The 72,089-nt window shown below is 35.5% G+C and overlaps 5 protein-coding genes and 1 long non-coding RNA gene across 6 annotated transcripts; 2 read left to right on the forward strand and 4 right to left on the reverse strand.

Annotated features, from left to right (window-relative positions):
* The first annotated feature begins 10,435 nt into the window (after positions 1-10,435).
* On the forward strand, positions 10,436-11,386 carry LOC100020961 (olfactory receptor 52A5-like). Its single transcript, XM_001373231.3, has one exon. The coding sequence runs from the start codon at positions 10,436-10,438 to the stop codon at positions 11,384-11,386; it is 951 nt and encodes a 316-aa protein (XP_001373268.3).
* A 3,508-nt stretch (positions 11,387-14,894) lies between these two features.
* LOC100617657 (olfactory receptor 51L1-like) lies at positions 14,895-21,342 on the reverse strand (the record flags this gene model as incomplete). The annotated part of the gene is made up of 2 exons (XM_007491138.2): positions 20,423-21,342; positions 14,895-14,904 (listed from the first exon to the last, which is right to left on the reverse strand). Coding segments are annotated over exons 1-2 (930 nt in total), but the record flags the coding sequence as incomplete, so codon positions are not given.
* A 16,669-nt stretch (positions 21,343-38,011) lies between these two features.
* LOC100021015 (olfactory receptor 51L1-like) lies at positions 38,012-39,192 on the reverse strand. Its single transcript, XM_001373270.3, has one exon. It carries the CDS (start codon positions 38,942-38,944, stop codon positions 38,012-38,014), a length of 933 nt encoding a protein of 310 aa, XP_001373307.3. The 5' UTR covers positions 38,945-39,192.
* Positions 39,193-46,076: 6,884 nt separating this feature from the next.
* On the reverse strand, positions 46,077-49,998 carry LOC107649160 (uncharacterized). The gene is made up of 2 exons (XR_008918259.1): positions 49,921-49,998; positions 46,077-46,551 (listed from the first exon to the last, which is right to left on the reverse strand). It is a non-coding gene; the product is annotated as an uncharacterized LOC107649160 (long non-coding RNA).
* Positions 49,999-51,247: 1,249 nt separating this feature from the next.
* On the reverse strand, positions 51,248-52,623 carry LOC100021046 (olfactory receptor 51G2-like). The gene has a single exon (XM_007491168.2). It carries the CDS (start codon positions 52,621-52,623, stop codon positions 51,664-51,666), a length of 960 nt encoding a protein of 319 aa, XP_007491230.2. The 3' UTR covers positions 51,248-51,663.
* A 13,993-nt stretch (positions 52,624-66,616) lies between these two features.
* On the forward strand, positions 66,617-69,550 carry LOC100021078 (olfactory receptor 51I2-like). Its single transcript, XM_056825906.1, has one exon. The coding sequence runs from the start codon at positions 67,881-67,883 to the stop codon at positions 68,850-68,852; it is 972 nt and encodes a 323-aa protein (XP_056681884.1). The 5' UTR covers positions 66,617-67,880; the 3' UTR covers positions 68,853-69,550.
* Positions 69,551-72,089: the final 2,539 nt, after the last annotated feature.

The following is a 72,089-nucleotide window of genomic DNA, read 5'->3' on the forward strand; positions in this document are numbered from 1 at the left end:
TTACTTTCCTTTCTACTACACCTCTTATTCCCTTCTTATTTTCTTTACAGTCTTTTTTAAACTACCCTTCTCAAGCTTTCCCTCTCTGGTACTGCTTCCCTCCCCACCAGTCCATTTATTACCCTTCTACTTCCCTATGGGGCACAAATTTATTCTCTTCCCCAATGGATTGAATTGTTCTTCCCTCTTTAAGTCAATTTCAATGCACTTAAGAGTTGAGTATTTCCTATCTCCAACCTCTTTACCTTTCCAGTGTATTGATATTGTCACCTCCTCCTGACATGCACTTCTTTGTGACATATATATTCACTCCATTTTGTTCTCTTAGTATTAACCTATTTTTTAAACTCTAGTTGTATATATACATACATATTAATACAGAAATATATTTATATACATATGTATGTCTTGGCATTTCATCCTATACAGTTTGTCACTGTTGCTTCTAAGTATAATTCTTATAACTTTCCAGGTGATAATAGCAGTTTTTAAGAGTTACTAAAGTCCTCTTTTCTTATAGGCTTACATATAATTTTGACTTATTGTGTCTCTTAAAAAACTGTTTTTTTGTTATTTTGTTTTTCTTTTTTCCCCCTTTCTTAATTGCCTTTTGCTGATTCTCTTGAGTTCTGTGTTTGGACATCAAATTTTCTGTTCAAGTCTGGTCTTTTCTTTACAAATGCTTGGAATTCTTCTATTTTGTTAAATGACCATACTTTCCCCTGTAGGAATATAACCAGTTTTGCTGGGTAGTTGATTCTTGGTTGTAGAACTAGTTCCCTTGCTTTCTGGAATATCATATTCCATGCCTTTCAGTTCTTCAGTGTAGATGCAGCTATATCCTGTGTTATCCTCACTGTAGTCCAATGGTATCTGAATGACTTCGTAGCAGCTTGTAATATTTTTCCCTTGGTCTGATAGTTCTTGAATTTGGCTGTAATATTCCTGGGCATTGTCATTTGGGGATTAAGTATAGGAGGTGATCTGTGGATTCTTTCAATTTCCACCTTTCCCTCTTGTTCTAGAATATCAGAGCAGTTTTTTTGGATAATTTCCTGTAGGATGATGTCAAGACTTTTTCTTTTGTCATGGTCTTCTGGTAGACCAATGATTCTTACATTGTCTCTCCTGGAATGATTTTCTAGATGTTCTGTTTTGTGAATGAGGTGCTTCATATTTTCCTTAATTTTTTTCATTCTGTTGATTTTGTTTTATAGTTTCCTGCATCCTTGTGAAGTCACTTGCTTCTAGATGTTGTATTCTGGTTTTTAAAGACTGGATTTCGTCTCTGGATTTTTGGTCATGATTCTCCTTCTAGTCCAATTTTCTTTGGAGCTCATCTTTCATCTCCTTTGCCTCATTTTCAAGCTGGTTAATTTTGACTTTCAAAACACTATTTTCCATTTCCAGATGACTGATCTTGCTTTTTAATACTTTTCCCAGTTGTCTTCAGCCTCTCTTAATTGTGTTTTGAATTGTATTTCTTCCAAAACCTGCATCCAATTCATTTGGGTTTCTATGTTTTTGCTTTCTATACCTTCATCCTCCTTTGTGCCATTTGTTCTTTGTTCATTCTCTGGATAGAAGCTGTTGATTGTAATTTCTTTTTTTCTTTCTCTGTTGTTTGCTCATATTTGCTCCTTCTTTCCCCCCTGTAGTTGTCTGCACTCTTGCTTCTCTCATTATGTGCTGAATCTGTGGTTTGGGGCTTTTCTGACAGCCTTCACCCTTGTAGCTTAGTCAACAAATCTCTCAGCACAGTCTGTGGGGGAGGAGTGTTGGAGCTTGAGCTTTCCTGCCTTCTTAAGGTTTGATGAGATTAAACCCAGATGAGTTGGATTTGCAGATTTGGATGTGCCCTGAGGTCAAAACCTCTAGAAGGGGGTGGGGGGGATATGGAGTGTCTCTGCTGCTGCAACTAGGCTGCCCACTCTGAGTTTTTTCTCCAACTGCTTCCACACCATATATGTCCCATGCTCTGAGCCTGGCACATCTTTGCCCGCAAGGTACTGCCTCCAGACCAGCACCCTTGCCCACTCAGAGGTTCCAGCCACTGGTGAAGGCTCAATGCTCTAGGTCGGGGTGGGGGGGAGAGTCCTGGGACCTTCCTTCTTCCTTCCCCTTAAACCTGAGTATTCTCAAATTCAGGCTTTTTTTGGGGGGGGGGTGAGCATACCTTTTAAGTTGAGTCCAGCAGGAGGGTTCCTTTGTTCTGTCCTTTTGTTAAATCTGATTTTCAGTCCCCTGGGGGCATTTAGTTTTTAATCCATAAGGAAGGGCCTTCAGAGGATTGAATTTTCACTGACTCTAAGCCCTCATCTTAACTCTGCCAGTTGGAATTTTTTTAATGACTAAAGATAGCTTTAATATCTTCTTCTGAAAACTTTTCATATCCTGACTATTTATTAGTTAGGAAGTGTTTTGTGTTCTTTTAAATTTAACTCAGTGCTCTCTTTAAAAAATGAGATGTTTATCTGAGAACACTGAAGCTTTTCTTTACTATATTCCTGAGTCAGATACCTATGTCCCCTATACCCTTCCCAGACCTCTTTTTTGCTCCAGCTTCCTTTAATGTGTTAACTTTCTTCATTAGACTGTAAGCTTCTTGATTTCAGTATTTTTTCTTTTTCTTTTTCTATTTCCAACAATTTACATAATGAATGTTACATAGCAAACACCAAATGAATGCTTTCCGACTAACTGATTGACTCATAAATGGTAGATAGAGATGGTGATTTGATGAGGGTTTCAAGGAAACATTGGTTTAAAATAGGGGTAGAGATGACCTCTGAGACACTCCTTTTCCTATTTAATAATATAATTAGGATAATAGCTGGAGTTAGTGATTATTAGCCTAGTTTTAATTGTGTGGTGAGTGTTTTGTAGTTGTGTTCATATAGTTCCTGTGTTTGTCTCAGTAGATTGATTCCTAAGTTTTTTATATTGTCTAGGATGATTTTAAATGGAATTTCTCTTTCTAATTTTTGCTGCTGATATATCTTGGAAATATATAGAAATGCTGATGAGTTATGTGAGTTTATTTTTTTCCTGCAACTTTGCTAAAGTTTATTTTTTGCTAAAGATTATTTCAACTAGCTTGTTTGTTGATTCTCTAGAATTTTTTAAGTAGGACATGATATCATCTGCAAAGAGTAATAGCTTGGTCTCCTCATTACCTATTTTAATACTTTCAATTTCTTTTTCGTCTCCAATTGCTACTGCTAGTGTTTTTAGTACAATGTTAAGTAATAAAGGTGATTATGAACATCCTTGTTTCACTCCAGATCTTATTGGGAATGGTTCTAATTTATCCCTATTGCAGATGATGTTTGCTGATGGTTTTGAATATATACTGTTTATTATTTTTAGAAAAGCCCCATCTATTCCTATCCTTTCTAGTGTTTTCAACAGGGATGAGTGTTATATTTTGTCAAAGACTTTTTCTGCATCTATTGATGCATATCACATTAATTACATAATCATGTGATTTTTCTTGGTTTGTTTGTTAATATGGTCAATTAATGTGTATAATTTTCCCAATATTGAACCATCCTTGCATTCCTGGTATAAATCATACCTGGTCATAGTGAATAACCCTCACAATCACTTGCTGGATTCTTTTTGCTAGTATCCTATTTAAGATTTTTTGTATCTATGTTCATTAAGGAGATTGGTCTGTAGTTTTCTTTCTCTATTTTTTTAATCTACCTGGCTTTGGAATCAGTACCGTATTTGTGTAATGAAAGGAATTTGGTAGAACTCCTTCTTTGCTTATTATGTTGAATAGTCTTTGTAGTATTGGAATTAGTTGTTCTTTGAATATTTGATAGAATTAACTTGTGAATCCATCAGGGCCTGGAGATTTTTTTTTTTTTAGGGAGTTCTTTGATGGCTCATTCAATTTATTTTTCCAATATGGGGTTATTTATGTAACCTATTTCTTCTTCTGTTAATATAGGCAATTTATTTTTTCCTAAATATTCATCCATATCACCTAGACAGCCATATTTATTGCCGTATATAAAATTAGGCAAAATGGTTTTTTTTTAATGGTTGCCTTAATTTCCCCTTCATTAGAGGTGAGGTCTCCCTTTCCATCTTGGATACTGTCAATTTGTTTTCTTCTTTCCTTTTTTTTATTAGATTGACCAGAACTTTGTCTATTTTATTTCTTTTTTCTAAATACCAGCTTCTAGTCTTGTTTATTGATTCAATAGTTCTTTAACTTTCAATTGATTAATTTCTCTTTTGATTTTTAGGATCTCTAATTTAGTTTTTATCTGGGGATTTTTAATTTGTTCACTTTCTTGTTTTTTATTTTGTATGCCCAATTCATTGATCTCTGCCCTCTCTATTTTGTTAATATATGAACTCAAGGACATAAATCTACCACAAAGTACATCCTTTGAATGGATGTCTCATTATTGTCATTTTCTTCAATGAAATTATTAATTGTTACTATGATTTGTTCTTTAGCCAATTTTGAAGAATTATATTTTTAAATTTCCAATTAATTTGTTATTTACCTTTGCATGTACACTTACTAATTACTATTTTCATTGCATTGTGATATGAGAAGGTTGCATTTATTATTTCTGCTCTTTTTCACTTGTTTTCAATGTTTTTATGCCCTTTTTTCAATGTTTTTATGACCATATACTCATGGTCACTATTTGTGAATGTAGCCTGTGCTGCTGAAAAGAAGGTATATTCCTTTTTGTCCCTATTTATTTACTAACTCTAATTTTTCTAAGATTTAATTCACTTATCTTACCATGTTCTCATTTATTTTTTGGTTTGATTTATCTAGTTCTGATAGAGGAATGTTCAGTTCTCCCACTAGTACAGTTTTTCTATCTATTTCATCCTTGAGTTCCACTAGTTTCTCATTTAGAAATTTTTCTCTTTTTGCCTTTGAATAAAAGGGGGTGCAGCTGGGTGGGTCAGTGTATTGAGTCAGGTCCAGAGATTGGATGTCTGATCTGGATTGGATTGGATTCAAATCTGAGCTCAGACATTTCCTAGCTGTGTGACTCTGGGCAAGTCACTTAACGCCCATTGCCTAGCCCTTGCCACTCTTCTGTCTTGGAACCAATACCCAGTATTGATTCTAAGACAGAAGGTAAGGGTTAAAAAATATTTCTATTGTTGAAGATATAAGGTTTTTAAAATATTGTTTAATCCTTTAAATTAAAAAATATTCTCATGTCACTTATGTTTCCAAATATATCCTTTATCTCTCTCTGAAAGTGATAGTTTATAACAATTTTTTTTTTGTAATTCAGCAGAATGGTTGCATTTAAAAGGATTGACCTAATATGCAGTTTTCCCTACCCATAGCCTCCTAACTCTGCAAGTATATTTGCTATGTTATCATTTAGTCACATGCAACTTTTCTTGGCAAAGATACTAAATTAGTTTGCCATTTCCTTCTCCAGTTGTTCCCCATTTTATAGATGAGGAACAGAAGCGAACTGGGGTCAAATGACTTACCTAGGGTCACATAGTTAATGAGTCTCAGGCTGGACTTGAACTCAGATATTGCTGATTCCATGGCTTGTGCTATATACATGAACTATTTAACTATCTTGTTTATAAAATATATATATATGTTTATATATATATATATATTTGTGTAAACATTTATATGTGAATATGTAAGAAGGGATATATATATATATACATATATATATATATAATTTTAAAAGTCTGAGATGTAGCATACATATAGGATTGATACTAATTTTAAAACTAAGAGTTATTTTCTAGTAAATAAAGTTAAAAGATATAAAACTTTTCCAAGAGAATTATAATAAATAATTAACTATTTGAAAGTATGTTCCAAGTCACAATAGAAATGCAAATTAAAGGAAATCTGAATTTTTTTTCACTCTATTTCATGCAAACTAGCAAAGATGTTAAAAAAAGAGAGAGAGAACAGTGTTGGGAAAATAGCTACAAGAACATACTGTGGGAGGAGCTGCAAATTCTCTTCTCATCCTGGAAGGAAAGAAATGAGCCCTCCATGTTGACTTAATAACAAGTCATCAACTCCATTTTAGAGACAGACTTCCCTTTAAGCTGAAGTGAAGAGTCCCTTTTTTCAGAATTCTTCAGCCCTCTCTACTTTTTTTTTTAATCCTTACCTTCCATCTTGGAGTCAATACCGTGTATCTCTAGGCCTGGCTCTCAATCCACTGAGCTACCCAGCTGTCCTCAGCCCTCTCTACTTCTTCCCTTGATCTTTGCTTGATATAATGAAACATCTTTTTTTTTAGAAGTCATGAAAAAGTTCTACAATATGGCTATGCAGTCAGATGAGTATCCTTCCAAGGATAATGAAAATAAAAGGCACCAATTAGTCCTTAATAGTACGAAGACTCAAAAAAGGCATGAAGAATCTTCTAGACTATTGTGATGCCCAGACAGACAGAGTTCTTTTTGGCAGAATATAATTTTTAAATTAATGTGTATTGGTATTTCTCAATATAACCATTTCCCAGTGTATTTCTCTCACTTCACTTCTGAGATAGCTATCCCTTATATAAAAAAGAGATAAGAGATAGACAGAGAGATAGAGAAAAAGACAAAGACAGAAACAGAAAGAGAGAGAAACAGAGACAGAGAGACAGAGAAAGATAGAAGCAGAGAGATAGAGACAGAGATAGAGACACACACATATATATATATATATATATATACAGAGAGATAGAGAGAGAGAGAGAGAGAGAGAGAGAGAGAGAGAGAGAGAGAGAAAGAGAGAGAGAGAGAGAGAAAGAGAGAGAGAGAGAGAGAGAGAGAGAGAGAGAGAGAGGAGAGACAGACAGACAGGCAGGCAGACAGAGACAGAGACAGAGACAGAGAGAGACAGAGAGAGTTTTCAGGGAAACTAATAAGCCAAACAAAAAACAACTATTACTTTCAGTGTTGCCCACCCATGGACTCAGCTTTGAGTGATAGTGCTCAGACTCAAGCAGTTGAAACTTCTTCATATTTCTTCCAATGTATTATAGCATTATTCAGGAGCTGTCAAAGGGTTACAACATCTAAATCCCAACAAAGAGAGCTTCTATGACAGTATTCATCCTCAAATAATGCAGTAAAACTCAATCCAGGCACAGTGGGCTTACTATTAGGCTTTAGCATAGTGAAACAGCTCTGGTAGCAGCACTCCTTCCAATATTGGCATCAATGCTCAGCCCTAGCATGACAGAGCAGCACACAGCTAGGAAAAAATGGTAGAACCTGAAGCAAAGCTCCATCCAACACAAGAGCTAGGACTAAAACCCCAGCATGGTGGCTAGCACTCATGACCATAGAAGGAGTGGAGTATGAAGTACCATGGGTGGGAATAGGGGTCAATGCTTTGCCCAGCCATAGTGAGACATAAATCAGCTTAGCCCAGGTGGATATTACTCAGCCCTATCATAGAAGGAAAGTGCTAAAGCCTCACTAGTAGAAACCTCAGGAAAGGGGAAATCAGGCCCAAGCATAGAGGGGAAGAGCCCAGGCCCCAACAGCAGTACTATGTACAATGACCATCTAGCCTGGCATTAGGAAAGGAGAGTTTTAGCAGGTGAGACACACATGGTCAGCGCCTGGGATAGTGCTTTGCCATCAGAAACAAATAGGTGATCCATGTGTCAATAGAGTGAGCTAGTGGTGGTGGTGAATCCAGGTTCAGCAAGCCAGTTTTGGGCCAGTTGTACAATTCCCATGTAAAATAGGTCACAAGGAGGACAATAGCAATTTGATGGAAAACAAAATCCTAAGGCAGAATATATGTCAAAGACTGACCTTTTTCTTGAGAAAGGGAGAAAGAAGGAAATAAGAAACAAAATGAATTATTGTTTCTGACTCAAGAGAGCAAATAGTTCTTGCTTTTGAACTCTTTATTTGTTCCAGTGGGCTTCTGCATAACCAAACCATATGGTGCTTCTCTTGGTATACTGGTATTCTTTCCTCATGGCTATCCAGTTGGCATCTTTTCTTATGTTTCACTGATTATAGCTCTCCACTTGCCCTCACTATTGCTGTTAGTGTGTTCACTCAATGCCATTTTTGTGCTCCCCTTGCCTTTAGGGTGTAAGAATTGGACTTTGTCAGTGAAGTTCAACAACATCAGCACCAAGAATTATACATTGAGAGGTTAAAAACAATCTAGGAGGATTTTTGCCTCCAATATTCATTTCTCCATGATGCCCCTAAAGAATGTTACATTTGCAATAGCTACATTAATGCAAATGATATGATCACTAAAATAGGTTGCCTATGCATAAACATCATTTTCCTAGATAACTCCCTATTTTGTTCCTTCCTGGACTCTTTAGACTCCATTATTGAGATTTTCCCATTCTTTCTCAGTTGAATTCCTTTATAGAATTTTAGTCTATTGAATCCTGCCTTAATATTATTTTGAATTGGCCCTTTTCATTTTATAGATGAATAATTGGATAACTCAGGAGGTTAAGTCACTTGTCCATGGTCACCTAGATACTAACCAGTCTAGTCACAATATGAACTCAATGCTTCTGATCACAAATCCTGTGTGCTTATTTAATGACTTTTTTATCTTCCCATTTTTCCTTAGGCAACTTCTTCCTATTTTTTTCTTGCCATGATCATTGGCTATCATTTCCATACCTCTTCACAATTTATGAAGTCCATCCTTATAACAATTGTTTAAGGGAGATAGTTAAGTAGACATATTATCTCCATTTTGCAGATTAGGAAATTGACATGAAGTAAAGTCGCCAGTCTACTAGTCTTTCAAATTGAAGTTCTTTTCTCTACCCATTCTGAATCTAGAAATGACCATATTTATCTGCTATTTTAACACTTTGTATTATTTTCCCTCATTGCCAAATGATAGACCTAGTATGTGGTCCATAGTAGGTGCTTAAAATGTTTATATTTTTTACCCATATACTCAACAGCAACAACAAAAAACAAATATACCAATAAAGCAAATAAATAGTTATCTGAATAGAAATTTACCTATGGGATCACTAGGATATTTTCTGCTTCTTTGTTCCCTGATTATTCCCAAGGGATCAACTCAAATGTTATAATCCTACTCCCTCATCTCAGACTAGCTGAGTCATTCTCTCCATTCCCCCACCTCTTTCCCAACATTCTACATCCCTTCTCTGCAATTCAGGTTTTGGTGAGTGTTGGTATATCACAGGGAGGTATTGTGTAAATTTCATGAATATATCAAGAATAGATTTCTAATCACTAGACTATTGGGGCAACTTATCTCTACTTCTTTCTTACTGTAGCACTCAAAGGAGATTTTAGGGGAAAATATGAAAGAAACTATACCACATTATTTATTATGATCCAAATTATTTAATAGATTTGATCATAGACTAGGATATTGAATAAACCTTAGGAGACACCAAATCTAACTGTCATTTTCTAGGAATTTGGGTTTATAGACATTAAGTAGTTTTCCCAAGGTTACAAATCCATTTAGTTTCTGAATCAGGATTTGAATTCAAGTCTTCCAAGATGATAGCTCTAACCATTATACTCCAAATAGTAGTATATCCAAATATTAGTATAATCCAAATTAATAGTGCTATTAATTAAAATGTCAGTGTAAATGAAAGTATACCAAATATTGACCACTAAACCAGAAGACCTAAATAATTTTTAAATACTCCTTTTCTACCCATATTTCTTTGTATTAATTTATACATTTTAAAGCATTAATGTTTGTAAAGATAAGACAGATGCTTATGGAAATAGATATTTGAAAAAGACATTCAATTATAATTAAATTTTCATTTTAAAACGTGAGAGCCTACAAAATAGAAGGTATACAGTAATTATTGCTGATTGTATAGGGAAGTCAAGTGAATATTTTAAAAATATTTTTAAAATTTTTTATTAAAACCCTTACCTTCTCTCTCAGAGTCAATACCGTGTATTGACTCCAAGGCAGAAGAGTGGTAAGGGTTAGGCAATGGGAGTCAAGTGACTTGCCCAGGGTCACACAGCTAGGAAGTAGATGAGGTCAAATTTGAACCTAGGACCTCTCATCTCTAGGCCTGGTTCTCAATCCACTGAACTACCCAGATGCCCCCCCAAGTGAATATTTCTTGCTAGATAATTTTATATCTATCTATAGTGTTTGGAGAGAGAGAGAGAGAGAGAGAGAGGGGGGGGAGGGAGGGAGGGAAGGAGGGAAATAGAGAGGATAGAATATATATCTTTTGTGGATAAGAAAAAAAACTGCAAAATAACAAATTTCTGGAGATCTTTAGAGGTAATCGTGCTTATAGTTGGTTAGATGCAATATCCTGTGGTATTTTGTGCCAATTGTCAAACAAGTAAGGTATTTATTGCTTCATAGGTAATTCCTGATATCTTTTTTCTTTCTCTAGGATAGTAGGGTAGCTTTGGAGAAGGTGGCTAACCCTAGCCTATCATGCCATCTTCTAATAGGACCTTCTTCAATCCTTCTGTCTTCACTCTAATTGGAATCCCAGGCCTGGAGTCAGTACAACACTTGATTGGGATCCCTTTCTTCATTTCCTTTACTCTGGCAGTGATTGGCAATAGCCTTCTTATCGTCATTATCCGTGCTGAGCGTAGCCTCCATGAGCCTATGTACATTTTTTTGGCTGTATTGGCAGCTACTGACCTGGGACTTACTCTATGCATCACACCAAAAATGCTGGCCATTTTCTGGCTATGGATGAGGGAAATTGACTTTAATTCCTGCCTGGTCCAGATGTATTTTACCCACACTTTCCAGTGTATGGAATCAGGCATCCTCCTGGCTATGGCATTTGATCGTTATATAGCCATCTGTAACCCTCTAAGGCACTCAGCTATCCTCACCAAGAAAGTACTCATTAACATCATTCTAGCTGTCACCATCCGAGCTGCCATTATCATCATCATGTGCCCACTTCTCATCAAGTTGAGACTAAAAGTATTCAAGACTACATTTATATCCCACTCCTACTGTGAGCATATGGCTATTGTTAGACTGGCAGCTGTAAATACAAAAGCAAATAAGATATATGGACTTTTTGTGGCTTTTTCAGTCCTGGGCTTTGATGTAATTTTTATTTTCATGTCATACAGTCTTATCTTCCGGGCTGTCTTTAAGTTACCCCAGAAAGAAGCCCGGCTGAAGGCATTCAATACCTGCACAGCCCATATCTTTGTTTTTCTTCAATTTTATATCCTGACCTTTTTCACATCATTTATACATAGGTTTGGTTTTAATGTTGCTCCTTATGTCCACATCCTCCTTTCAAACCTATATTTGCTTGTCCCACCCTTACTTAACCCCATTGTCTATGGGGTAAAAACCAAACAAATCCGTGAAGGAATGATCAAAATATTCCATTCCAAGGGTGCATCATGAGTCCTTCATTCTCCACTCAGAAATTAATTTACTTCTAGATACATAGGCAAATCTGCTTGGTTTCTTTTTCTCATGGAGAAACTATTAACATTTAACTCTTATTTCTCCAGGTTTCTAGGGATATAGCCTGGATAACTCAAATCCCTCAAATATATATTGAGGTAATTTTATTTTTGGACCCAAAGGTTTCATTACAATGAAGGACTAGGTGGTAAATATTGGGAGGGAGGGGGGCTAGAAATGTAAATAATATCCTTCCATTAAGAAAGGGATCAAGAAAAGGAGGAGGCAACATTTCCCATCTTTATCTCCTCAGATCTGCAACACTAACTAAAGTGTTGAGCTAATTTTATCATTCATTTCAAGCTACTAGTCTTGAACTATATATGCGTACCTCCTCTAAGGCTTTCCTAACTACTATTTCACAGTGTTCTTTTTATCTCCTGACTATTGCTCTGTAGATTATTCTCTCACAAAAGTGAATTGTTGATGGTTTTAGCTTCACTATGATATGATGAAAGTTTTTTTTTTCTCATTCTAAGGTTTGAAAGCTCCTTAATATTATTATTCATGTATATATATATATATATATGTATGTGTATATACATATATACATTTAAATATCATATCCCCACAGTGCAAAAAAATAGTAAGGTTTCAAGAAATACTTGTAGAATTAAATTCCAATTGGTTAATATCCTGATTTTCTTCTTCTGTTGTAGGATAATTTCTTCTCAATTTGAACATTCACGATACTTCATTAATTCCCATCTGATCCTATATATCCCAATACCTCTTTATTGTCATAGTCTGTCACCCACACTGTGACTTCACTTCTGTCCCTTTATGATCTTGTAGTCTTGACTCTATAGCCATTCACTTCAATAAGATATTCTGTACTTCAGAATCCCTTGCTATCTTAGCATTATTACAACCTGCTAAACTATAAATTTAGTTCACCCCCACAATCAAGCTATACTTTTCTTACTCCTGAGCTGCTGAAGTACTGTTGAATAAAGCCAAAAGATTATGTTGATAGAATTCACCTTTAGTTACATATTGTTACTGGGTTCTTAGCATCATAGTAAATCTTTTATTCATCTCTTATTTATTTTCCATCACAGTAAACTCAAAAAATATTCCATTTTTTCTCCCTTCAAGACCCAATGCTAGCTTTGAGTCCAGTTATTAGGAGCAAATTACCTTACCTCCTGTTTTCAGTGAAGCTTTAATTTATCAGGTACTCTCTTTTTTCCTTTCCTCAGAACCTCACCTGCACATTTCCTTCAGTATCATTATAAAGATATGGTTCTTCTTCTTGACAAAGCTAATCAATCCCTTCATTGATCTCTTTTGATCATTTCTAAAATCTTTGACCATTGGTCATATTCATTCTGATTCTCTTTAGTTCTCATCTTTATAATTTTTTTCCTTTACTTTCCCTCTTTATAAATGTACTTATTTCCCTCTCCTTAAGCAAAAAACAAAAAACAAAATGAATCTATATCACTTCCTCAGAGTAGAACCCTATTTGTTTTCCCTTTGCCACTAAACTAGAAAGGGAAGTCTATGTTTACACATCCCAATAAATCATTATCCGTTTATTTCTAAAATCTCTGCAAATTTGCTTCTGTTTATACTACTCTCTAGAGACTATTTTCTAAAGGTCTCTCAGTCTTACATTTTTTTTATCCCAAGTCTTTTATGATACTTCTCTATCAGTGTTCTCTTCCAATAAACCTTAACTGATTTTATTTTTTCATACCTAGTACCTTAATTGTGATGATTCTTTATATCTCATATGTCCACTTCTGTCTCGATATTTTCCCATAGTTTAGTTAACATGATTTTCTGGAGAAGGTCTTGGTATTGGAGCCACAAGATATGGGCTCAAATTTCACCACAGATCCTTAATCATTTTGTGTGTGTGCATTACTTAAGTTCTTTGTAACACAGTTTCCTCCTCTGTAAAATGAATGTTTATTTAATGGTTCTCAATTTCTCTTCCATCTCTCATTTAAGAGTCTATTATCTCAGGTGCAGCTGTGTAGCTTAGTGGATTGGGAATCAGGCCTAGAGATAAGAGGTCCTGGGTTCAAATATGGCCTCAGACACTTCTGTGGTCCTGGGCAAGTCACTTGACCCCCATTGCCTAGCCCTTACCATTTTTTGCCTAGGAACCAATACACAGTATTGATTCTAATACAGAAGGTAAGGGTTTAAAAAAAAAGAGTCTATTATCTCATCTATTCTTAAGGCTTCAACTATCATCCTATTCAAACTAATCCTATATATATATTTATATCTCTCACATACATTCCATTGCTACATTTCTCTACTGAATATAATCATACTCAACATTTTCAAATTTGAACTTATTTCTTTCCTAATTTTCTTGATAATTTTTAGAGGCACCCAGTTGGCGCTTTGTATAACACTTATTTATTTCATCAAGAAAACCCTGAGTTCAAATCCAGACTCAGTTATAGCCTTGCTTTGTGAACTTTGACAAGTCATTTAATCTCTTTTTTTCTGTTTCCTCCTCAATAAAATTAGAAAAAATAACACCTGCTTCCCAGAGTTATTGTGAGAATAAAAGGAGATATTTGTAAAATAGTTTGTGAATCCAAAACAATGATGCTAATGCTAAATATTATTTTTCTCTTGGCTTCCTTATAATTGCTGATAACACTAACAACCTGTCAGCCTCACATGCTCAAAACCTCAACCTCATGAATTCCTCATCTACCACAATCAAATTCCACAATCTGTTTGTTCTTAATCCACAATATTTCTTTGCTTCTTCTCTCTCAATTACTTTTGATAGGAAGGAGAATTGATGGGTAAAAGGGAAAAATCCAGGCAAATCTGCAGAAAGAATCATCTAGTTTCTAGACTAGCAAGGTTGTCTGAGTTTATAGTTCAAGTCATAGATAATCTGGAATCCTTGATACAACATCACTGATACTTGGGCAGCTAGCCTCTACTGAAAAATTAGCAGTGATCCTGTGGACTCACTATATTCTAATGCAATCCATTTTACTACTAGACATCTCTCATTGTTAGAATATTTTTTTCATTTTTCCTAATGTGCATTGTTTTTATTTGTATCTTATTTTCTCTCCCCAAATTTCCTTCACTTCTACCCCCTGAGACCATGCAAACAAATTAATTTTTTTCTTCCACATGATGATCTTTTAAAAAATGTATTTTTCTAGATTATATGACAGCATATATTTTAATATACATTTTCTGACATTTTGCAATCAATATTTTGTCCTTTTCCAAAAACGCTCCTCAAGATGGAAAATTTTATAAGTTGTAATGCATATTTTCCTTTTCATCATGTGAATAAAACACATACTGTATATGCTAGAGACAAATTCATGAAGGAAGGAAGTAAAGTGAAGAATGAGGTGTTTCAGTTTGTATTAAAACTCAATCTGTTTCTCTTCTTTGGTGGTGAATATCCTTTTTTTTTTAAACATGAATCCCTTGGAATTGTCCTGGATTCATGCCTTTTGGATGATACATATTATTCACATTTATAATTGTACATTATTTTAGTTACTATGTACACAATCTCCTCATTCTGCTCACTTCAATTTGCAGCACTCAATTTAAAAATTTCCAGGTTGTTGTTTTTTTTGTTGTTGTTGTTATCATCTTTTTGTCATTTCTTATGACTCAATTATAATCACATACTTCAAGTTTTTAAGCCATTCCTCCATTAAGTTTCTTATTTCTAGTTTCTAGTTCTTGGCCACTACAAAAAGAGTTGCAATTAATATTTTAGAATATATAGTTCATTTTTCCTTTATCGCCTTAGGAATAAAGTTAATAATGGGTCAAAAAGTTTTTTAACTCTTTGAGTACACTTCCAGATTACTCTACAAAATGGTTTGATCCGTTCTGCCAACAATGTATTAGTGACCTCATTTTTCCACATCTCCTCCCACATTTGTCTCTTGGCCCTCTTATTATTTTAGCCAATCTAATAGATATGAGATAGTTTCTCAAAGTTGTTTTAATGTTCTGTTCTGTAATCACTAATGATATAGAGTACTTTTCATATAGTTATATGTAACTTTGATTTCTTTATTCAAAAATGATCTGTTCATCTCTTTTGAACATTTATCGATAGGGGAATGATGGTCTTTCAACAGCTATCTCATCACCCATGGTTGTCCCATTTACACATCACCAATTCCTTTCAACTACTTTATGTGTAAAAAATAATAAATAAATATTTGTTATATTTAATTTGTTGAGATGAATTCCAAATAGAACTTGATGTATACTGTATTTATTTTGGGTATATACATGTATATATTATGTATAATGTATACATATATATATACACAGGTTTGTTCTTTAAAGATAGTTTTTTTTAATTGTCTTTATCCCTTACCTAGCACAGTGGAATAAAGTAATAAATGAATCTTAAATTACTGATTGAATGTTTTTGTGGATTTTTTCAACAAATATATTCTTATATTCATTTTGCATATGAATTCCTTTTTTTCCCTTCTGATGAAGAGATCCTGAGAGCCAGAATACTTGTTTTTCCCCACACTATGTACTTCTAGCATATAACACATGATCAATTGACCAATGTCTGCACAATTTATGGTGACGACAGCATAAAGTTAAATTTTCTTCAATATCCACTAACTTCTTATCTCCATTTTTAAACCCCCTTTTCCAACCCTTAGGACAGTTATGGAGCTCAGGGCTAGTGTCTGTGCAGGATCTAGAGCCTAGGTTTCCTTAGAAAAATTCCAGTATTCTTTCTTAGGTTCCTGACATTTGGAATTTCTTAGTGATTAAAGAGTTCATATGTTGTTTTGTTTGATCTTCAGAAGAAGATAAGATTGACACAAGGTCAATAAATTATAGTGTGTAAAAGAACAAAATGGATGAATGTAGACCAGATAATGATCCTATCATGGAATTCTTCAATTTTAGAATGAGAAGGACACTAGAAATTGCTCAAAACTATCATGTCCTTTTCCTATTTGCCTATTATAATGTAAACAACAATATTCTTAGAATTAGGAATCCCACCTCCTTCAAGTGCTAAATATATAAAACAGGCAATTGCTGCTGTTACTACTAGTTTTACTACTGGTGATAATGATGGAAACTGGAAGCCCAGAAAATTTACATGACTTGCTTAAGGTTACACATCTGCTTTGGGAAGGAAGCTGGGAAATAAAGACGCATCTGCCTCTCAATTTAGTAGTCTTTCCAATGTGCCATATACACCCTCTGTATAGATTATTTTCAATCTTTCCAGTGAAAAGGAAAGAGTTAAAACTGGCCAAGAAATAGAGAGGGTATAACTTCAGCCTTCTACCACCAGCACAGATCACAGATCACCTCTACTACTTTCATCACATAGTCATTGTGTTCTAGACAAGTTTGATTCTAGTCCTTGACTTCAATCCTTGAATTCTATTTTCTATGGAACACATTTCACAAACATAAAATATCAAAAAAGGTGATTCTTAAAAATCCTATTTTAAGCAATATAAAAATTATTATTTCCAAGAGGATGTCATTTTCCTTTCAATCATTCATTTTCAAAATATACCATGTTGTCCTTAATGTAGTCCTCTCTCTTACTCATAGGAATCAAACAGTTGTCAATCTTGTAAACATCTTTTCCCCCTCTCTCTATTCATATAATCACCAATTTAAATTTTGCTTCACCTAATTCAAGTCTTTCACCACTGCAATCATTCATATATATACTTGCAAAGAGTTTTCAGAAAATTCTATTCTGAGTACATACCTGCCATATTCAATTAATTCTAGTAGCTTCTTCTTGTCCTTAAATTCAGTCATTAGTTCCTTTACAGAAGGCTTCGAAATCTACCTTTCTTGTGATGTTAAAAATGATTCTTCTTCACATGCACTACTGTCTAACTAAACTAATTCTCTAAAAAACAAACAAAAACAACCCAAAACCAAAACTCTCTCTCTCAGCCACTTCTTTTTAACTGGATATCCTCATTCATGGTAAGTTTTCATTCCTTAGTTCTGACTCTTAAAATCCTAAACACCTCCCAGATTCAGCTCAAGTGACAACTTCATTATAAAACTGTTCCTAATGATCCCAACTGCCAGTCTATTACTCTTCAAATCACTTTTCATCTGTTTCATATATAGTTACATGGGCACAAGTTTTTCACCCCTGAAACCCCTATTATTTTCTCTAGCAGAGGAGGGTCTGTTTAACTTTTGTCCTTGTGTATGTATCATAGTTATCAGACTGCTTATCATATAGAAGACACAATAACTGCTGAGTGATAGGTTAACTGCTTTTTAGATTGAAAAGTACATTATATCCAAGTTTTTCAATTATAAAGGTTTTTTTTAATTATGATATATATTTTACTCACTTAAATCTTTACTTAATCCATTCCTTCCTTCAAAATATTTTCTTAGAAGAAATGTTTTTATAAGTAAAAAGGGAAAATAAATGAGAAAAAATTAAATATCTCCACAAATAACAAAACATCTGTAATATTCTAAATTTTACATCACTATAAAAAGAACTATGAGGGAGGTATGTTTTCATATTTCTTCTTTGAGCCAAAATTCATTGTAATTTTGAAACATTCTTTTTTTAATTAGTTTTATTGTGATTGTTCTTTTCATTTACATTGTATGTATTGTAAAATACTATCTCCTTGGTTCTCCTAACTTCCACAGTAAAATTGAATGATATTTGTATACCACCCATCAATGCCTATCTATTTTGTTTCAAGTGATTTATTTGTCATGAACATTTTGTTTATGAAACTTCTATTTTATATAGGAACTTTTTTTAAAAAAATCACTGACATCCTGGGAGAATGAATAAAGAAATTGGTTAAACATATAAGAATTTAAGTCATTCCCCAATAGATAAATGGTCAAATGATAAGTACAGGTAGTTTTTAGGCAAAATAATTTTAATTATTTATAATCATGTGAATAAGTATTCTACATCATCATTAACTAGAAAATGCAAATTAAAACAAATCTGAGGCACCACCCTCCTTCTATCTAATTGGTTAATGTTACAGAAAAGAAAAATGACAAAACTTGTAGGGGTTGTGGGGAAATTGAGACACTGTTGGAAGAATTGTGAACCCATTCTACCATCCTAGAGAGAGATTTCGATCTATGTCAAAAGGGGTATAAAATAATGTTTTGACTCAGCAATACCATTACTAGGTTTGTATCCCAAAGAGATAAAAATAAAAAAAGTAAAATGATCTATATGTGCAAAAATATTCAAAGCATCTCTTCTTGTGGTGGCAAATATTTGGAAAGAGAAGAGATATTTATCAATTGGGGAATGGCTGAACAAGATACAGCATATGATTATAATGGAATACTATTTTGCCATAAGAAAGGAAGAACTGAAGGAGATCGGATATACCTGGAAAGACTAACATAAAGTGATTCAGAATGAAGTAAGTAGAACCAGCATTACACTGTATAGTGACAGCAATAATGTACTATGATCAATTGTGACTGAATTATTAGCAATACAGTGATACAGTAATCCCAAAGGATTCATGATAAAAATGCCATCTCCTTCCAGAGAAAGAAATGATGGAATTGAAATTGACATCTGAGCAAACAATTTCTGTTTTTTTTTCTAGTTTTGTTGTTGTTGTTCAAGTTGCCTTCTACAAAAGGATTAACGTAGAAATATGTTTTTAAAAATTGCATATATAAAATCCATATGATGATTTCTCTAATGGGCAGCGGTGAGGAAAAGGATAAAGAAAGTTAAATGGGTATTTTAATGTAATCAATTAACAAATAAATTTAAAATAACAAATGTTTGATAAAGTTCACTTGCAAATCCATCTGTCATTGTATTTTCCTTATTTTTTCTTAGGGAGTTCAATGGTGTGTTGTTTAAGTTCTTTTTTCCAAGGTGGGGTTCTCTAAGTATTTTATTTCCTCTTCTTTAATCTTGGCAATTCATCTCTATTTTTGATCTTCTATCTTCTTCTGAAATACTTATAGATTCATAGTGATCTTCACATGAATATTTAAGGTCCCAGAGAAAATGTAGTGTGAGGTACAAAATGATGTATATTGATAGATATAACCACTGTGTTGATTTTTTTGCCTGATCATCAATATTTGTTAAGTGAGAGTTCCTATTTGGGAAGTAGAAATGTAAAAGAAAAATACTCAACATAAAAATACACAGAAGAAAACAGAAAATAGTTCATGAAGAAACAAAAATGAATAGAATAATTTTATTAATCTCAGGTTCATTTTAATGTGCACTTTAAAAATCATGAAATAAATTGCTTGGTTTCATATGGTATATAATTTTTTGTTTTTCTTTGTATATTGGAATACTTTGTGTGTGCCACCAATGATTGTTTACTTAACAATTAAAAAAATAGTATTAGTAAGTTAAGGCAAATATTCAAATTGATTCAGTCTGACCTTGCTATCTGTATCCCTCGCCTTCAAACCTTTCCAATTTCCATTCCAGATTAGAAAGGGTAATAGTTGTTGGTCAATCTATACTAATAGTCTTAGTTGCAAGAGAATATGAAGTCAAATTAAGGAATTTCAGTGTCTACAACTAAAAAAAGACTCAGGACATTTACAAAACTAAACAAACATGTGAACAGGTAATGTTTAAGTCCTCATAAGATAAAAGAGAGATTAGAGCAGGACAGGTTAAAAGGGATGTCTTCCCAAGAAAAGGGGAGTTTTTGACCTAGAAAGACATCAATTTCATCTGCCAATTTGCCAAGAATATTTGTTACAGTACCCAAGGCATAAGAGCTATCACAGGTGTTTCACTATCTTTGAACAAAATCAAAATGGGTAAACTATGAAAAACAATATGTTCTTTATATGACCATCATCACGATTCTTTGTAACATATCCTACATTCTGCTAATATCTGACTTAATAATTCAGAAATATGGTGTGATATCCTGAACAACCCTTACTTTGTTTTCAATGAATATTCTTTTATCTTCCTCCTCTTATTTTGTCTGCCAGAGCCTAAGAATGCGTGTGCGGATCTGATGAGTTTTGATGCAATAAACAACAGGATTGAGTACAGGTGGGACCAGCAGGTAAACATAGCCCATGATGATGTGAACCACAGGAGGGACATGCTTCCCAAAGCGGTGGATAATGGATACTCCCAGCATGGGGATGTAGACAAGCAAGACAGCACAGATGTGGGAGACACAGGTATTGAGGGCTTTGAGTTGCTCCTGATGGGAGGCAATACCTAGCACTGTGATCAGGATTCTCAAGTAGGAAAGAAGAATAAGCACAGAGTCTACACCGAAAGTAATGATGATGATAATGAGGCCATAGATGCTATTGATACGGTGGTCAGAGCAGGAGAGCTTGATGATATCTGGGTGAAGGCAATAGGAATGAGAAAGGACATTAGCCTTACAGAATTTGAGTCTCTTGATGAGGAAGGGTCCTGGCAAAATGACTGCAGTGGCCCGAAGCATGAGACCAAAGCCAATCTTGACAATGGTGGCATTAGTCAAGATAGTAGTATAATGGAGAGGATTGGATATTGCTACATATCGATCAAAGGCCATTGTCAGTAGGATACCTGACTCCATGAGGGAGAAGACATGGATGAAGAACATCTGAACCAGGCAAGAATCAAAGGCAATCTGACGGGCATTGAGCCAGAAGAGCTTGAGCAGGGTGGGCAGGGTAGTGGCACAGAGGCCGAGATCACTGGCTGCTAACATGGAAAGGAAATAGTACATGGGCTCATGCAGTGACTGTTCTTGCCATACCACCACCAGGATCAAACTATTCCCTATGATAGCAATGAGATAGAGAACACAGAAGAGGACAGAGATCTGAGGATGTGAAGCCTCCAAGCCTGGAAAACCAGTCAGAAGCAAAGGTCTGAAGTCACTGTTGTTGAAAGAATCCATTCTCAGAGAGGAGGATGTTCTGGGTCTCTGCAGAGAAATAATCGGGATTACTTCATCATTAACATCACTACCACTTCCAGCAAGCAATCTTTATTTGCCTTTGTGTGTCAGTGTGTCAGTTTCTCTGTTATGTACTCTCTTGCAAAATGTACCTTTGTTGTCTTTTCATCTCTAAATCATCAGAGACCTCAGAATTTTGTGAAACCCATCCTGATGACTTCACTAGAAGAATATTAATGTTAAAAATTCCAGCTAAAATCACCTTCTGCAAAATGCCTTTCTTAAAGTTGCTTAATGCCTTCCCTCTGAGATTACCTCCAAGTTCTCCTGTGTTTATCTTGTCCATACATACTTACTTGCATATTACCTCTCCCATTATAGTAGGAACTTCTGGAGGAGGGAGACTGTTTTTGTCATTTTGGTATCTCCAGTGCTTAGTATCTTGTCTGGCAAATAGTGGACATTTACTAAATGCCTGCTGATTTGATGAGTTGAAAAGGATGTGCCTCTAGTTCAGGAAGAAGTTAGGGGTCAGTAAAAGCAATAAACTTTTCAGAAAGTTAAGGCAGCACTGTGACAGAGGCTGGCACTAAAGAAAAAGTGCCAGACTGAAGAATATGTGAAATTTATCACCTATACAAGGGAGGGGTCCCAAGAGTGGATTCCGAAGGAGGAGAAGACTCTGGTGTGGAGAGTAGTGAGCCTCTCAGTTGGGATAGGTGGATAAAGACTTTCTCCTGTGGGTTACCCATTTTTCCTGCTGGTGACTGGAAATCTTTCTCCCACCTGCCTTCCCTGCTTAGCTAAAGCTGTTCTCCCCAATTCATTCTTGTCCCTCTTATCCCCCCTCCATTACTAGAGACCAAAAGGTCTCCCCTTGATCCATTTACTCACACTCAGCTTGGGGAACAGAAACTTTTAATATTAACTCAATATCAGGTAATACAAATGGAATAATGGGCAGGGAAGAATGAGAAAAGGAAAGTGGGAGAGGGGCTCTCTGTCTCTATCTAAACCCTTTCCCTCCCTCCTCGAGTTTGGGTAGGGGAGACCCTGGTCTTGGCAGCCTGAGTCCCCTGAGAGAAAGTCAGGTTTACTCATGTCTGGACAATAGGAGCTGAGGTAAAATCTGTTCAGGTTTCTCTTCAGAAAGTTCCTTCAATTGGGAAGTGTTGGGGGGAACATGAAACTGAAATAGAATAATGCCCAAGAAAGCTAGCCTAAATTTGGGTTAGTTAGATCAGGGAGGATTTGTAAACTCTGTTAAATACAGGAGAAGTGGTTCTTTGTGGAACCTGGTAGTTTATTTGGGTGAATTTAGAATCCCTTAGAATTATTAAACCTATATATGAATTTTAATCTTAAGCCTAGACTAAAATATCATTAACCTCTAGAATCAACCACATAGGAATAGAATAATCAACTTACAATCACACATCAAGAAAGACACCTACATTCATTACATTAAAAATAACTCACTTGCACATGTGGATGGCACAAACATCCTATATAAAATTTCACTCACATGCATCAAAATATTCACTCTTACCTGCACGCACACATTAATCTTACACACATGCATGATCCTGTAATTCTGGATACCTGAGATCATTTTCAAGGTGAGACGACAGGCAAGTATGTATCCTGTAAAGGAGAAGGTACCACCAAAGGATGGAAGATACATGGACAACTGGAAAGAACTTTGAATCAAAGACATTATGGGGAATGGACTTCCGGAAAATGGGTCATGTAAGATTAATTGTCGATAACATTAACTTTACATATAGGGAAGTACATTCACATGCACATTGGAATAAATGTGCATCCACCATGACATATCTAGAATACGAACAAATTTTACACTGACATTAGGGACTGTGCTGTAAATAAGGACAACCCATAAATTGTATATGTGTAAATAGATCTCTACTACCAGAGGATATATATGTAGATATGTATTTAAATAACATGTGACATATTTAAATGTGTAAAAATAACAGACATGTATACATGTAACATAATAATGATCTAATCCAGTAATATAGATAGAAAGGAGAGTTAAAATACTAACCATTAATAGACAAGGACAGAGTAGTTTAGGCTGGAAAAGGAAATATTTTTACTAGCAAGGTAACATTGAGACAGAATAAAGTTATATATATATATATATATATATATATATATATATACACCTATAACTGTTATGAATGGTTCCATTGGAATTAGCATTACAAAAGCATAGAATATTCAATTTTATTTAAGAGTTAAATTTTATATTGATTGTAATAGGAATGACTTTTGTATTAGAAAATTGTTATATTGTAAAAATTTTGTTGGCATATAATCCTAACCCTCTTCCCACAACTCAGCCTTAGAATAAAATAGGACCTTAGATTAGCAAATAGACAGATTAGGATAAGATTTTTTATTTTGGGAGGGGGGAGGTTAGAAGGGAACAATAAGTATCATATATTGATTAGAATAGACATAGAAGATAAGTAACTGGCATGGGCCAGGGTGGCACCATGCAAAGAACAGGAAATGGAGGATTTGTGACAGAGGCTGGCACTAGAGAAAAAGTGCCAGACTGAAGAGTATGTGAAATTGATCACCTCCATGGGGGAGGGGCCCCAGGAGGGGAATCAAAAGAAGGAGAAAACTCTGGCCAGAAGAGCATTGAGGCTCTCAGTCAGGAAAGGTGGATAAAGACTTTCTCCTAAGGGTTACCCACTTTTCCTGCTGATGACTGGAAATCTTTCCACCCAACACTTCTCAATTGAAGGATCTTTCTGAAGAGAAACCTGAACAGACTTTACCTCAGCTCCTGTTGCCCAGGGGTGAGTCAACCTGACTTTCTCTCAGGGGACTCAGGCTGCCAAGGCCTGAGCTTCCCCCAAACTGGAAGAGAGAGGAAAAGGGTTTAGATAGAGACAGGGACCACCTCTCCCACTTTCCTTTTCTTATTCTTCCCTGCCCGTTATTCCTTTTGTATTACCTGATTGAGTTAATATTAAAAATTATCTGTTCCCCAAGCTAAGTGTGAGTAAATGTATCAAGGTGAGAACTTTTGCTCTTGGGTGGTGGAGGGGGGACAAGAGGGACAAGAGTGAATTGGGGAGAGCATCTTTAGCTAAAGAGGGAAGGCAGAAGGTTGAAAATCTTCAAACCCCCTCTCCTCTCTCTGAGCCAATCCATTACATCTGCAGACTCCCCTGAACCCCACTTTGAGAAGGGGATTCTCCTCTCTTCCACCCCCTGCTCCATACCAAAAGTCCAAGCTTCCTTCAGGGCACAAAACTCCCTTCTTCTATATTTTTTTAAGACAGCACACTCTCCTCAAAGTCCATTATAGGTCATCTTCGGTTTCCATCTGTAGGGTTTGTGTAAAATGGAAGTACTAGTGGATCAGATCTATGGGTTTTACATCCAAATATATGATGACAGAGCTGCAGAGTGCCCCATTTTCATGCTCTATAGAAATTTTGTTGGCATTCTTTAGCTAGTTCAAATATATATCTGGAAGACTGTAGGCACTTGATTGGCCAAAGAAGAAATGTGATATAATTGTTGTGAAGGGTTTTTTTAATTGTTCATTTTTTAATCTTTAATGTTCAAAGAAATAAAATGAAAAAATATAAAGCCCTCCCACCTCAAAAAATCAGGTGGAATAATGAATAAGTGAACAACAACAAATATATATATATATATTTTTTTCTACCATTAGATCCATGGAGGAAATAACTAATAATGTGGAACATTTTATGAACAAAAACTAATATTTAAATGTAACTAATTTCAAAGTATGACATATTTATTTTTATTTTAACATTCAAAATGAATCATGAAAAATAATATAAAAATACTCATTTGATAGGAGTATGGAAGATTTTCTTTTATAGTCAAAAGATGTCTGATTTTAGAAGACTTAAGATCAAAGGATACTTTCAATATTTGCTAACTATGCAATTATATAATCTCATATCTAATGCAAAAAAGGGACTTTTGAAATTAACACTTGGGAAGGGGAAGAGAATTTTAATTTTAATTTTAATTCTCATCCGGCACAACCTATTCTCAGCCTGTTAAATGGGTTCATTGGATATGAGAATCATGACTACTGACAAGGATCCTTAGATTAAAAAGAAAAAATCATAACCATTTCCTGAGGGTCAATTTCCTCATCTATAAAAGAATGATAATAATGCCCACAATAATATTAGAGAATAGCATTAGATGACCTACTTAATCTCTACCAGAACCAGAACTATGCTGTTGGTAAAGATTTTTTCCCAATCATTCAATAGCAGTCATTAATGTGTTACTGGGCAATTCACTTAACATCTCTGAGGTTCATTTTCATTTTCATTTCATTTATAAATTAACAATGTGATTTGAAGTACTTTGTGAAGTTTTAGCAGGCCATAGAGAGAAATGCCAGGCACAATGAAAAATAAAGGCAAAATTTATATGTGACTGTTATCTGTGAAATGATGTTTCTCATTCCTTTGAATGCTTAAGAAAGACACTTCTGTCAGATCTTTAATTTGTGTTTCCAAAAAGAATTTGTGGATCATTCTTTCATTTAACAGCAACTTGAAACTTTCTAAAAATACTAAGTTCTCAGTAAGTGTTTACCAATTGAAAGAATTTTCCCATATTTGACATTTTCAACAAATCAAGTAGTTTTCTTAACTTTATAATGTATCTAAATTAGTCAACACACTTCTACAAATTTAAATTAATCATTTGTAGCCTTTATAAAGATATCCCATTCTTAATGAATATGTAGATTTTGCATAGTTGTTTTCATGTTGTCTCATTGGCCTGTTAGTTCCTTTAGAGCAGAGACTTTGTTTTGCACTTCTTTGAATCCCCAGTACTAATGCTAATAAACTGCTATTAATTCCTTTCAAGTATCTAGTTGGTAAATGATAAAGCATAAGCCAAAAAGGGAACTTAGTTCTCCTGCCTCTTAAAAGGGCTTCTATACTAGTGTTGTAAATTAACTCTGTATATATTTAAAAAGGACAAGAAAATACATTGATTTCCTTCCCTCAGCACATTGGCAACTTTCCTTCTACTGTTAACATTTTCTCTAAGGTCAATTGAAATATATGCTGAAGGCCAAGTTAATATGAGAATGGGATTTATATAGTTTACACAATTATTGGTATTATTTACCTAATGATTGACCACTTAACCAACTTCCTGTCCCTGACTGAAACAAGCCCTTGAATTCTGGAAGCCCATTCTCAGTCTTTCCATCTTGGCTACAAATCTATTTACCAGCATATTTTATTTTTAGGCATTAAGATCTACATTAAAATTTAAACTCTGCCTTGAACTCACTCTATGTACATTGACAACTGAATGAGGATAGACAGGAATAGAAACAGCCTTGAGGTTAGATGGGCAACCAGTAGGATATTCTATTTGTTGAGGCTTGATATATAATGAGAACTTGCCTCAATGTCAAGGTCCAGATGGAGTCATATATGAAAGACGTTATGAAGGTTAGTTTCAAAAATTTGGCAATCAATTCTATGTGGACAATCCAGATAGAGAAGGGAGTTGAGGATGAGGTGGAAATTGGAAATGTAGGTGAATGGGAGGATGCCTGTTCCCAATTTTAGAAGGGATGAGATATGCAGGAACAATAAGTTCACTTTTGGAGATGTCTAATTTTGATTAATATGCCACTGTATATGTGAGACAAGGTAAACAGAGAGATTAGTGCTAGGTAAGTAGATTTAGCAATCAGCATTAAAATGATTAATGAATCCATGGGAGCTGATCAGTATAGAGGGAGATGAGAATAGAACTCAGAACAGAGATTTGGGCAAAGCAGCCTTCCTTGCAGTTATGAAATAGAGCAACATTACTAAAGAAGGTACCTAAGATGGGAGTCAGAATAGAATATTGTCACAATAGAATAGAGAGAATATTTAAAGTAGAAGATGATTGTCAAACATGTTAAAGGCTAAAAAGAGGTTTAAAAATGGAAACAGAGAAAAGGCCATCACATCTAACAATTAAGGGATCTTTGGCAATTTCAGTTGAATACTAAATTTGGTAGCCAGATTGTGGAGATTTAAGTAAAAAGTGAGAGGAAAGGAAGTGTAGGCATCAATTATACCATCTCAAATAATTTAACCATAGAGAGAAGAGGTTGCAACATTTGCTGAAGCAAGAAAACAAAACAATAAAAAAATTGTTCCTAGCTGAAAAATTTCCCATGAGATATTTGCATGTTTTTGGCCAGGAATTTGCAAGAATCTAGACATCTGAGGAAATATCTGTCTGTACAGTGATGTTATTTGAAAATGAATTTGAACTGGAACCATGAGATATCTCTTATTGAGAACTATTTTATTACCAGGAAACAACAACTTTTCTATAATTAAAGACTGAGGCATTGAGCTTAAATGATTTATTCAGAATCACATAGCTAGTATTCATCAGAGAGTGAATACATGTAGAACTCATTAGCAATAGAAACAGTCCCTCAGCCTCCCCTATTCCCTCTCTGACCAGAAAGTCCAAAGATTGTCCTTCCCATAGTTCCTATTACCTGCCCCCATTTTAAATACATAGAACACAGGGACATGAGGCTAGGGGATGAGAGCATGTCAGGCTACAGTGTTATTAAACACAATATTTCAAACTCCAAAATAGCTGCTCTCTTTTCAGCACTCATCTCCAGAGATCAGACAAGGTAGATAAAAGACAAAGGTTTAAGCACTTTGACCAGTGGAATGAGCAAGGAAGATTCCAAATGACCAACGGTGAATCATGCTACCCACTTCCTGACAGAAGGGGAATAGATTTAATAAGCAGGATGGTTTACATTATTTTGGGGTGTGATCAATATGAGACTGGGAAGGGGACTTGTTGGTTGTATATAATTGTTAAAAACCCTTTCCCTAATCTCCCTTTCTCTAAAACTACTACCCTCGCACACATACTTTCAGTTGGAAGGGGAAATGAGAAAAAACAATTATTATAAAAATAATTATTATTTGAAAAATGTTAACAAAATTGTTTTAAAAGCATCATAATTAATATTAAGTCATATGCCCTTAATAATTCCATAATTTCCCATTTCTCAGACTTTGACTGGGAAGCTACTTTCAGATGGGGAGTGCCCCCAGTATCAGAACACTCACCTGAAGAATCAGTCAGTTGGACCCCTTGAGGTAGCCAAAAATAACACAAGGAAACTGACCTTTTCAAGAATTGACACTATCTTCTTACAGCTCCCAGGGCAATGGCCTTTATAGCCATGTTTGGTCTCTTCCAGAAGCAAAGGGAACTAAAGGGACTAGAGAGGAAAACACAATTACATTTATAATCCCTGTGGTGGTGATACCTTGTTTACTGGTAGAATCATCTTGGGACAAGGGTTATTTTTGTTCCTAAAATTGCTAAAAAATCACAAAACTTAAATTTGTGGGATCATAGAGTACCCAGTCCTGTTAGTCTAATGAGACAAATGGGAGACTTTGCTCTGTTTTAGGATTCCCAAGATTAGTCTTAATCAGAAACATTGGAGTCAGGTATGTGTATAAGAGAGAGGGAGGGAAATGTTGGGGAGACAACATGAGGACCTTGCTCAAAAGATCAATTCTCATAGCATTTTATATCTTCCCATGGAATAGATTCAATTAAAGGAAACTTCACAGTACTTACTCCTAAGGATGCTATTGAAAGAGATAGTGCATAATTTTTTTTTAACCCTTCTGTCTTGGAATTAATACTGTGTATTGGTTCCCAGGCAGAAGAGTGGTAAGGGCTATGCAATGGGTGTTAAGTGACTTGCCCAGGGTCGCACAGATGGGAAGTGACTGAGGTCAGATTTTAACCTAGCATCTCCTGCCGGTAGGCCTTGCTCTCAATCCACTGAGCTACCTAGCTTCCCCCAATACTGAAAAATTTTAAAAAGAACATGGATATGAAGAACAATAGAATCTCATGTTTTATTTCATTTAAAATGACATGGTTGACAACTGTAATCAAGTACATTTTATTTAGTGTCATAGAAATCAATGGACCTAGAATGAACAGCAATGGATAGGGTTATACCCAGATGTATGGCGATAATCCTTTATACAATTTTAAGAATGGGTCAGGCCCTGAATTCTAGACAAAACAATAGGCAATTCATTGTCAAGGTCATTTAACTTCTAATTCAGGCTCTTCTTCTTACCCTATTTTTGACCTTATCTGTAAAATTAGTATTAGGAAAAGTTTAATTCTGAAAGCTGCTTTGAATGTTAAAATCTAATGTTTTGGTTTTAGATTCAATTTTTTTTCTATCTAATTTTAAGGAAGAAATAGAACTTGACATATCTAAAATGACTTGAACAATTAATATGGTTAGTTAAACTATGTATCACTAAATGGACATTCAATTCCTATAATAGTATTTTCTTATGTTTTTCCATAACATTATATTTACATAAAGGGAAAAAAAAACTACTTCCAAACCAAGAAAAATGAAGAAGGTTTGGGGGAATAAAGAAGAAGAGGGGGTTGTAGGGCAGGATGAATGAATTCTGAGATTCTTCCCAAATCTGAGACTATATAGTTCCAAGACAAAAAGGCTAGAGTAGGTCATATCCATTTTTCTCTGTCCCTCAACAGCATGTATAGGGATATTTATAGAACAGATGTTTAATAAATCCTGTTTGTTGAATTAATGGATTTATAGACTTGGAAAAATTATAGACCTGGATGGTTTATCGAGAAAATAATGGACTATTTCTAACATCTAGAGACTTCTCTGGGATTCTCTATGTAACTACAAAAGAGATCACTACAGTGGTCAGCACTGAATCCTATGCTCTTTTTTATTTGGATGTTTTATTTTAATAACAAATTTCCACATAAAATTTCTGAAGTGATATGATACATATTCCCTCCTCTTTCCTGAGGATGACAAAAAATTCAAACTGTACTATACATGTATTATTATGCAATATATATTTCTATATTATTAATTTTTAGGTGAATAATATTATAAAACCAAACTCTCCCAAATATAAATCATATGTTTTCATCTGCATTCCTAAACCAGTAGTTCTGTCTCTGCAGGTAGATAGCATTCTTTTTCATACATTCCTCAGAACTGACCTATTAGTAGCAAAGCCCAATTCTTCCACAATATTGTAGCTACTATGTACAATATTTTGGTTCTCCTTACTTCACTCCGCATCAGTTTATCTAGGTCTTTCTAGCTCTATCTGAAACCATCTTGTTCATCATTCCTTATAATATACAGGAAATAATCTTGATGATATATTGCTATAGTCTGCTAGTATTTTATCTTATAATTTTTTCATTACTTTTCATTAAGGAAATTTGTTGGTAGTCTGATTGGTTTGAAGACAGAAGGGGGAAAATGTTCAAATCCCCTCTCTTCTTTCTCAGCCAAACCAATATATTTGCTGTCTCTGCTGAACCCCGCTTTGAGAAGAGGGTTCTCTTCTCTTTCCCTCTCTCCATACCACAAGGGCCTCAGGGTACAAACTTCCCTCATTTATCATTTGTTAATACCCATTTGGCACCCCAGATGGGACTCCAACCCACAAATCCTAAAAACCTCCCAGAATCAGCTCAAGTGACAACTTCGTTTTAAAACTTTTCCTAATGATCCCAACTGCTAGTCTATTACTCTCCAAATCACTTTGAGTCTATTTCATATTGAGAGAGATCTAGCCTCAGTGGGAAGGCACCCCCTATGCCCCCCTAAGAGAAAAAGAAGTTGAAAATGAGGGAGATCAAAATTGAAAGTTGCCCTGAGAAATTCAGCCAGGAAAAATGCCAAGGCCCCACAGACAGATAATCTCCGGGCTTGTGCTGGGGCCGTCCAAGGTCCCTGATAAACTCCAGCACTGAGACCCCAGGTGCAAAAAGCAACTTTCCAACAAAGGTTATTCATGAAAAAGTATTTAAACCCCAGCCTGTCAGAAGCAACTTGGAACTCTGGCGGCAGAGATTCCCACTGATGCGCATCAGGTTTTTTTTTGCAATAAAGGGCCTGTTCCGTGTCTGATTACATTGCCCGAGATCCTTCCTTGGTGGGGGGTGAATTCTTGGACCTTAACAATATATAGCTATATGGGCACAAGTTTTATTCACCCCTGAAACCCCTATTATTTTCTCTAGGAGAGGACAGTCTTTTTTACTTTTGTTCTTGTATGTGTATCATAGTTATCAGAGTGCTTATCACATAGCAGACACAATAACTACTGAGTGATTAGTTAACGACTTTTTAGATTGAAAAGCACATTATATCCAATTTATTCAAATGTAAAGTATTTTTTTAATTATGATATATATATATTTATTCACTTAAATCTTTGCTTAATCAATTCCTTCCTTCAGAATATTTTCTTAAAAGGAATGTTTTTATAAGTAAAAGAGAAAATAAATAACAAAAAATTAAATATCTCCCCAAATAAGAAAACATCTGTAATATTCTAAAATTTAGATCCCTACAAAAAGAAATATGAGGGAGGTATGTTTTCATATTTCTACTCTGAGGCCAAAATTCTTTGTAATTTTGAAACATTCTTTTTTAAATGTTTTATTGTCATTGTTCTTTTCATTTACATTGTATACATTGTGAAATATTGTCTCCTTGGTTCTCCTAAGTACCGCAGTAAAATTTCATGATATTGACATACTGCCCATCAACCACTATGTATTTTGTTTCAAATTATTTAATATCAAAAATATTTTGATTTTAAAACTTCTATTGTATATAGGAACTTTTAAAAAAATCATTGACATCCTAGGAGAATGCTTAGAGAAATTGGTTAAATATATAAGAATTCAAGTCATTCCCCAATTGATAAATGGTCAAATGATAAGTACAGGTAGTTTTTAGACAAAATAATTTTAGTTATCTATAATCATGTGAATAAATATTCTAAATCATCATTAACTGGAAAAATACAAATTAAAACAAATCTGAGGCACCACCCTACTTTTATGCAATTGGTTAATGTGAAGGAAAAGAAAAATGACAAAACTTGTAGGGGTTGTGGGTAAATTGAGGCACTAATACCCTGTTGGAGGAATTGTGAACCCATTCTACCATCCTAGAGAGAGATTTCGATCTATGTCAAAAGGGCTATAAAATATTGTTTTGACTCAGCAATACCATTATTAGGTTTGTCTCCCAAAGAGATAAAAATAAAATAGTAAAAGGATCTATATGTGCAAAAACATTCAAAGCATCTCTTTTTGTGGTGGCAAATACTTGGAAAGTAAAGAGATATCCATTAATTGGGGAATGGCTGAACAAGACAGCATATGATTGTAATGGAATACTATTTTGCCATAAGAAAGGAAGAATTGAAGGAGCTAAGAAATACCTGGAAAGACTAACTTAAACTGATTCAGAATGAAGTAAGTAGAACCAGCATCACACTGTAAAGTGGTACTCTCTCAGTGACCAAGAATGACAATTGCCTTTCTGCATTATCATCTATTCATGTACCCTCATGTGGCTTTGAAGTCTAAAGACGGAGGTGCAGAGTTTGTAGCACATGGGACATGGGACGCCAGTTGTTACAGGAGGTGAGGTTGTGGCCTGGTGTTCACGCGCAGTGGCAAGATATCGACGTCGTTCATCTTCAAAGGTGGCGGCGGCATGGTTAATGTGGGTTTGCCAGCTGCTTCTGACAGAGGCAGCAAGTTCTAGTTACTTTGGTGCAATGCCAGCCCACTTCAAGTTTGACTTTAGCTGATCCTTGAATCTTTTCTTTGGTTGACCTTGTTTCCTGAGTCCAGCTGACAGTTCACCATAGAATACCTGTCTTGGTATTCGCTGTGGGTCCATGCGGATGACATGCCCAGACCTTCGTAGTTGGGTTTTGAGGACCATGACTTCGATGCTGGTGGAGTCGGCTCTATCGAGGACTTCCTGGTTGGTGATTTGGTCCTGCCATAGGATCCTCATGATTGACCAGAGAGAGTGTTGGTGGAATTTCTCCAGATGTTTCATGTGCTTCAGGTACAGTTTCCATGTCTCACAACCATACAGGAGTGAGCTGAGGACCACTGCATTATACACTTTGAGCTTCGTTGCAGTGCTTACACCTCTGTGTTGGAGGACTTTGGAGCACAGCCGCACGAGTGCCTGGCTGGCCTTTTGGATCCTGGCATTAATCTTGTGGTCTAGGGACCGGTTGTTGGCAATGGTGCTGCCCATGTACTTGTAAGTGTTGACGTTAGAAAGCTGCATGCCATTGATTGTAATGCACGGCTGGTTCGTTGGCCTCCCTGGTGCAGGTTGGAACAGCACCTCTGTTTTGCTGGATCACCCACAATGCATCACTATTCACTGTGTCGAACGCCTTTGTCAGGTCTATGAAGACAATGTAGAGACTCAGGTTCTGCTCAAGGCATTTTTCCTTCATTTGCCTCACCGTAAAGACCATGTCGATGGTGCTGCGATCTAGTCGGAAGCCACATTGTGATTCAGGCAAGTTCTGCTCTGAAACAGATGACAGGAGTCTGTTGAGTATAACACGGGCGAGCATCTTTCCAGCAGTGGAGAGTAGTGAGATGCCTCTGTAGTTGTCACAGGCTGCTCGTACACCTTTGTTATTGTACAGGGCTACGATGGAGGCATCTCTGAGTTCTGGGGGCATGTCTTCCTCTTCCCATATGCTGGTCAGTACTATGTGGAATGCCTGGAGCGCCTTTCCATTTAAGGCCTTGTACACCTCGGTTGGGATCCCGTCTTTACAGGGTTCCTTACCTGTATTCATTTGTTTAATGGCTTTTTGGACTTCCTCTATTGAAGGAGGGACATCAAGTTGTTCAATGGTGCAGTTTTGGGGGATCTGGTCAAGGGCTCTTTGGTTGACTGAAGAGGGTCAGTTAAGAAGCTGACTTAAGTGTTTTTTCCTCCTGTTGCTGATACCTTTTTTTATCTTTTATGAGAGTGTCACCATCAGAGGATAGCAAGGGAGTGGTGGTGGGTTTTAATGGCCCATAGGCAGTCTTGAGGGCACTGAAAAATTGTTTGTAGTTTTTTTTGTATCAGCAAAGCGCTGGATTTCTTCTGCCTTTTTTTCCCACCATAGGTCTTGCATCTTCCTGATCTCACACTGCTCCGTGGCTTGGAGAGACTTGAATCTGTCCTTTTTAGGAGCAGAGTTTGGGTTATTTTGCCACTCCATAAAGGCTTTGTTCTTTTTGCTCAATAGATCTTCAATAACAGTGTTGTTCTTGTCGAACCAGTCCTGGTGGTTGTGTTGTTTGTGGCCTAGGACTGCCTTTGATGTTTCCTTCACTGCGTCTCTAAACTGGTTCCATTTCTCAGTTGAGCTTCCAGTGAGTGGTCCCTTGGCAGACAGCTTGTCATCCAGGCAGGACTGGAATGTTTGCAAATAAGATGGATCTCTAAGATGACTCACGTAAAATGTGTGAACTGTCTGGGCATGTTTTGGATGGCAAGACGCAATGCACATTTGAAGAGTCGCTCTAACCAATGGGTGGTCTGTCCAGCATTCAGCTCCTCTCATGGCTCTGGTGATCTATACATCCTGGATGTCTCGCTGGTGTACAATGATGTAGTCAATGATTTGCACTGTTTTGAACTTGGGTGCATCCACGTTTTTTTATATTTGTTCGCCATTCTGAACACAGTGTTCATGATGGTGAGTTCAAACTCTGAGCATTTGCTGAGTAGCAGTAGGCTGTTGTTGTTCATTTTGCCCACACCATGTTTGCCGAGAACTGCTTTCCATCTTTCATGGTCCTGGCCAACATGGGCGTTGAAGTCTCCCAGTAGTATCAGCTTGTCATTTGTGGGCACTGAGTGCAGGACGGCACTCAGGTCAGAGTAGAACTGCTCGATGGTCTCCTCTGTGCTGGTCAGTGTTGGGGCATATGCGCTGATGATTGTGGCATACCAGTCTTTGCTGAGAGGTAAATGGATCTTCATAAGCCTCTTGCTGATGCCCACCTGCAAGTCTGGCAGCTGTTTGAGCAAACTGGTCTTGATAGCCAGGCCAACACCGTGGATTCTGTCTTCATTTGAGGCTCTCCCTTTCCAGAAGAAGGTGTATCCAGTGGTGGGTTCACTGAGTGATCCCTCTTCTGGTAAGTGTGTTTCGCTTAAGGCTGCGATGTCGATGTTATATTGCGCCAGTTCTTTACCGATTAGAGCTGTTCTTCTCTCAGGTCTTGGGGGTATTCTCTCTGTCAAGTAATGTTCTGATGTTCCATGCTCCTAGTAGGAGTTTCTTTGTATTTTTTCTTTGATTTCGACCGCTTAAAGGGGATAACCTGCCAGCTGCTGTGTGCTGACCGGGTGTTTGTAGGGCAGGCAATTTTTGGGACACCTTTTCTAGTCCCCTCCCTTGATTAGGGTGAGCAGTGCTGTCCTAGAGAGGGCTGCTCAGTCACCCAGGATGCTGCCGAATGTCCCTGCCGCCCACAGGGCCGAGCGACCTCTGGTCCATGGGCCGCCTACGTGCAGGATCGTGACTACAACTACTAGTGGTCACCTCCACCTGTTGTGTCGCCACTCCCCCATCGCCGCAGGTCTTGAAGAGAATGGACGGGATTAGGATAGATGAGCGTGCACAAAGATACTTGTGCACGAGAGAGATTTAAGTGGAAAAGCCGATGCACAGAGACAGTCCCATTCTCTCGGCATTGGAAGCCTGGGTCCAGTGGCACGAAATTGTTATGTCTGGAGACTTCCTCAGCTGCATTGGATGGCCGTGTTGTCTTTTGTGCTCCAACATGCCCTAAGCCTCCACAGTCCCTTGCTGTGTCACCCTCGCAGCCATTGAATCTTCTTATTGGTTTCTTCCGTCAGTTCAGCCGAAGCAGTCTTCACATGCTGGGTGAGCAAAGCCCTGGTTCATCAGGGGTCGACGACCCAATGGCTACCCTCACAAGGTTTGGCCGGCCTGTCGAAGCCCTTGCCCGGGGTGTGGCCGCTGCCTCATGAAGGGCAGCTACTGGGAGCCACAAGTGAGGGCTGGGTGTCAGGTGGGGGGTCAGAGGCTGGAGAGCTGCCCTAGGAGGGCATGACAAGCCCTCCATACCAGAGACACCAGAGATACTACCACTCCCTGAACACCCCATACACCTCAAAAACTGTATAGTGACAGCGATAATATACTATGATCAACTGTGACTGAATTATTAGCAATACAGTGATTCAATAATCCCAAAGGATTCATGATAAAAACGCCATCTCCTTCCAGAGAAAGAAATGATGCAGACCAAACAATTTCTGTTTTTTTGCTAGTCTTTTTTGTTGTTGTGCAAGTTTCCTTCTACAAAAGGATTAACATAGAAAAATGTTTTACAAAATTGAATACATAAAATCTATATGATGCCTTCTCTAATGGGCAGTGGTAAGGAAAGGGATAATGTTTAATAGGTATTTTAATGTAATAAATTAACAAATAAATTTAAAATAATAAATGTTTGATAGAATTCACTTGCATATCCATCTGTCTTGGTATTTTTCCTTATTTTTTCTTAGGGAGTTCAATGGTGGGTTGTTCAATTTCTTTTTCCTAGTTGGAATTCTCTAAGTATTCTATTTCATTTTCTTTTAATCTGGGTAATTTATCTCTATTTTTGATCTTCTTTCTTCTTCTGAAATACTTATATATTCATGGTGACCTTCACATGAATATTTAAGGTCCCAGAGAAAATTAGCGTGAGGTACAAAATGATGTATATTGATAGATATATCCACTGTGTTGATTTGTTTTGCTTTACTATATTTGTTAAAGTGAGAGTTCCTATTTAGAATGTAGAAATGTAAAAGAAAAATACTCAACATGAAAACACACAGAAGAGAACAGAAAATAGTTCATGAAGAAACAAAAATTAATAGAATAATTTTATTAATCTCAGGTTCATTTTAATGTGCACTTTAAAAATCATGAAATAAATTGCTTGGTTTCATATCGTATATACTTTATTGTTTTTCTTTGTATATTGGAATACTTTGTGTGTACCACCAATGATTGTTTACTTAACAATTTTAAAAAATTAGTATTAGTAAGTTAAGGCAAATATTCAAATTGATTCAGTCTGACCTTGCTATCTGTATCCCTCTCCTTCAAACCTTTCCAATTTCCATTCCGGATTAGAGAGGGTAATAGTTGTTGGTCAATTTATAGGAATAGTCTTAGTTTCAAGAGAATATGAAGCACAATTAAAGAATTTCAGCATCTACAAATAAAAAAAAATTCAGGACATTTACAAAACTAAACAAACATGTGAACAGGGAATGTTTAAGTCCTCATAAGATCAAAGAGAGATAAGAGCAGGACAGTTAAAAGGGGATGTCTTCCTAAGAAAAGGGTAGTTTTTGTCCAGGAAAGACATCAATTTCATCTGCCAATTTGCCAAGAATATTTGTTACAGTACCCAAGGCATAAGAGTTATAACAGGTTTTTCACTTCCTTTGACCAAAATCAAAATGGGTAAACTTTGAAAAACAATATACAGTATTTTTAAGTGTGAGCTTCATTGTTCTTTGTATGACCATCATCACGATTCTTTGTAACATATCCTACATTCTGCTAATATCTGACTTAATAATTCAGAAATATGGTGTAATATTCTGAACATCCTTTACTTTGTTTTCAGTCAATATTCTTTTATCTTCCTCCTCTTATTTTGTCTGCCAGAGCCTAAGAATGCGTGTGCGGATCTGATGAGTTTTGATGCAATAAACAACAGGATTGAGTACAGGTGGGACCAGAAGGTAAACATAGCCCATGATGATGTGAACCACAGGAGGGACATGCTTCCCAAAGCGGTGGATAATGGATACTCCCAGCATGGGGATGTAGACAAGCAAGACAGCACAGATGTGGGAGACACAGGTATTGAGGGCTTTGAGTTGCTCCTGATGGGAGGCAATACCTAGCACTGTGATCAGGATTCTCAAGTAGGAAAGAAGAATAAGCACAGAGTCTACACCGAAAGTAATGATGACTATGATGAGGCCATAGATGCTATTGATATGGTGGTCAGAGCAGGAGAGCTTGATGATATCTGGGTGAAGGCAATAGGAATGAGAAAGGATATTAGCCTTACAGAATTTGAGTCTCTTGATGAGGAAGGGTCCTGGCAAAATGACTGCAGTGGCCCGAAGCATGAGACCAAAGCCAATCTTGACAATGGTGGCATTAGTCAAGATAGTAGCATAATGGAGAGGATTGGATATTGCTACATATCGATCAAAGGCCATTGTCAGTAGGATACCTGACTCCATGAGAGAGAAGACATGGATGAAGAACATCTGAACCAGGCAAGAATCAAAGGCAATCTGACGGGCATTGAGCCAGAAGAGCTTGAGCAGGGTGGGCAGGGTAGTGGCACAGAGGCTGAGGTCACTGGCTACTAACATGGAAAGGAAATAGTACATGGGCTCATGCAGTGACTGTTCTTGCCACACCACCACCAGGATCAAACTATTCCCTATGATAGCAATGAGGTAGAGAACACAGAAGAGGACAGAGATCTGAGGATGTGAAGCCTCCAAGCCTGGAAAACCAGTCAGAAACAAAGGTCTAAAGTCACTGTTGTTGAAAGAATCCATTCTCGGAGAGGAGGATGTTCTGGGTCTCTGCAGAGAAATAATCGGGATTACTTCATCATTAACATCACTACCACTTCCAGCAAGCAATCTTTATTTGCCTTTGTGTGTCAGTGTGTCAGTTTCTCTGTTATGTACTCTCTTGCAAAATGTACCTGTGTTGTCTTTTCATCTCTAAATCATCAGAGACCTCAGAATTTTGTGAAACCCATCCTGATGACTTCACTAGAAGAATATTAATGTTAAAAAATTCCAGCTAAAATCACCTTCTGCAAAATGCCTTTCTTAAAGTTGCTGAATGCTAGTGCCTTCCCTCTGAGATTATCTCCAAGTTCTCCTGTGTATATCTAGTCCATACATACTTACTTGCATATTACCTCTCCCATTATAGTAGGAACTTCTGGAGGAGGGAGACGGTTTTTGTCATTTTTCTATCTCCAGTGCTTAATGCCATATCTGCAAGTGCTGGACAGTTACTAAATGCTTGCTTATTTGACGAGTTGAAAAGGATGTGCCTCTAGTTCAGGAAGAAGTTAGAGGTCAGTAAAAGCAATAAACTTTTTAGAAATTAAAGGCATCACTGTGACAGAGCCTGGCACTAAAGAAAAAGTGCCAGACTGAAGAATATGTGAAATTGATCACCTATACAAGGGTGGGGCCCCAGGAGTGGGTTCGGAAGGAGGAGAAGACTCTGGTGTGGAGAGCAGTGAGTCTCTCAGTTGGGAGAGGTGGAAAAATACTTTCTCCTGAGGGTTACCCATTTTTCCTGCTGGTAACTGGAAATTTTTCCTCCACCTATCTTGCCTCCTTAGCTAAAGCTGCTCTCCCCAATTCATTCTTATCCCTCTTGTCCCCTCTCCACTACTCAAGACCAAAAGGTCTCCCCTTGATCCATTTACTCACACTCAGCTTGGAGAACAAATAACTTTTAATATTAACTCAATCAGGTAATAGAAAAGGAATAACAGGCAGGGAAGAATGAGAAAAGGAAAGTGGGAAAAGGGGGTCCCTTTCTCTATCTAAACTTTCCTCCCTCCTTGAGTTTGGTGGGAGCTCAAGCCTTGGCAGCCTGATTCCCCTGAGAGAAAGTCAGGTTTACTCATGCCTGGACAATAGGAGCTGAGGTAAAATCTGTTCAGGTTTCTCTTCAGAAAGTTCCTTCATTTGGGAAGTGTTGCAGGGAACATGAAACTGAAATAGAATAATGCCCAAGAAAGCTAGCCTAAATTTGGGTTAGTTAGATCAGGGAGGATTTGTAAAACCTGTGAAATACAGGAGAAGCAGTTCTTTGTAGAACCTGGCAGTTTATTTGGGTGAATTTAGAATGCCTTAGAATTATTAAACCTATATATGAATTTTAATCTTAAGCCTAGACTAAAATATCATTAACCTCTAGAATCAACCACATAGGAATAGAATAATCAACTTACAATCACACATTAAGAAATATACCTACATTCATTACATTAAAAAAATCTCACTTGCACATATGTGGATGGCACAAACATCCTATATAAAATTTCACTCACATGCACCAAAATATTCACTCTTACCTGCACACACACATTAAACTTACACACATGCATGATCCTGTAATTCTGGATACCTGAGATCATTTTCACGGTGAGATGACAGTTAAGTATGTATCCTGTAAAGGAGAAGGTACCACCAAAAGATGGAAGATACATGGACAACTGGAAAGAACTTTGAATCAGAGACATTATGGGGAATAGACTTCCGGAAAATGGGTCATGTAAGATTAATTGTCGATAACATTAACTTTACATATAGGGAAGTACATTCACATGCACATTGGAATAAATATGCATCCACCATGACATATCTAGAAGACAAACAAATTTTACACTGACATTAGGGGCTGTGCTGTAAATAAGGACAACCCATAAATTGTATATGTGTAAATAGATCTCTACTACCAGAGGATATATATGTATATATGTATTTAAATAACATGTGACATATTTAAATGTGTAAAAATAACAGACATGTATACATGTAACATAATAATGATCTAATCCAGTAATATAGATAGAAAGGAGAGTTAAAATACTAACCATTAATAGACAAGGACAGAGTAGTTTAGGCTGGAAAAGGAAATATTTTTACTAGCAAGGTAACATTGGGACAGAATAAATCAGATGTCATTAGATTCAAGTTAAGATATATATATATATATATATATATATATAAATGTTAAGCATTGTTACATTGGAATTAACATTAGATAAGGCATAGGATGGTTCAATTTTACTTGAGTTAAATTTTATATTGATTGCAATAGGAATGACTTTTGCATTAGGAAATTGTTATATTGTAAAAATTTTGTTGGCACATAATCCTAACCCTCTTCCCACAACTCAGCCTTAGCATAAAATAGGACCTTAGATTAGCAAATAGACAGATTATGATAATTTATGTGACTGTTATCTATGAAATTATGTTTCTCATTTCCTTTGAATGCTTAAGAAAGCCACTTCTGTCAGATCTTTAATTTGTGTTTCCAAAAAGAATTTGTGGATCAATCTTTCATTTAACAGCAACTTGAAACTTTCTAAAAATAGCAAGTTCTCAGTAAATGTTTACCAATTAAAAGAATTTTCTCATATTTGATGTTTTCAACAAATCAAGCATTTTTCTTAACTTTATAATATATCTAAATTAGTCAACACACTTCTACAACTTTCAATTAATCATTTGTAGCCTTGATAAAGATATCCCATTCTTAGTAAATATATAGATTTCACATAATTGTTTTCATATTGTCTCTTTCATTGGCCTGTTAGTTCCTTTAGAACAGAGACTTTGTTTTGCATTTCTTTGAATCCCCAGTACTAATGCTAAAGAACTGCTATTAATTCCTTTCAAGTATCCAGTTGGTAAATGAGAAAGCATAACCCAAAAAGGGAACTTAGTTCTCCTGCCCCTTAAAAGAGCCTTCTATCCTAGTGTTGTTAATTAACTCTGTATATATTTTAAAAGGACAAGAAAATACATTGATTTCCTTCCCTCTGCACATTGGCAACTTTCCTTCTACTGGTAACATTTTCTTTAAGGTCTATTGAAATATATGTTGAAGGCCAAGTTAATATGAGAATGGGATTTATATAGTTTACACAATTATTGGTATTGTTTATCTAATGATTGACCACTTAACCAACTTCTTATCCCTGACTGAAACAAAAAAGAAAAAAAAAATAGGCTCAGGGTTTTCTGCCTGGTCTCTTTTGGTCCATCAGTCAGCCAGACTGCATAGCATCACATTGTCTTTCTAGCCTTTGGACAGGACATGTGGCAAAGAATAGAAAAATGTAAAATAGCCCTTGAACTCAGAAAGCCCACTCTCAGTCTTTCCTTCTCGGCTACAAATCTATTTACCAGCATATTTTGTTTTTAGGCATTAAGATCTATATTAAAATTTAAACTCTTCCTTGGACTCACTCTATGTATCTTGACAACTGAATGAGGATAGACTGGAATAGAAACAACCTTGAGGTTATATGGGCAACCAGTAGGATATTCTATTTGTTGAGGCTTTATATAATGAGAACCTGCCTCAATGTCAAGGTCCAGATGGAGTCATATGTGAATGATGTAATGAAGGTAAGATTCACAAAATTTGGCAATCAATTATATGTGGGCAATCCAGATAGAGAAGGGAGTTGAGGATGAGGTGGAAATTGGAAAAGTAGGTGAATGGGAGGATGCCTGTTCCAAATTTTAGAAGGGATAAGATATGCAGGAACAATAAGTTCACTTTTGAAGATGACTAATTTTGATTAATATGCTGCTGTATATGTGAGACAAGGTAAACAGAGAGATTAGTGCTAGGTAAGTAGATTTAGTAATCAGCATTAAAATGATTAATGAATATATGGAAGTTTATTAGTATGGAGGGAGATGAGAATAGAACTCAGAACAGAGATTTGGGCAAAGCATCCTTCCTTGCAGTCAAGAAATGGAGCAACATTACTAAAGAAGGTAACTAAGATGGGAGTCAATAGAATATTGCCACAAAAGAGTAGAGAGAATGTTTAAAGTAGAAGATGATTGTCAAAAATGTCAAAGGATGAAAAGAGGTATAAAGATGGAAACTGAGAAAAGGCCATCACATCTATCAATTAAGGAATCTTTAACAATTTCAGTTGAATACTGAAATTGGTAGTCAGATTGTGGAGATTTACATAAAAAGTGAGAGGAAAGGAAGTGAAGGCATCAGTTGTAGCATCTCAAGTAATTTAACCACAGAGAGAAGAGGTTGCAACATTTGCTGAAGCAAGAAAACAAAACAATAAAAAAATTGTTCCAAGTTGAAAAATTCCCCATGAGATATTTGCAATTTTTTGACAGGAATTTGCAAGAATCTAGACATTTGAGATAAAATCTGTCTGTACAGTGATATTATTTGAAAATGAATTGAACTGTAACCATGAGATATCTGTTATAGACAACTATTTTATCAACAGGAAACAAAAACTTTTCTATAATTTAAGACTGGGGCATTGAGCTTAAATGATTTATTCAGTATCATGTAATTAGTATTCATTAGAGAGAGAATACATGTAGAACTCATTAGCAATAGAAACAGTCCCTCAGCCTCCCCTATTCCCTATCAGACCAGAAAGTCCAAAGACTGTCCTTCCCATAGTTCCTATTACCCTCCTCCAATTTAAATACATAGAACACAGGGACATGAAGCTCAAACTCCAAAATAGCTGCTCTCTTTTCAGCACTCATCTCCAGTGATCAGACAAGGTAGATGAAAGACAAAGGTTTAAACACTTTGACCAGTGCAATGATAAAGGAAGATTCCAGATGACCAATGATGAATCATGCTACCCACTTCCTGACAGAAGGGAGATGGATTTAATAAGCAGGATGGTTCACATATTTTGGGGTGTGATCAATATGAGACTGGGAAGGGGACTTGTTGGTTGTATATAATTGTTAAAAACCCTTTCCCTAATCTCCCTTTCCCCAAAACTACTACCCTCGCACACATACTTTCATTTGGAAGGGGAAATGAGAAAAAAATGATTATAAAAATAATTATTATTTTAATAAAGTTAACAAAATTGTTTTAAAAGCATCATGATTAGTTAAGCCACATGCAGAAAGACCCCTTAATAATTCCATAATTTCCCATTCCTTAGACTTTAACTGGACAGCTACTTTCAGATGGGGAGTGCCTCTAGTATTAGAACACTCACCTGAAGAGTCAATCAGTTGGACCCCTTGAGGTAGCCAAAAATAACACAAGGAAATTGACCTTTTCAAGAATTGACACTATCTTCTTACAGCTCCTAGGGCAATGGCCTTTATAGCCATATTTGGTCTCTTACAGAAGCAAGGGGAAGTAAAGGGACTAGAGAGGAAAATGCAATTACATTTATAATCCCTGTGGTGGTGATACCTTGTTTACTGGTAGAATCATCTTGGGACAAGGGTTATTTTTTTCCTAAAATTGCTCAAAAATCACAAAACCTAAATTTGTTGGATCATAGAGTGACCCAGTCCTGTTAGTCTAATGAGACAAATAGCAGATTTTGCTTTGTCTAAAGATTCCTGAGATTAGTCTTAATCAGAAAAATTGGAGTTAGGTATGTATAAGAGAGAGGGAGGGAAATGTTGGGGAGACACCATGAGGACCTTGCTCAAAAGATTAATTTTCATAGCATTTTATATCTTCCTTTGGAATAGATCCAGTTAAAGGAAACTTCACAGAACTATTCCTAAGCATGCTATCAAAATAGGTAGTGCATATTTTTTTTAATTCTTACCTTCTTTCATGGAATTAATTGTGTATTGGTTCCCAGGCAGAAGAGTGGTAAGGGTTTGGCAATGGGGTTGAGTGACTAGCCCAGGGTCACACAGCTGGGAAATGTCTGAGGCCAGATTTTAACTTAGGATCTCCTGTCTATAGTCCTGGCTCTCAATTCACTGAGCTACCTAACTGCCCCCAATACTGCAAAATTTTAAAAAGAACATGGATATGAAGAACAACAGAATCTCATGTTTTATTTCATTTAAAATGACATGGTTGACAACTGTAATCAAGTACATTTTATTTAGTGTCATAGAAATCAATGGACCTAGAAAGAACAGCAATGGATAGGGTTATACCCAGATGTATGGCGATAATCCTTTATATAATTTTAAGAATGGGTCAGGCCCTGAATTCTAGACAAAACAATAGGCAATTCATTGTCAAGGTCATTTAACTTCTAATTCAGGCTCTTCTTCTTACTCTATTTTTGACCTTATCTATAAAATTAGTATTAGGAAAAGTTTAATTTTGGAAGCTGCTTTGAATTTTGAAATCTAATGATTTGGTTTTAATTCAATTTTTTTCTATCTAATTTTGGAATTTTTGCATTTACTTTTTCTGCTTTATTTGGCTGTGAAATTTTTATGCCCCATATATGATCAATCAATTTTGTATATGTGTTATGTGCTCCTTAAAAGAAGGTAATTATTATCTTAGCCTATTTTTTTTTCTATTTCTTACATACCTCTTTATGCTTCTCTTAAATTTGTTTGGACATCAAATTTTCTATTTATGTGTGGTCTTTTCTTCAGGAATGCTTGGAAATCTATTTTATTAAATGGTCATACTTTCTCCTGGGAGAATATAGTCAGTGTTTTTAAGTTGGTTATTTTTTATTGTACTACATTTGGTCTTAGCCAAAAGGCTGAGAAGCAATGGTTATTTTTATAGCAAACCTAGTTTCTATGCCTTCTGGAATATCAAATTCTAAGCCTTCCTGTCCTTTAATGTGGAAGCTGTTAGGTCCTGCGTGAATCCTGATTAGGGCTCTGTGATATCTGAATTGTTTCTTCGTATTTGTTTGCAATATTTTCTCATTGCCCTGGTAGCTCTTGAACTTGGCTATTATATTCCTGGGAGTCATCATTTGGGGATTTATTGCAGGAGGTGATTTGTGGATTTTTTAAATTTCTATTTTACCCTTTTATTCAAGAATATCAGACAAATTTCTTGGAAAATTTCCTATAATTTGATGTCTAGGCTTTTATTAATTTTTTTGTCAAGATTTTCAAAGAATCTAATAATTCTTAAACTTTTTCTCCTAGATCTATTTCCAGGTCTTTTTTAAAAAAATACATATTTCATATTTTCTTCTTATTGTTTTTCATTCTTTTGATTTTTTTATTGTTTCTTGATGTCTTATTAAATCATTAGTTTCTAATTTTAAGAGAATGAATTTTTTACTTGACCTTTTGATCTTCTTTTTTCATTTGGTTCATTCTATTTTTCATGGAACTCATTTCTTCATTGTTTGTTTGTTTGTTTGTTTATCCAGTAGGTCAATTCTGTTTTTAATAAAAAAAATTTTTTTCTTCTTTGGATTTTCATGCCTCTTTTTTCAGTTGACCAATTTTACTTTTGATATTTTCTTTTTGCATTATTTTCATGACTTTTGTTTCAGTTTTCCTCCATTTTCTTCCTATATTCCTTTGAAATGTCTCATTTGATTAAAAAAAATACTTTTTTGAGTTTTCCCAAGTCTGAAACCAATTCCCATTTTTCTTTGAAGTTTTCCATGTGGTTGCTTGGATCTCAGAGACTCCAGCTGTAAGGAGGAAAGTAGTTATTTTAAAAGGATTGGACTTGATTATTTAAGAGTGTGGTCACCAGGAATTTATATTATTCCAAAGAGATTTATTTACAATTTCATTACAAAGTGTAGAAAGAGTGAAGTAAAAAATCAGAGAGAGGATAAGGTAAGATATCTAGCCTAAGCACTAAGTAATTTAGGCCTTGGCGCCTGGCTCCACCCAGGTAGAGAGAGTTAGTTTCAGCTGGCCTCAGCAAACCCAAAGTCCTAGGGAAGTCTCTTCATAAAAATTCAGCAGTTAAGAGTCAGCTTTTTGACTCACCATGTGTCAGTTTAAAGGAAGAGATTTTAGAATAGCCTCACCAAGAAAACAGGGTCTTGGGTCCAGACAGCGTTCCAAAGAATGAAGAATTGTTTCTCACAGGAAGTAACAGCCCCCTTTAAAGATGCTCCTTTTGCATCACTTCCTGTGTCCTCCCCTAATTTTACATCTACCAATCACAGTTGACACTTTGTTTTAGGAATGCCCAGGGGCAATCAGTTGATTTTGATTCTTCACCCACTATTTCACATGTAGGTCATAGACCTTCCACTTAAAGTGTGAAATTGGGTGTTTATATCTTTGGTGATTAGATCTAAAATGGGCAGATTTCCATATTCACCTTTTAAGTAGGGTGTTTATGCTTATGGAGATTAAATCTAATAATAGATAGGGGTTATAATTTTATCTACACAGTCAGGGGAGAGTTAATTAACTTCATTGTTATTATAATCAGGGGAGAGTTAAATTTAATCTTCACACAGCTTTGTTGTTTGTCTCCATAGAAATTTTCTAGGATTAAGTGTTTCTATTGCTTTTTACAAATTTTCCCAGCCTTATTTTTGTTGTGGATTACAAGTTTCAAAAGATGCTGATTCCATCACCTTTACTGATGTTTTGTAGGTCTCAGCACTCAGAGTTGTTTTTTTTTCCTGGAGATAAGGGTTTCACCACTGCACAGGCTTGAAAGGTCCAAGTGCTATGGATTTCTAGGCCTTACTTAAGGCTGGTGCCAGGCCCTGGGAATTCAAGGGGTGGATCTGGGATGTGGGTGCTCTATTGTTGGTAGTATAGGGAGGGTCCTGCGACCCCAAAGTTGGCCTAGCGTCAGTCTCATTGAAATTGAAAAAAAGACATGAAAATCCAGCGAAAATTGACTTTCTCTCTGCTTACCTTTCAAGTTATACTTAGCAGGAGAGCCTCCAAATCTGTCTTGTATTGGTTTTTGACTCCTGTCATTTTGAGGTGCTTTTAAAAGATTAATTTGGAAAGATTGTCAGAGGGATTTCAGTGTTTGCTGGTAATCAGAAGCCTTCTTGGTTCTATTCCACTCCTATGCCCTTTAACATTGCTACCTTGTTTTTCACTGTGTAGGAGGCCAGGTCTCTTATTTTTACTCCTCCTATAGAATTCTCCAGTACCTTTAAGTGGGGTTTAGAGATCTAGGCATTGTATAAATAAGTCTAGCTCCCACCTCATTGGTTTTCCCTCAATTATAATGGGTTCCACTGAAGTAACTTCAGATATTTTAATTGAAGAAGAAAAAAAAAATTTAAGGAAAACAGGGTTCAATTTAAATATTATAAGGCTTCTATTTGTAGTAGGGTCAAGAATTTTATTTATTTATTTATTTATTCATTTTATGCCTGGTCCAAGAGCACAAAATTTTAGACATCTAGAATTCAGCTAATGCTAGAATCTGGTCCACTGCACCACAATTCCATTTAATCACTTAATTTCAATTCATTTTTACAAAGGAATATTGAGTTCAAAATATATGATAACAAATATACAAACTTACTCCTTTAGTACATAAAAAGGATACATATTAAACTTCACAAGTTGGGTAGAAAGTTTATATATTTGTGATTATGTCTTTAGGAGTATATATTCCTTTGAAAACACTAATTTGACTGTTAGTGGCTAAATGGAACTGAATTACAATAACTACTCCTATATTTGGGTGTTGGGGCACTACCAATAAGAGCTGGAGCCATTTGTACACAACCAATCATTTTTAAGGGAACTGGGAAAGCACCAATAGAGGGATGAAATATGCCATACTTAAACCTTTCAGGTTGTGAGGAACAGAGCAATTAGTATTACATCCTTTTAGGCTAAAGTAAATGAAACAACAAAAGAAAATTAGAAATTACTATAAAAATCCTGAGGCACTAAAGGATTTTTAACTTTGACTATAATTGTCTCATGGCAACAACATTGTCTTATTCTAAAGATCTGGGTGGGAAAAGAGGAAAAGGAAAATAGATACTAAAGAACTCCTAGAAAGGGGATTCTTTAGTAAATACATGAGAAAAAGTCAGATCCTTTTGATTTTTCTCTGAATGTAATAATTTTTTTCTTTTCATTAACTGAAATCAGGCTTCCCTCAAGTTCCAACCATTGCTCATCTTTCTGTTCTTTGGGGCCAAGCACACAAGCACAAAATATTTAATCCCTTTTCTACATAGAAGTCTTATAAACAAATAAATAAAATTTTACCCACATCCTCCTTCTTCAATGAAAAAAAATTTTTCTTGTTGTTCCTTGAATAGCTCCTACTATGGCACAAATCTGATTACCCTCTTCTTCATACTTTCTCTTTTTTAAATGTTCTTTGTAAAATATGGTGCCAATTCCTGAACACTATAGTATAGATCTGATTGGAACTTGGGAGAATAAAGTATCAAAGCATCATCCTAATTCCAGAAAAAAACCTTTATTAATTCAATTTATTATTATAATGGCTTTTATTTTTTTTGCTATCCTGTAACATTATTAACTTAAATGGGATTTACCATGCACCAAAACATCCAGAACTATTTTCATCATAACTGTCAGAGGCACACCCCACTTCCATTTTGCAAATGTGAAATTTATTCTTTTTAGCCTAATTGTAGTATATTTTGAAATTATATTAATAGGTAGTATTTGTATAGTACTTTAAGGTTTACAAAGCACTTATACATATTTTCTCAGTTTATTAAACCAATAATCCTTTGAGTTCAGAGCTATTGTTTTTCCTATTTTACAGGAAGGAAATTGTGACAGGAAGAGTTCAAATAACTTGCTCAGGGTCACATAACCAGTAAATGTTAAGATAAGATTTGAAATCAGATATTCATGTCTTAAGATCCAGGGCACTAACCTCTGCGCCACTTACCTACTATATTCATCTTTATTAAATTTCATTTTACTGGAATTGACTCTGTGTTTTAGCCTTCAAAGATATTCTTATTTTTCCTGACTCCGCTATCCAATAATTATATCTATTTTGGAAACTTCTGAAAGCTTTGTAAATATTATCTTTGTTTTCCTCAGATATTGATAAAAATGTTAAATACCAGAAGGTCAAGAGCAGGTTCCTGAAGACACTCCACCAGTTCCTCTACTCTCTGTAAATGTTCCCCTGGTATTTTCTCCATAATTTTCCCTCTCAGTCACTCACTTTACAATCTTCATTTATTACATCACCATTCTGACCTAAGTTTATTTTAACCATTATGATGAAAACACTTTTAAAATGAATCAAAAGCAATCTGGTCTCCTGTAATAAATTATTGTAAGCAAAACCACCTTTTCTAAAAGTTTCCTTTAAGGAGTTTTTTTTTTTTTAATTTTCTTGTCAGTGATGCTCTTAGTTGAGGTGTGGGAACAGATTTTCTTTAGTACCATATTACCCCATATTGCTGGATTGAGTTCTTGTTAATATTTTCCCTCTTCCTTCATGGATCAGGCTTTCTGATTACACAGCTGCCTTGGAACTGTCTCTCTCAGCAATGTTCTTTAGCATATAATAAAACATTACAAAACTAGTTTGGAAGCTAGCTAACTTATCTTGTTAGTATATGGTGCAAAATGAATGAGTTATTTGCTCTGGGCTAAGGATTGAGGGACTTGCAGATAATATAGAGTGTAAAGGTTTTCTGAAAATGATGGTCAATACTCATTTTTTTATGTTTCTAGATAGTTTACAAAACTAAACATATACATAAATATAAACAATAAGACATTTAAGTATAGCCATGCCTAAAATGTTTCAAAACCCAAAGAATGTTCTAAACTTTGTGATGCATAGATCTTATTGATCCCATCAAGACCCAGTCATGGCATTTAAAATCTTCCAAGCAGTGTAACTTGTCTACAGATTTTAGAGGAGCTTTAGTATCAGATAACAAGCTATGCCAAAAGAATTCTGTAACAATGAAGCATCTAGACCTCTGATAGACTCTACTTGATCTTTTCTTTTCATAATTCTCTCATTCAAAACTACACTCCTTCAGGAAATCTTTTCTGATTCTGTGCTCAGCAAATAATAGACACAATATTTTTTCCATGCATTCATTCATTCATTCATTCATTATCTTCTCCCAATTGACATTTTCCTCTAGTCTGTTTTTCCATCATTTACATACAAAAATTTGCATGTGTTTGTGTGGTTTTAAGCAACATAGGTATAGCATAGTACACAGAGTGCTGACCAGGGAGACAAGAAGAATTTGGTTCAAGTTCTACATGTAAGACAACCTGCATGATTGACCTTAGGTAAGACAATTGATCTCTTATTTTCGCTAGTTTTCTAAGATTATAAGTTTCAGAGTAGATAAAAATCTATTGTTTGTAGAATTAATTTCCTCGCTGAGAGTACTCTATACCAATAAAATCATAGGACTAATGTTTTTATGGTGTTCATAATTTATAATTGGTCCTAGTCTTTTTATTTTTGAAATCTTGCTTTTACTACCAGAACAAAGGACTTTTCTTCTTTATTATACTAGAAATTCCCTAATGGAGGGGGCTATACCTTTCTGACCAGAATAGAGAGCTCTATTTTTTTAATAAGTGCAGGAATTTTTCCATGAAGAAGGCCATGTAATTAATATCATACTAGAGGATTATATGTTCTAAATCTGATGAATATCTCCAGAAATGGTTTCATGTCACCTTCATGAAGAGAAGGCTTCCAGAAGATGGGGATTATATCTTTCCATTATATCTGGTAATAGTGATGATGTTCCATATTTTTAAAAAGGAAGACATTTCCTTCTTCATTGCATGATACCATTATGCCTTCCCAGCCCCTGGACTCAATGTTCTTGCCTAATCCTCATTTTGGCTCCACTAGACTGAAAAAAATGGAAGATCCTCTGACGTATCTGCTTTGTCTTGATAGTATAGACAATGGGGTTGACCATAGGTGGCATGAGAAAATGCAAATAGGAGAGCAGTACCCTGATACATGGTGAAGCCTGCTTTCCAAAACGATGGATCATGGACAGGCCAATCATGGGTGTATAGAAGAGTAGCACTGCACATATATGCGAGACACATGTATTCAGGGCCTTAAGTCTCTCTGTCTGGGAAGCAATGGTGAGTACAGCATAGAGGATCAACACATAGGAAGCCACAATAAGCATAGAGTCCATGCCAAGAGTGGAGAGTACCACAAAGAGCCCATAAGCACTATTCACATGAGTATCAGCACAAGCAAGCTTCATGACATCTGGATGCAAGCAATAAGAATGGGAAAGGTGACCAGTATGGCAGTAGGGGAGCTTTTTTAGCATGATAGGAGCAGGGACGTGTAGCCCAATACTACGGACGACAATTGCAAGGCCCAGGCCAGCAACTCGGGAGCTGGGCAGAATGGTTGTATAGCGCAGTGGATTACAGATGGCCACAAAACGGTCAAAAGCCATGGAGAGAAGCACAGAGGATTCCATGACTGAAAAAGTGTGGATGAAAAACAGCTGGGCTAGGCATGCATCTACCTCAACTTCCCGGTGGCCCAACAGGTAGATGGTTAGCATGGTAGGCAGTGTGGAAAAGGAGAGCCCTAAGTCAGTCATGGCCAGCATGGAAAGGAAATAGTACATTGGCTGGTGAAGAATTGTTTCTGATTTTACCACCCAGAGGATCAAACTGTTTCCAGCCACAGCAACTATATACATGACACACAATGGAATAGAGAGCCAGATGTACATTTCCTCTAGGCCTGGGAGGCCCATCAGGAGGAATGTGGTATTGCTATGATTTAAGGACAGCATAGTGCCCCAAGAGGGTGGAAAAATCCCCTGGAGAAAAAGAGAGTTTATTGAATTGTCAATGATTCTGGAATCAAAGGAGGCAACAAATTAAGAAGCTATATTATAAAAAGGTATTTTCAAACCATAAAGTCACTAATATCTTACTGACCCCATGAGGCTAACATTTATGACCAAGTAGCCTCCATACTTCAGGGAATGGAAGATTCTTCTATTAAAGTAAAACTCCAGAAAAGAGCAAGTGAGACATTCAGAATTAGTGATGATCCTATAAGGAAAATTCTATATATGTGGACACAATGCAAATGAAACCTTGACAAAGTAATAGATGATATCCTTAAAACAATACATTTCATGGAATCATAGAATATAAAACAGGGATTCCTGAGTAAATCACACACTATTACTTCTTTATTTTACAGAAGAAGAAATTGTACCCTAGGAAGCAGATGTGACTTACATGCTCTTCCAGTCACTGAGGGATGAATCTCAATCCCAAATGGGTTTCATCATCATCTTCTTTTACAAATGACTCAGCTCTTGTGGTGTATTGTTTCCTTATAGGAGGTCTCTTCTCCTTGGCCCTTGGCAGGACAGAATACAGTCTTCTGGCTTCTCTACTTGCCTTCCTCTTACTGAGGCACACACACAACACTTTTAAGGCTTGCTGGGATTGTTTTATTGACCAGTTGAATGCAGCAGCAAATGGGAATAAAAATAATAGACATAGGGAACAGTATAAAGTTTCATGTAAAAAGTGAATTCTTCTATACCATAGGCTAACCTTGAAGAATACACCTACTGTCTATTAATTTGAAATGTCAATAGAGTTCATTCTTACACTCTTTTTTGCCTGTCTTGCTCTAAAATTACTTACATTCTCTTTTCTTGGTAGATTGACCAGTCTTACTTGTGAAGCTGGCCAGTCTAGATTTTATTCTCAAGGCTGAAACTCTGAGGTGCCATCTTTTGCTGACAAGGAAGTTGCCATCTTGAAATCTTCACATGTAATAAAGCCCTAAAGAGGGAATAAAGCCATACATTGACACTAATCTTTTGTCATTGATAATATGAAAGATTCAGGTTTAGTGTTCTGTAAGAAGCTCAGTTCTGGACATAAGATCTCTAGGGTTATAAGAGTTTGCAAGATGATAGATTTAAAGGTATAAGGGATTTTAAAGGCCACCTTGTCAAACTCTCTCATTTAGCAGATGATCAGACCGAGGTTAAATGGCTTAGTCAAGATAAGAAATGTAAATAGCAAAGCCAATATATGAAACAAGATCCTCTGCATGTAAATCCAGAGCTCTTTTCACTACAAAAACATGCTTTTATGTAATAATTAAAACATTTTACAAATATCATTCATTGACATGACCATTATCATCATCATAATCATCTTACATGTCCTTATGGAACCTGGAAATGTAGTCGGGTACTGAGAAGGCAAATTAGGGCTATTTAAATGAAGTTGGGGGGTCATACACATAAATATGGTAATTGAGTTCACAGAAATGAGTAAGATTACATAGCCATTGACAATGTGGGGAGGGAAGAGAAATGAGCCAAGGTCAGATCTTTAGGATATGCATTGAGAAGAAGACATAAAAATAATGAAATGAAAAAAGAAAGAATGGTTAGAGGAGTCAGAGAAGAACCAGATATATGAGATGTCTCTAGAGCACAAGTAGTAAAGAGTAGTAGTGGGGGAAGGGGGATGATCAATAACAAAATTGTATAGAAAAGATGAAAACTTTGTACTCACAAAAGATCATTCCGTTTTGCAATAAGAAAGTCACTGGCAACCTTTGAAAGGATGGGTTCAATAGAGTCATAGGTGGGAATGGGAAAAAGAAAAAAAGATTGTAAGAGACTGAAAAGTGAGAAAATGGGGGCATTGGGTACTTAAACTCTTCCAAGAAATTTAACAGTGTAGGTTAAGAGAGAAATACAACAATAGCTAGATGAAATAGAATGGTTAAGGCATAACTTGGTTTTTTATCACTGAGAGATAAGTATGTAATCTGTTGGTCAAGGTACTACTGTGGAGAGCAGAGGTGAACCCCTGGGGTTTGGGAAGGGTACCTTTTGCAAGAAAGCAAGACTCTCCAAAACTTAGCTTAAAAAATAAAAAGAGAAATTTATTAATTTGTAAAGTAATGTTGAAACTGACCAGGAGGGCAGAATAGGTGGAAGCCCGTCTTCTAAGTGTAACAGCATGGATGGAAAAGCAGTTCTTTGGGAGGACAGCATGGATGGAAAAGCTGTCTCCCAAAGGATATCAATTCTGGGGATTTTATACTCTTTAAAACAGTGAGGAAGTGACTCTGGAGCAAGGGGTTCCCCAACCCCTTGGTTTGGGTGGTTCTCAAGATTTGGAGGATAAATGAATGGGGTGTGTCTCTTTGTCCATCTCAATTCAATGGGGCAATCAAGGAAAGGTAATCCTCAAGGTCAGATATTTTGGGTTGGGAGTCTGAAAGGTTTAAGGGAGCAGAGGAATTTCCCTGATAATAGTTTGCTTGAGTTTCTGGGGGTACAATGCCCATGCTAGTACTATAAAGAAAGAAATAAAAGATGCTTGAGAGATAAGGATGGTTAGTGGAAAAGCTTAATGGGAATCATTTAATCAAAAAGCTTCTATTGAACAGGTGTTGACTGGTAAGTACCCTGCTAGACAAGGGGGATAACAAAAGTAAAGCAATTAAGCACCTATTGAAAGCTAGCCACCAAGGTATTCATTTGAGGATACAAAAAGTAAATCAAGGCTACCTTTTTTTTTTCTTATAAACCCCCCTTCCATCTTAGAATCAATACTGTGTATTGGTTAAAAAGCAGAAAAGTGGTGAGGGCTAGGCAATGGGGGTTAAATGACTTGCCCAGGGTCACCCAGCTAGGAAGGGTCTGAGGCCAAATTTGAATCCAGGACCTCCTGTCTCTGGGCCTGACTCTCAACCCACTGAGCCACCTAGCTGCCCCCAGGATCTACCATTTTAATAATAATTAGGGCAGTGCCAAAAGTGGAAGACAGTCTTAGTGAGGAATAAAGATGTCTCTTATAAGACCCTAGGAAATGTTCTGAAAATGAATGATAATGGGAAAAATTTTCAAAAGCATGGATTTCTGGTCTAGACTACTGTCACCCCTAGCCTCTATTTCTCAGAAACACCCACCTGTGTATTCCAAACAAATAAAAGCAACAATACAAATTTGAAATGGAGATGAGACTGAATTGGAAATGGTTTATATGAGGGGCTGATACAGAAGATAGAATCATAGGTTGAGAGAGAGGAAAAGAAAAAAAAAGAATGGAGTAATTGAGGAGAAAAGAGAAAATAAGGCAGAAGTAAAAAGCACAAGGATTTAAGTGAAGGTTGAATCTCTTACTCTTCTGAACCTCAATTTCCTTTCTCTTTAAAATGTGGTTTATAATTATTCCTCATATATTTAAAAGTAACATCCTTTTAAAATCTTAAACAATATAAGTATGTAATCACTCTTCAAGGGAGAAGGTAAGTAGGAATAGAATGAGGAAAGAATGAGCTCAGAGGAGAGAAGTTTTAAAGAGAAGAAACTATGAGGAGAGGACAAGAGTTTGGAATAATGGGGAGTTATGCATAGAAAAATGTGGCACAAACCTGTGTTAGTCTTTCCCAGATAATCATCAATAAAGGAGCTGAGGAGAAGAGCTATAGGTGAAGGAAAGAGGGAAGTAAAAGAACAAGGTGGGGGGGGGAACTGGTTAATCAGGAAATGCAAATACAAGTTTCTAGAACTAGGAATATCTCTAAGACTCATCTCTCAGTCTGAGAAAGATTAGATGGTGTGACTATACTCTATTTGCTAGAATTTCCTGATTTACATGAAAAAAAGATTCCTTTTCTGTGTCTGTTGTTGGCACTCTAAACAAGGGATTGAATTCATTAAAAGGAATGCTAAAAGTAGCTTTCTATAGAGGAGAGAAAGTGTTAAAGATAAATCATGAAGGTTTTGGTCTAGATCACAGCCTACAAGTAGCCAAGTATGAGCTTTAGATTTAGGGTAGTTGTCAAATCAAAAGGTTCTCTGTTTTGAGGTAACACAAGAAACTCTGTGGAATGATATACAGAGTACTAACCTTCTCATTCTAAAATCAGAATATACTCTGCTCCTTCATAGATTTGCAACAGAAAGGAGCCATAGGAGTCATTGAGCCCAACTTCCTCATTTTACAGATAAAGAAACTCAGGAGACAGAGGTTAAGTGATTTGCTTGGTGTCACACAACTACTGTGGGATGCAGGATTCAAATCCATATCTTGGGACTCCAAATCTAGTATTTTATCCCCCCATATCAGGGCTTCTTAATCTTTTTTTTTTTGTCATGCACTCTTTTGACATTTTTTTGAAATGTAAAGGTCAAGTCTCAGAACAATGTGTTTAGAGACAAAATAAAATGCATAGTATTACAAAAAGAACTAATCATACTTAAATACTGTTCCCTAAGATTTTTTTTCAAAGCAAGTTCATGGATAAGAAACCCAACATTCTGTCACGCTATCTTTAGCTGTTAATAGCTGGGTATTCTAAGATTCCTCACACATAAAGCTGGAAAATCATTCCTTTCCTAACCCTCAAAAAGAACTGGTATAAGGAGCAAATGAGAGATGATGAATGCAAAATTACTTTAAATTTTAAATATTTAAATGAATATTGTTAATAGGCATATTTATACTTAAATATCTATAACACTCTAATGTTCAAATATATTTTCCTAAAAAATTCCATTTTGGTTACAGAGGACAAATAATGCCATCGTATTTTATAATGGAGAAAATTTAAGCTTGGAGACATTGTTATTTGAACAAGGTCTTCTAGATAATTTCAACTCAAGATGGAATTCAAAATGAGTTCTTTCTCCATCAAACCCACTCCTCTACTACTCTTCCTATGCTACCCACCAGACTGATCAAATATTAAGAGAGTTAAAGATGTTTAAGAATCAGAACTTGAAACTTTTTTCTCTGGAAGTCCATTTTGGGCAACTTTCCCCTGAATCTGTTGACTTCTATTTGCCTTTTGTAGGTCTGTCCTAAGGTTTTACTGCAGAATATAGTTTTACCCATAGAGACCTCAACAATAATATATGATCTTGAAGATAGAGAACTCATGTCCCTCTCCAACACTAGTATTATCAACTTACCAACAACCCACAAATCAAGCTACAGATGCTCTTTCTACCTTCTCTAAAAAACCAATTGTCAGAAACTCTCAGAAGGCTAGCAATTTCACTGCAGTCCTAGATAGCATCCAGAGCATTGCTTCCCTTAGGAAGATACCATTGGGGCACTGGGATCTTGGCCTTAATTGGGCATTAACTCCATCACTGCCAAACATGTCTTAGTAAAAGCCCTATAGGAGCCCTCAAGAATAACAAGAAACAGGAACTTGACTGAGGTTCTGGTTTCACAGGTGAATCTAGGTCATATCCAGAGCTACCTTGCTATGAGACCATAGCAAGAAGGCTTTCTCTCCCTGAAGTTCTCCATACTAGAACCTAAACTGAATCCATAGTGAGGAGATTCATTTCAATTCATGCAGGGGTACATTTTAGACCTCTGCAATATGTAAAGGCATGTGTTGGATGATGAAAAAGATATAAAGACAAATAGCATATAATTCCTACCCTAGAGGGGCATACCTGATAATATAGGGAAAGAAAGGAACAAAAAATAATGGGGGAAAAGTTCCTTGAAGTTCATTACATTAAAAATTACAATAATATGGGGCAATTCCAAGTAAGATTTGGAATTTTAAGTGAACTTTAATAAGAATTTAAGCAGGTACAAAAAATTAGAAATGAATTATTTTAGTTGAAGCAAGTAGGGATGTTTATCTTAGAAAAGAAAAAAAATGAAGAGAAGAGGAGGAATCATAATAGACATCTTTAAATTTCCTGACATTAGGCAAAATTTGCCTTTTTTTTCATTTCCTCCTCATTTTTTCCAGTTTCTTCTTTTTGGAACCAAATGAATAAAGTCTCACTTCTCTTCTACATGTTAGAATTTATTTTTCTAAATAAAATAATTTCCCAATAGATAGAAATATTCCAAAGTGAAATGAGTGGCTCTGGAATATTGTGGATTCCCCCACTCCCTTTAAGAGCTGTATGATCACTTATCAGGTATATTAGCTGAAGTCCCTTCCAACTGGAATTTTGTTAATCTGTCAATATAAGCAAAGAGTGTGACATGGAAAAATGTTTAGGAATGGAGAATGGTTGGTCCAGTTTCTCAAAAGCAGGGAAGGAGAGAAGTATAAGAAAAAAAGATGATAAATTAACCTGGAGCTAGGTGCACTGGAGAGGGCCTTGAATTCCAGGCTCAAATGATTCACTTTATTCTGCAGGAAATTCCATGCCTCATTCAAGTGGCAGAATAGAGCTCAGGACTAAAAAAAATTGTCCAAATCCTTTAAGCCCCTAAATCTCACTTGAACGTGAAGGAATTCCTTTCTTATGGAGAGGCTTGGATTACTCTATTTGGTACACTAAGCCTCAATTTAGGGATCCTTAAAATATATAAAAATGATTTAGTTGCATTGACATTAATATTGACTTAATTAATATTCAATCTCTACTCAGTTTGTTTACATACTTATCTGGTAGTATCCTAGAGTATGACCTGACCAGATCAAGACCAGAATAAGATCTGAATAATAGTATTAAATAATACCTAGCTCTGGTGTATAAACAGAAATATGATAAATATATATATGTATGTGTGCATTTGCAAACACACATGTATCTGTTCCTCTATTTACAATAATTATTGTTTTTATGTATTTATTTGATCTTCCCAACAACCCATTGAGGGAAGTATTATTATTATCTCTATAAATATAATTCCATTTTATACTCACAACAACTCTAGATTGTAGACAATATTGTTATCCACTTTTTATAAATGAGAACTAAGGCCAGCAAAAGTTCAATGACATGCCTGAGGGCATATGCCCCATAAATATCTGAGAATGGATTTGAACTAATTTCCTAATGGCTCTATTCATTAGGCCTCCATGATGCCTTAACAAAAATATAACAAGACATGAAAACAAAAGAAAATCTATTGCTCTAACAGTATTGGTTGCTTAGTGTGAATGTTAGGAAATCACAGTATGCAGAGGACAGTTTTCCTCTTTTTATTTTTTTTTAACTTTGTCTAAAGGGGATTTTCCTTGTAGGCAAGTCTTAGTCCCTTATGGCTTCAGAAACAAGGAGAAATCCTCACTCTCAGATCACAAAACTTCTTGGGCTGCCCTGAGGGTTATTTGTTGTTGTTGTTATTGTTTTTAATACAGGGCCTTCATTCCTCAATAAGGGGTAAATTATGAAATATTCATATACATTAAAGAAATAGCACATTTGTGGAGATGAGTTTTAATTCAAAATCACAACAATGAATGTCAGGGAAATAGTAAAATCTTTACTGTTTTCATGGGATTTTATTGGTAACAGGTCTCAGGCATTGGTAAAAGAAGTAGAAATGCTATTGAGATTGAGAAGGGAATCAGGAAGTTTTAATTGTAATTGCAAAGTGAAAGTTGTCAATTTTACTGATGAAATGATTGTGTAGGGAAAATTGAATTGAAATTTGATTTTGAATTGAAATTAAAGATAGTGCTTGTCTTGTGTGTTCTCTTCCTGGCCTTGGGTCCCATGACTTTAGAGAGTTAAGGTTAACCTCTCCAGGAAGTAGATACCATGAAATGAAGATAGTTACATAGAACTATGGATAGAGAAATGGACCCCAGAGATAGGAGGACCTGAGTTTGAATCCTGACTCATATTTACTAGCTATGTGATATTGTCACTTAAACTCTACTAGCTTTAATTTCCTCCTTTTTTAAAATGGGGGTGATAGATAATAAAACATACCTCTGACAATTGTTGAGACAATAAAATGAGATATTTGTAGTCTTTTTCAAAATTTCAAGTGCTGTATTAACAATAGTTATTTTATCATTTCCCTTTTGCCCTCATGGATTAGGAAGTAGGCTTCCACTTGTCATTCTCAGTTCTATCTTAATAAATATTTATTGAATTGATGGGGATTAGTATAGATTCTCAAACTGTATTCCATTGGTATAGGCTAGTTCTGGGAGAGGAAACTCATACCAAAGGAAATCAAGTCATACTCTGCAATTTAAAATTTCAAAGATTTATTTAGAACAAACAAGTCAAATATTTGAAAAGCTTGTAAAACTTTTAAGAGTTGCCAGAACCAATTTAAAATGTAGTTAGTATTTACCAAAACAAATAAAAAATGAAATAGGTTATTGGTGATGTAAATGTGTGTTTCTTTTCTTTTTTTAATCAATGGTTTTTCTAACTCAATCTGCAACAGAGATAGAAAGGAACTCAAATCTTCCTGGTTCCAAGGCTAGCTCTCTATTCATTGTTCCAAGATGCCACTTTCTAAAGGTAGTAGTTGTGTAGTATTTTGGCTGTATGCAGTATCCCATTGGAATAATGGAATCAGATGAGTACTGATTTTAAATAATATAATTCATAATTAAAGTTAAATGAGTGGTGAAAAGAATAAAAATAATAACCAGACTTAGGATGAAAGCTAAAAGATTATTAGAAAAAGGGAAGAAAGAGAAGCTGAAGATATAGGTAACACCTAGATTGGAATAAGTAGAAAACAATTAAATGAAACTATTTCATGGAGAAAATGAATGAAGACTTCAGGGAAAAAAATGGATGTTTAATTAAATTTAGAACTTTTAATCATTCCTCATGAAAAGAACAAAGCTAAAAAGGAAATGTGTTCAAATATAAAACTCAAAAAAAAAAAGAAAAACACAAAATGCCAAACAGAAAAGTGAAAAAAAGGAATTCAATAAACATAAATTGCTTATATTTCTACAAAAATTTCTATAAAAATCAGAAAAAATAAAAAGGAAACAGAATACTTAAATAATTTAATATTAGAAAAATAAATTAAATAAGCTATCAATGAACACTCTAAGATACAAATTCCTCAAGACCTAAGGATACACAAATGAATTTTACCAAACATTTAAAGAAAAACTGATTCCAATACTATATAAACAGTTTGGAAAAAATACAGGCAAAGAGGTATTACCAAATTACTTTTAGTAAAACAAATATGATAGGAATAGTAAAAGTAGAAGTAGTATATATATGTATTAGGGAAATGTATATATGCTATTAAGAAGGATATTATAACAACATGTTATAGGTATGATATACTATAATATTATATACAAGTATACAAGTTTTTATTAAAATAGCTGTAACACATTTCCTAGTTCATCATGTTGTGAAAGAAGACATATTGCTTACACTACAGAATTCATGGAAGAAATAAAGAATGGTATATTTCAATTTGCACTAGAATTCCAACTGTTCCTTCTATGGTCCTATGTTCATGGATACACACACACACTCACACACATAGTCATGAGTCTCTTGTAGTAGTCCTGGATTCTTGTATTGTTGTTAATAGTTGTCATTCACAGTTGATCATACATCATTATTGCTATTGTGTGTACCTATAAAGTTTGATTCTTTCCTCCCATTTCTGGGGTCTCTGATCACCCCCTACTATAACAAGGGGGTACCAAAATTCAGCTAATTGGGGAATCAGTATAAGGTGACACTTCTTTACTTCCTCCCCTTTCCCCAAGTTGAGCTGTTGACCAATGGAGTCAGTCTGACTAGACAAAAGGGTGTCATATTTTCCCTCCATCTCCTTCTTGAAATGATGGGTTTTTGAAGTTCACCTTGTAACACATAGAATTTGATTCAAATTCTATTATAAATCAAGATGTCTAATTTATTTAGATATAAAGGGATAAAGGATAATGAAGGACAGGGGGGAAGAGGAAACACCTAAGGTATTTTCCCTATATAGATCTTGAGGGTTTGAACTAGGGAATCTTCTTCAGAAATAAGTTCTGGGTTCCTCTAAAGGAAAAAGTCCTAAAGATTGTCACCAATTGAGAGATGAGATCTTCTTCTGATCAGATAAAAGGATTTAGAAATTTTGAGTATCTTCACAGCTTAAGGTAGTTCCCTCTCCCAGTTCCAAGGAGACCAAGACAAGAAGAACTCTTGGTTTTCCTCCCAAATGCCTTTTGACCCTTGCTGGAATTCCATCCCATTCCCCTCTGGGGTTCCATCTGCTTGTCTTCTTCTGAAGCATTTCTTCAACATTCAATTTTTCATTGCTTCTGATCATTCCCTTGTACATACTACATTACTTTCTTCATGATTTTGGAAGAGAGCATCTTGGATTGAACTAGATAACCTCTGAGGTTGTTTTTTCTTATATTCAATGATCCTTAAGTTTGTGCACATCTCTTCATATATCTCCAATCTCTATAGCCAGATTAAAATCCAGTTCCAAATTCTCATGAATATTACTCTAATTAATAAAGAAGGCAATTCAAGGTAAAGAAAGATATTCAGTGTCTTCTGGGCAAGGAATAATATATACAATTGCAGAAGACTTTTATACAACATTCTTAAAATAAAGAAGATTGAGTGTACAAAAAATAAAGCTATTACCCTATTGATAAATGGGCAAGGGACATGAATAGGCAGTTTTTAGATAGAGAAATCAAAACTAGCAATAAGCACATGAAAAAAGTGTTTCAAATCTCTTCTAATTAGAGAAATCAAATCAAATCAACTCTGAAGTACTGCCTCACAACTAGCAGATAGGCCAATATGGCAGCAAAGGAAAGTAATAAAAATTGGAAGGGATGTGGCAAAATTGGATACTAATGTGTTGCTGGTGGAGTTGTGAATTGATCCAACCATTCCAGAAGTCAATTTGGAACTATTCCCAAAGGGCTTTAAAGGACTGTTTGCCTTTTAATCCAGCCATACAACTGCTGGGTTTATACCACAAAGAGATAATAAAGAACAATATTTGTACAAAAATATTTATAGCCATGCTCTTTGTGGTGGCAAAAAATATATGGAAAATGATAGGGTATCCATTGATTGGAGAAAGCTGAACAAATTGTGGTATCTGATGAGAATACTATTGTGCTGAAAGGAATAATGAACTAGAGCAATGAACTGGAGTGAACTAGAAAGATCTCCAGAACTTGATGCAGAGCAAAAGGAGCAGAACCAGGAGAATATTGTACACAGAGACTGATACACTGTGGCACAATCAAACATAATGGGATTCCTTACTAGCAGCAATGCAATGATCCAGAACAATTCTGATGAACTTATGAGAAAAAATACTGTCCACATTCAGAGGAAGAACTGTGGGAATAGAAACACAGAAGAAAAACATAGTTTTGATCACATGGTTCAATGGGGATATGATTGGGGTTTTGGCTTTTAAAAATCACTCTATTGCAAATATTAATAATATGGAAATAGATTTTGAGCAATGATACATGTAAAACTCAGTGGAATTGCTCATAGGCTCTGGGAGGGGGGAGGAAGGAGGGGAGGGGAAAGAACCTTAATCATGTAACCATGGAAAAACATTCTAAATTAATTAAGTAAAAAATAAAAAAAAGATGATAGATGATTAAAAGAATATTCACTTATTGGAATAACTTCACACAATATCTCAGTAACCTGAAAATACCACATAAATGAAAGTTGATTTTGTGTGAGGCAATATGGGTGAAAAAACTGTTTGTATTTTGAGAAGTCTATTGGAGTGAGTTGGATTAGCATTGGCTTGTTTAGATGGATGACTTTTTTTTTTTTTGGTCAATGCTTCTCTCCCAAGGGCAAGTCTTTGGTGCCATATTCCCTCAAGTAATTGGAGCACAGTTGCCCCTATGCTTCATTCTTTTCCCATAGCCATAAATACATTGTTTATCCCTTTGCACTTTAAACCCTACCTCTTTCAATACAAGGAGCAGAGGTCGAAGTTAGAGAAAGATCTGCATCTGAGCTCCTCTGATGAGTGGGAGCACAAAAGTTCATGGTCAGTTTTTTTCTGTCCTTTAGGCATAAAGGATAAAACTGAGACCAAAGAGCATAGAAGGGAGGAAGGAAAGGAGAGGATAGGCACGATGTAAAGGCTGAAGGATTTTCTTGATGTTGGCAGTGAGCTTGAGTCTTTTGTTGTAGATTGTATAAATCTGAAGAATGGGGTATTCAAAAGGGAAATTAGATACATTGGTCTTAATCTAATTCCTAGCTTTATCTCATTCCTAGATTTTTTTCTACCCTTCCAGGGTCTACTAATATTTTCTCATCTAGAGAAACTTTTTTTTTAATCTTTTTCTAGATGCTCACATGAATCTGTAAATATATACTTCCAAATGTACATACCACTGGAGCAAAAAAGGAAGCCTGATTTCATAGACATTTACATTTATCATTGGTATTTTAAAAAATGTTTATTTTTTTAATGGGTACAAAGTTTGTTTCTGTTACAGGGTAAAGTAGTAGATTCACTCATTAAATATTCCATTAGAACTTAATTCCAATCTAAATCTTCTTCATTATTCTGGTAATAATAGAAGAGACAACCTCTGTCTTTGAAGAAGTCACACTGTTCAGGTGGTAACAAATCAACTGAGCTACCTGCAGCCAAAACATGAGGAAATGTAGTGTTAGCTAAATTTTACTTAATAGATGATGCTTATACTGATAGAAGCACCCTGATCTGTGGCAGAAGTCACTATAGTTTGCGAGAAGGTTTGGTGGGCAAAGGCTTCTGGGAGAGGAGAAATATAAGCTGGCCTTCAAGACAAACAGTATGGGAATGGGAGCCGAAAGCACATTTGAATGGAGAACAGTATTTAGAAAGTAGCACAGAAGGATATGATAGGGGCATTTATTAAGAGAATGAAGAACAGAAGATGTATGCTGAGGAGGAACAAAATTTGAGATTTAAATGTCAAATTCAGGAAAGGGGGCTTCCTAATCAGAAGTGAGGGGTTTAGACATTGAGAAAAAGTAAATAGTCATGTCTGGACATTGTTATATAGGTCATGGGGTCTAGCAGAGCAGCATGATATTAGTTGTTTATTAAATATTTTTGGTTTATTTGCTTGAGGAGGGTGTTCCTATGAGTTATAGCAAATAAAAGCTTCAGAAGAGAATAAGAGTCTTGCATAGCCTTGAAATCTCCTCTTCTTTGAGAAATGTGAGTCTCATCTTCTGGTCTGGCATATGCAAAAACTTGGTTAGGTTCATGACAATAGCAATAACTAGGACATCACATTTGAAAAAAAAAAAAACCTTACCTTTTGTCTTAATTGATAGTATTGATTTCAAGGGAGAACAGTGTTAGGGACTAGTCAATTGAGGTTAAGGGACTTGTCCAGGGTCACAGCTAGGAAGTATCTGAGACTAGTTTTGAACACAGGACTTTTCATCTCTAGACCTGTCTCTCTAGCCACCTAGCTTCCCCATATTATATTTCAATAATTGCAAGCAATTTTACATTATTCAATTAGATTTTCATTACCACCTTGTTAGGGAGGTAGAATTTTTACCATTTTATAGATAGGGAAACTGAGACTATGAATTATTTACCCAAGATCAAACAGCTCATGTGTGTCAAATATATGACTTGATCTCAGGCCTTCTTGAATCAAAGTCCACATTCTAACCCCTATATTATGTTGAATGAGACTAGTTAGTCATAGTAATAGTAAGACTCTTTCAGAAGTAGATGACTCTTCCAGATTTAGATGGAGATGATTGTATCAGTAGTAATTGAAAAAATGAAAAAAATGAAAAAAAGATTATTCAACTTATATTGGTAGAGAAGAAGAAGAAGAAGAAAAAGAAGAAGAAGAAGAAAAAGAAAAAGAAGAAGAAGAAGAGAAGAAGAAGAAGAAGAAGAAGAAGAAGAAGAAAAAGAAGAAGAAAAAGAAGAAGAAGAAAAAGAAGAAGAAGAAGAAGAAGAAAAAGAAAGAAGAAGAAGAAGAAGAAGAAGAAGAAGAAGAAGAAGAAGAAGAAGAAGAAGAAGAAGAAGAAGAAGAAGAAGAAGAAGAAGAAAGAGGAGGAAGAGGAGGAAGAGGAGGAGGAGGAGAAGAGGAAGAAAAAGAAGAAAAGAGAGAGGGGAATTGAACACTGAGTTAGAAAATCAGGCTTTCATGCAATATTTTATATAACAGAACAGAGACTGGAAAGTGGTGTGTGTATGTGTGTGTGTATGTGTGTGTGTGTATCTTTGTCTGTGTCTGTGTTTGTGTGTATAGGTGCAAGCATGCATGCAGAGGTAGAACTTGGATGGGGCAACCAGAGCACTGAAAAATACGCTTTTTTTTATCCCTTTGGCTTCTGTCTCTACCATTTTTCTTCTCCATCAAAAAGTTATTGAATAGAGAACTTGAGTTTCCTTTCATAAGGGGGTGGAAAATCCCAGACTTTATTTCCTTCCACAAGAGTAGTGTACCAGATTCTCTCTCTCCCTACAGGTTCAAATTCAGGGAGTCCATTTTCATAAATGACTTGAGAGGATATTTAATATTATTTTTCATGAAGCTAGTTTTACATAATAAAATTGCTAATTAAAAAAGCTTTATGCTTGTTGCATTAACTCCTATGACCCATATATGTTAATATCTTTTTGCACCTTCAAAAGAACATACTACTTAACGCCATTCACTTTCTGTATGAAATAGACTTGTGCCTGTATAAAAAGATTTGATTTCCCTAGTTATTCCCCAGGAGGCAGATCAAGGAATAATAAGCAAAAGTTGTAGAGTCAGATTTATACTGAAAAAAAATGTATTCAATTAGAACAGTCTTAAGGAAGAATCATCTGCTTCAGAAGGGTTCTCCTTTACTAAAAGTTTCTAATTGGAAATCAAATAATCACCTTTTAGAGATTTTACAGAAGGGTTTCCTATATAGATCAAGGTTGTACTAGATGTAATTTGGAATCACTTTTAAACTTTAAGAATCTGTGGCTGATCTCTTCGATGCCCATAAACTATAGAATAACATTTCTTGGCTTATATTTGAAGTTGGTTCTTATCCCTTGAACTCTCTGCCTTCAGATTATTTTATATATTTTGTTCATAGAGACTACCTATCTTTTCCACATCCTCAATCTAAATAAATACTCCAACTTAGAGCACTATTATCTCTCTTTTCTGTCCTTAAAATGTTATGAGGAATTTTTAGCGACAATTTATTTCACTTGAAGAAGCCTAGAGTTAAATGCTCTCCATTGTGGAGTTAGAATAAAGATCTTCTAACTCAGTTACCATATTATTTCTCTCCTTTAGGAGCATGGCCTGGCAGTGTATATGACTCAGGAAACAAAGAGTCACTACTTGTTAAATTTGAATAGTAGCCAATTCCAGCCACCCTTCTTCCTTTTGACAGGCATCCCCGGATTGGAGTCAGCACACACCTGGATTTCTATCCCTTTGTGCATCATGTACTTGATTGCTTTACTTGGGAACTCTATCATTCTCTTCATCATTAAGACCACTCCCAGCCTTCACGAACCTCAATACATCTTCTTGTCCATGCTGGCAGCTACAGATATTGGCCTTTCTATATCCACATTGCCAACAGTGCTCAATGTCTTCCTTCTCAACCAGAGGGAGATAGAGTTCCACTGCTGCCTGGCACAGATGTTTTTCATTCATACTTTTTCCTCTATGGAGTCAGCAATCCTGTTAGCCATGGCATTTGATCGCTCTGTTGCCATTAGAAACCCATTGCGCTACACTGTGATCCTTACCTATCCTCGGATTGTTGGGATGGGACTAGTGGCTGTGGTGAGGGGTGTGGCACTGATGGCGCCTTTGCCTATATTGCTCAAACGGCTACCCTTCTGCAAGAACATCATCCTCTCCCACTGCTATTGCTACCATCCTGATGTCATGAAGCTGGCCTGTGGACCTGTCAGAGTCAACATTATCTATGGATTGACTCTTGTTCTTTGTTCCTTTGGTGTTGACTCTGTGTTCATTGTTATCTCCTATGTCTTGATCCTGAAGACAGTTATGAGCATTGCTTCCAATGAGGGTCGTCTTAAGGCCCTCAACACTTGTGTCTCCCACATAGTCACGGTCTTTATCTTCTATGTGCCACTCATTATTCTGGCCCTAATACACAGATTTGGAACATTCACTTCACCTCTATTTCATGTCACTATGGCCAACCTTTTTCTATTCCTAACTCCAGTCCTAAATCCACTGGTTTATAGTTTTAAAACCAAGCAAATCCGCTCAGTCCTGCAGAAAGCATTCATGACAAGAGGCAGTTGAACCCAGTTCAGTGTCCTCTTTGGAACATAAGAACATACTTGGTTATCAGTCAATAGATCTCTGTGTCTATGATGCATACGTCCATTTCCTGTTTTTGAGTTTTGATTTTAAATTTCATGAATCTGCCTATTTTCTCTTACATATTGGCTCTTCATTGGAAACATGCTGCTATTCTATGAAGGTCTAAAGAATATTTGTTTGAAGACAGCTCTTACCTCTTAGACTGTTTTTATGATCTGAATAGGCACTATATATGAGACATATATTATAGAATGCCTTTCCATTTAATAATTTTTAAGTCTAATTAAAATAATTTATTTAAAGTAATTTATTTAAACTATTTTATTTAAAGCAGTTAATTATATTTTTATAGACTGCTATATATGATAAACTTCCATTTTAGAGTAATATATAAATAAATACAATAACATAGAGTTAGTTATATTCAAGTTTATTTCTTTTCTACTATTGCTATATCAAATCCTAGTTTTCTCCACATGCAAGTAAATCTATAATAGGAAGACACACTAAAGAATTTGAAGGCACACTATTTGTTAGGCAGTGACTAACAACACACACACACACACACACACACACACACACACACACACACACACACGAAATAGAAATTTTACCATATGTGAAATGACATTATTGATAGTCATTCCTGAATAGGCTTCCCATGGGAGTGAGCAGAATACTACTTTATTAAAAGGAAAATTAGAATTTGTATTAAGCTAAATAAAAAAATAAAAATTAGAAAAAAAAACAATATGCTATTAAAACAAATATAAACTATTCAAACAATTTATTAATGGTAAAAATGAAATATGAAACATGGAAATTAAAATGTAAATACTGACTATAATAATTGCACATAAAAGTTTAATTTCATTGATATGCATTATTGTCATCACAAGAATCTTTAAAATGATAAAAATAATCTTTTAAAGTACCTTAATGAACATACCAATGTTTTATTATCAATTGAATAGTTTTGGCTGCCAAGGATAGCACATGTTAGAATAAAAATTCATTGTGAAAGTTTTATAAAGAAGCATTTTGGAAGTATGTGACCATGATTATCTCCTATAACAGAGGTAGTAGTAGATGTTTAAAATGTTTATTTTAAGGGGGTAGCTGGGTAGCTCAGTGGATTGAGAGCCAGGTCTAGAGACGGGAGGTCCTAGGTTCAAATCTGGCCTCAGCCACTTCCTAGCTGTGTGACCCTGGGCAAGTCACTTGACCCCCATTGCCTAGCCTTTACCACTCTTCTGCCTTGGAGCCAATACATAGTATTGGCTGGCTCCAAGACAGAAGGTAAGGATTTATTAAAAAAAATCTTTATTTTAAAATTTATGTTGAATATTTTCCTTTTAAAATGAACTATATTTCCTAGCATATACCTCTACCAGGAAATTATCCAATAAAACATTATTTCAAAGAAAACAGTTAAACCAAACTAGCTAATACATCAAATATTTCATCATCAAATTCATATATTACAAATATTTATAACACTAATTATTTACTACTCTTCAGTGTTGTAAATATTTGAAATATATGAAGTATTCTTTTTCTTCTTGTTGTTAGTGACCTTCTGCATATATAAATAGGAGATATTCCAATGGGATTTCTGGGCAAAAGGAAGTATATGGACATTTTTAAAAATTAGCTTATTGCCTTCCAGAATGACTATATCTGTTCATATTTCCTCTGATAATACATTAGTGTGCCTTTTCATAGCCCCTCAAACCCCTATAATATTGAACACTTAGTTTTCTGTCATCTTTGCCAATTTTCTGGCAAAATAAAACAAAGAGTAAATGAACAACTGTCAAAATTATGCCTCCTTTCCTGTCTGCATAATTATTAGTACCTATATATATATATATATGTACATATATATATTTTTTATTCACAGTAACTTTGATAAAGGTATTAGAAAGCTTCATGATTATATTTTCAAGGTATATTACACAAAATGTAACATATTTACCATTATTTAATTTACTGAAAGTTGATTCAAATAAAAGATCTCATTTAATTTGTTTCTTAATTACAAAAACAATAAGAATATTTGATGTAGAACCAAAATTTTTTATTAAGTTTTATTTTAATTATATGTAGAAACCTTTTTTCACAATTGTTTCTGACACAAAATATTATTTTAAAAACTATTTTCCAAATGATGTGAAATATTTGTATTTACTAACTTTTTTTTGTAAACACATAGAGAAAAGTAAAACTTCATCTAAAAAATGACCATCAATATTAAGCAAAGTATAAAATGGGATATGAATTTTCACCAAGGGTATTTGCCACTGTCATGGGAGATCCAGCAACAATTCTCAAACTGAAAAAAAAAAAAGCAATTCTCTATCAATTATTAGAATCACTGAATGTTCTTTCTTGAAGATGACTTAAAAAATATTAATTGCTGAAAAAACTGGAAAGATTCCTAGAATAGATCTATATCACTCAAAATACTTTGACCTCACAAACCACAAGAAGTGGAGCATTGAGTAACAAAGAATAATCACTGTCCAGATTGTAGCATGCAGTTAGATTGACAGTCTATTGACCTCATTCTTCTTACTTCATACTTCAGGATCTCCACTTCAAATAAATACTACAAATTGATGATTTAGGTCCAAAGTTAAATATGAGGAGGAGAAACACCTGATTTGTTTTTGGGAAACTGTGAAACTTTTTCAATCGTCCAAAAGCAAAGTTCAAAGTTCAGAACAACAAAGTATGTGAAATTGTAAAACCAAATATTATTAACAGGCCAATGGTAGTGGGAAGGATTGGTCATTTTTATCCTTGAATATGAAGTGCATAATCACAGTTCCTGGGACAAAGTAGACACTTAATAAATGCCTCTGGTTTATTTGTCATTTTTGCCAGAGAAAGTCACAATATATAACAAATTAAGATTAATAAAGGAGGACTATCATAAAAATGCCATCAAAGAAAAGAATTACCTCTAAAAGAATATGTTGCTAAGAGTTGGGAATAGTCAGTTCATGTGCTCTCTTTGTATCCTCATGTCAGAAAATTACACAGAATGTCTGATACAATTATAAAAGGCCATAGACAAGACTTTCACAGGATGAATAGACATAGGTGAGTTGAAATCATTGTTGGTGGATCACTCATTTAAAGAGGTGACAGATTTTTTTTTTTAAATATATTTTATTTGATCATTTCCAAGCATTATTCGTTAAAGACATA

Source organism: Monodelphis domestica, chromosome 4, assembly GCF_027887165.1.
Source record: "Monodelphis domestica isolate mMonDom1 chromosome 4, mMonDom1.pri, whole genome shotgun sequence".
NCBI lineage: Eukaryota > Metazoa > Chordata > Mammalia > Didelphimorphia > Didelphidae > Monodelphis > Monodelphis domestica.

What these genes read in the sequence shown, in the direction of transcription:
- LOC100021015 (XM_001373270.3), bottom strand. Translation starts at nt 38,944, where the DNA reads ATGGATTCTTTCAACAACAGTGACTTTAGACCTTTGTTTCTGACTGGT.
- LOC100020961 (XM_001373231.3), top strand. Translation starts at nt 10,436, where the DNA reads ATGCCATCTTCTAATAGGACCTTCTTCAATCCTTCTGTCTTCACTCTA.
- LOC100021046 (XM_007491168.2), bottom strand. Translation starts at nt 52,623, where the DNA reads ATGCTGTCCTTAAATCATAGCAATACCACATTCCTCCTGATGGGCCTC.
- LOC100021078 (XM_056825906.1), top strand. Translation starts at nt 67,881, where the DNA reads ATGACTCAGGAAACAAAGAGTCACTACTTGTTAAATTTGAATAGTAGC.